At 42.2% G+C, this 72,089-nt stretch overlaps 1 non-coding gene across 1 annotated transcript; it reads right to left on the bottom strand.

The window, feature by feature from the left end:
* Positions 1-38,557: 38,557 nt before the first annotated feature.
* Positions 38,558-38,748, bottom strand: LOC128582897 (U2 spliceosomal RNA). The gene has a single exon (XR_008379317.1). It is a non-coding gene; the product is annotated as a U2 spliceosomal RNA (small nuclear RNA).
* Positions 38,749-72,089: the final 33,341 nt, after the last annotated feature.

The following is a 72,089-nucleotide window of genomic DNA, read 5'->3' as shown; positions in this document are numbered from 1 at the left end:
CAGAAATTTGACAATGTGAAGGAAATGGATCAATATTTGGAATCACACCCTCTCCCTAGACTTAGCCAGGAAGAAATAGAGCTCCTGAACAGACCAATTTCAAGCACTGACATCAAAGAAACAATAAAAAATCTTCCAACCAAAAAATGCCCTGGTCCAGATGGCTTCACTCCAGAATTCTATCAAACCTTCAAGGAAGAGCTTATTCCTGTACTGCAGAAATTACTTCATAAAACTGAGGAAGAAGGAATCTTCCCCAACACATTCTATGAAGCAAACATCACCCTGATACCAAAACCAGGAAAAGACCCAAACAAAAAGGAGAATTTCAGACCAATCTCACTCATGAATATAGATGCAAAAATTCTCTACAAAATCCTAGCCAATAGATTACAGCTTATCATCAAAAAAGTCATTCATCATGATCAAGTAGGCTTCATCCCAGGGATGCAAGGCTGGTTTAACATACGCAAATCTATAAACGTTATCCACCATATTAACGGAGGCAAAAATAAAGATCACATGATCCTCTCAATAGATGCAGAAAAAGCATTTGATAAAATCCAGCATCCTTTTCTAATTAGAACACTGAAGAGTATAGGCATAGGTGGCACATTTCTAAAACTGATCGAAGCTATCTATGACAAACCCACAGCCAATATTTTACTGAATGGAGTAAAACTGAAAGCTTTTCCTCTTAGAACTGGAACCAGACAAGGTTGTCCTCTGTCACCTTTACTATTCAACATAGTGCTGGAAGTTCTAGCCAATACAATTAGGCAAGACAAGGAAATAAAGGGAATCCAAATGGGAGAAGAGGAGGTCAAACTCTCCCTCTTTGCTGATGACATGATCTTATACTTAGAGAACCCCAATGACTCAACCACAAGACTCCTAGAAGTCATCAAAAAATACAGTAATGTTTCAGGATATAAAATCAATGTCCACAAGTCAGTAGCCTTTGTATACACCAATAACAGTCAAGATGAGAAGCTAATTAAGGACACAACTCCCTTCACCATAGTTTCAAAGAAAATGAAATACCTAGGAGTATACCTAACGAAGGAGGTGAAGGACCTCTGTAAAGAAAACTATGAAATCCTCAGAAAGGAAATAGCAGAGGATATTAACAAATGGAAGAACATACCATGCTCATGGATGGGAAGAATCAACATTGTTAAAATGTCTATACTTCCCAAAGCAATCTACCTATTCAATGCCATTCCTATCAAAGTACCTACATCGTACTTTCAAGATTTGGAAAAAATGATTCTGCGTTTTGTATGGAACCGGAAAAACCCCCGTATAGCTAAGGCAGTTCTCTGTAACAAAAATAAAGCTGGGGGCATCAGCATACCAGATTTTAGTCTGTACTACAAAGCCATAGTGGTCAAGACAGCATGGTACTGGCACAAAAACAGAGCCATAGACACTTGGAATAGGATTGAAAACCAAGAAATGAAACTAACATCTTACAACCACCTAATCTTTGATAAACCAAACAAGAACTTACCTTGGGGGAAAGACTCCCTATTCAATAAATGGTGTTGGGAGAACTGGATGTCTACATGTAAAAGACTGAAACTGGACCCACACCTTTCCCCACTCACAAAAATTGATTCAAGATGGATAAAGGACTTAAATTTAAGGCATGAAACAATAAAAATCCTCAAAGAAAGCATAGGAAAAACACTGGAAGATATTGGCCTGGGGGAAGACTTCATGAAGAAGACTGCCATGGCAATTGCAACAACAACAAAAATAAACAAATGGGACTTCATTAAACTGAAAAGCTTCTGTACAGCTAAGGAGACAATAACCAAAGCAAAGAGACAACCTACACAATGGGAAAGGATATTTGCATATTTTCAATCAGACAAAAGCTTGATAACTAGGATCTATAGAGAACTCAAATTAATCCACATGAAAAAGGCCAACAATCCCATATATCAATGGGCAAGAGACATGAATAGAACTTTCTCTAAAGATGACAGACGAATGGCTAATAAACACATGAAAAAATGTTCCTCATCTCTATATATTAGAGAAATGCAAATCAAAACAACCCTGAGATATCATCTAACCCCAGTGAGAATGGCCCACATCACAAAATTTCAAAACTGCAGATGCTGGCGTGGATGTGGAGAGAAGGGAACACTTTTACACTGCTGGTGGGACTGCAAACTAGTACAATCTTTCTGGAAGGAAATATGGAGAAACCTCAAAGCACTCAACCTAGACCTCCCATTTGATCCTGCAATCCCATTACTGGGCATCTACCCAGAAGGAAAAAAATCCTTTTATCATAAGGACACTTGTACTAGACTGTTTATTGCAGCTCAATTTACAATCGCCAAAATGTGGAAACAGCCTAAATGCCCACCAACCCAGGAATGGATTAACAAGCTGTGGTATATGTATACCATGGAATACTATTCAGCCATTAAAAAAAATGGAGACTTTACATCCTTCGTATTAACCTGGATAGAAGTGGAAGACATTATTCTTAGTAAAGCATCACAGGAATGGAGAAGCATGAATCCTATGTACTCAATCTTGATATGAGGACAATTAATGACAATTAAGGTTATGGGGGGGGAAGCAGAAAGAGGGAAGGAGGGAGGTGGTTGGGGCCTTGGTGTGTGTCACACTTTATGGGGGCAAGACATGATTGCAAGAGGGACTTTACCTAACAATTGCAATCAGTGTAACCTGGCTTATTGTACCCTCAATGAATCCCCAACAATAAAAAAAAAAAAAAAAGAAATTAAAAAAAAATCATGATTCATAAGGACAATATGAGTATTGATAAGCAAATTTATGAAAAATGCCTATTTGAACCAACATGTGTATCATTTGAGAGATATGGATTCAATTTTAACTGATATTATTTCAACTGACTTAGCCCTGAACAATTTGGAGACAACTAAATATTTCTGTGTATCTACTGTCAGGCCAGTTCAGAATTTTTTAAGTCTAGATAATAGAATGAGAATCTATTTCCCATACTCCTCTTCCCCTTAAAGCCCTCTTTCATTCGGCTCTGTGCCCCTCTGTATGATGTGATATGATGTGGACTGTTAAGTTTGCTACCCCTGGAGTGACACAACCATTCCGGACCAGCAAGCTAGATGACCTCAGGGACTACTTATGCATACATGATGTGTGACCACCTAGGCAAAGGGCAATGCACAGTGCATTCTAGGAAGACGGAGCTCTGGAAGTTGTGCAGTGGAAAGGCCATGCTATCTTAGCTTATGAAAGGGACATTGTATGGAGAAAAAACTAGAAAACAGAAGAACCAAGCAGAGATTGAACTGACCTGACCATGTGTTTGATGGGGTGGAAGCTTGAGGCTCTGTGGTTGGAATGGGGCCTGGTGACTTACCAACACCTGATGGTTGAAAGAAATCAACAAGCTAAGGTCTGTAGCGGTATTTATATTATCATACTCAATGACTTTTGAGTTGAGTATTTTGAAAATATTTAAAAGCAGTGACACCCAGGGGAACTAAAGCCTCATACCAGAGCAGACAATGCCAGAATTTCATGAATTAGGTTAGAGCTTATAGATTATTTGAAGACAATTGACGTTTTATAACAATTACTCTTAACAACAACAACAACAACAAAGATCAAGAAATTCTAATGGACGCTCTTTGATACAATAACTATTTCATTGCCTAAACATCTCCATCCCTATTTACTCCTACCTCCGGATTGTCACGTACATATATCCCTTTGTGATGTGGGATGGATTTTCACTCTTCCATCCCTGAAGGAGCTCTTCCACGGCTTTACAAAGTAATTTTAGAAGGAAAAACGTATCCAGAACAAACTACCCACAGACTGTACTGACCTGGGAGCATGTCCGATGGAGAAGCAGCCTCAGGCTCTGTGGTGGGGCTGTGGATGGGGGCTGAAGAACCATCAGCACCTGATCAAGAGATCAAGGTCTATGAGGTTATTTATAACGCACTGTCCAATGACTTCTGTTAGTGTCAGCTGACCGTGACCGTGGTGAAATCTGACAGCATCTCACCTGCACAGATGACTCCAGCATCCTCCAGGTGCCCACAGTTGTGCCCAGCCTGGCCCCCGTGGACACACAGCCCTAGGTGGCCCTTACTGCCCACACACTGCACATCATCCAGCAGGATCTTCCTAGAACCTGCCCCGAAGTGGGCCCCTGTGGGGGTTGCCACAGCATGGCCACACTGTAGCTGTCGGCACACGACGATGGCCTCAGCCAGGTCCCAGAGGTCGTCATACACGGTCCCTCACGTGTCTTGGATGAGAACCTCCACTCGGCCTGAGCACCTCCCTGTGCCATTCAGCAGCCTCACCTCCATCCAGGAGTGGGGAGGAAGCAACAGGGGAGACACTGAGGACCAGCCAACTAAGGTAGTCTTAGTCTTACTATTAAAATATTGGGCTCAGGTATACCACTGATACCATAATGCTACATAATACTAACATCTTGTAAAAGATATTATTTCATAGAAATAATCACAGCAACAATAATAATCATAAATGTAATTACATTGTAGATGGCATCCTAAGTACTTTACCAGCTTGACCATCACATCTCTCTTGCTGGTTCTATTATTGATATTATCTACATTTTGCACATGAAGAAAGTGAGACTGAAACCAAGTTAACTTTTTCAGGGTCAAAGAGACAATCTAAACTTGGAACCTGGGCAGGGAATGCTGTTCCCTGAAGCTATCTTTCTTTCCTCTCTCAGGCTAAGCCCTGTGCTGCTTCCTTGGGAAAATAGAGAGCTAATATAGCCTTTTGTTTTCAAAAGTCTGAGGCCAACAAAGAAAAGAGTTTGAGGAAGAGAAGTGCTTATTCTACATTCATGTGTTACTGACAGGCCCCTTCCTCTGGGTTGGGTAGATAGAAAGATCTACAAGTCTGGGAACATGTGGACTAGAACTCTACTCTCTGGAAGTGCCCCAAGGAAGCCATAAGGCCCCCAAACTTACACATGTCCCTTTAGCCCACATGGCGGAAGGACTCCAGAGGGCTCTTGGCCTGAGGCACCACCTCAACCATGCCCCAGCGCCTGTGGACTGGGGTCTCCTGTGGAAGTCCCTTTAATATAGGGGTGTCCCGTGACAGACTGGAGATTACAGAGCATCCTTTCTAGCACCAAAGACATTTCTGGGCTGCCAACACAGTCATACTTTTAACTGTGGACACATAGTGTCTATTACATGCAAGGCTCTGTAAGGTAGAGGCTGCACCATAATGGCTTATGACCAGTGACAGGATGGAGAAAACAAAGAAGAGGTAATCAGATTATTTTTACATGTAGAAGAGATAATCAGATTATTTTTACATATAGTAAAGACAATCTTTAAACCTCTAAGAAATCTGCAATTCATGTGATTGTTTTATGTAGTAATTTGTTGCTCTGGCCATGGTACTTATATTGAAATTCTATTTCTAGAAACACTGGTGAGGTTTCTCTGGAAACTGCCATTCCACTGGATTTCTTATTTAAAGAAAAAGTTTGGCAGTCTGTGTCTCCTGATGGTAATAGCGCTCAAGCTTAGAAAATAGGAGCAGTAATGGAAGTAGAACAAGACATAACAAATAATATTATACAATGTAGTAATATTTTCTGTATCTGACAGGCAGTTTTGAGATCAAGTTGGAAATGTGAGTAAATTTGTAGCAGAAACGTGAATCATCATAATCGCAAGTAGATTGTACTCAGAGGGAATGGTGAGGAAGATTTCCAGAGAGATTCTATCTAGGCCAAACTTTCCTTTAAAAGCCCCAATTGTCCATGTCAGCAGCATCTGTTCTGTGACCAATTTGACCCTCCACTCATCATTCAATATTTTCACTTGTATCTATTATTTCCCTGGAAATAAACCTCTCCTCTCAACAAAGCTCCTGGGAGTAACCTCTGTCCGAAAATGGGGCCAGCTTGCCATTGATGGCACACTGGCCTATGGAACTCATCTCTTGGGAGAACATAGAGTTAGGACAGCTCTCCCCATAGTCAGTCAGTTCTGCCCCAAAGAGCTTACAAAATAAGTGAGGATCCTCTCCTACCCCGGCCCAGGCTTGAAACAGATTTATGGTAGGCACTGTGTCCTCCCTCCCCAAATGTCCCTGTGGTGCCCTGATATGTTCATTATTTGGGACAACAGAGAAGAGCAGGATGGACTCATCCCTTACACACGGTGGGCACAGAGCCTGGAGACCACAGGGCCTTTTAGGGCCCTCACACACATCTTCGTTTCTTTTATGATCAGAAGAAATGACTACAATCTAGCCGGGGCTATAGTTGTCTTTATACCAACACAGCCATAAAACATACTTAAAAAAATATACGCACACACATATGAGTGTGTACATAGTATATTTAATATACAAGTGTATATATTATATACAGACCCAGGGTGCCAAAAAAAGTATACACATTTTAAGGCAGGAAAAACTATCTGATACTGACAACATTTATTATCTTGTATATTGTATCTTATTTAAGTCTCTTGTAATCACAGAAGTCAAATGGGACTTGAGCATTACAATTTGAAGACAATTTTATTCCTTTCTTAAAGTGTGCATATATTTTGGGGCACCCTCGATATATCAGAGAGAGAGAGATGGGGAGAGAAAGGGGTCCTGAAGTGCCTAGGAGTCCAGAATGTCAAAAAGTGGCCCGAGCCGTGGCCTAGAAGAGATGAGATACCGCTGACTCCGTACAGTGTTTCTGAGGAGGTAGCAGAACGACCACACGGCTAGTTCAGTGCATCTGCACAGCCTTACACTTCCTTACACTTCCACCATAATGTTTATCCCCTCCCCCCCCCAAATATACGATTAGTCATGGCTTAGAAATACTGATTTGAATTACTGTAGAACCAGCCTTAAAGCACAAAAATGGTGTGAAAAGCTAGATTTTTTTTCTCCCTTCTCTCCCCATCCCTTTCCTTCCCTTCCCTTTCCTTTCCCGCTTTCCTTTTTTTTTTTTTTTTATAAAGCAGGTGTACAAACAGTTCCACCAGTGTGAAGAAGGAAAAAACTGCAGTTTGGGCTCACAACAGATACAAGAATCCTAGATAAATTAAAAGGATAAATCTTGCCCAATTGTTACAGTGGAAAACACAAATTTGAAAGTTTTCTTCATCAGGAATTTTATAATAAAAACTGTAGGGTAGGTGCAACTCACAGCTGCCTCCCCAAATTCTTTGTTAGGCTCTTGATATACTGGGGCCTTAGCAATAAGGCTTACGAGAATGTTCTCTTCTTATAGCCCAAAGGTAGCTTTGGAGGATACTGCCCCACCACTCAAAAGGCAGCTGGCTTAGCAGAATCACGTGGGTTTGGAGTCAGATACACTTGTGCCCAAATCTTGGCTTCACCATTTTTTATTTGGATAATGTTAAGAAAAATTATCTTTTCTATGTCTCGTTTTACGAACCAGTGAGGTGGAGGAAGGATAATAGTTGTAGGTTACTGTGAGCATAAGTCAGTGAAAACACCTGATTCTCTGGGGATCACATTGTGGTGTTCCGTGTCAGCTCCTTCCCTCATTTCCCCAAGGACTTACCTGCCAGGGGCTCAGGTGTGGATTGCAGGGCTACAGCCTCTGTTGTGGCTACGGTTGCAGATAGTCCATCACCTGCCACAGGGACAAACAGAGGCATCCCCAGTGGTTAGGCCACCCCCAAACCCAACTGAGCAGGATGAAGCTTTGAAAACAGACACACCCTGAAGGGCACAGTCAGATAGATATGTAGCAGCATATCAGCTCCTCCTGAGGCAAGGAGTTCTCACGGGGACGTGGCCAGCACTCAGTGAGGCTTCAGGTTTGGGAAGGTCCAGCCAGGGCTTGGCACACAGCTCCCTCTCCTCGCTCCCCATGGAAAAAATGCCAACTGACCTGTTGGAGGTGCAGTTGAAGGGAGCACAGCAGGCTCTGGGGTGGGCACCCTTAATGACAGAGCTTGACCTGTGAGTAGAAAACAAAAGGGCCTTGCTCACTGTGGGATACCTCCTCAGCACACGTGGGAGAGTAAATTTCTGACAACATACCCAGAGAACATGGCTGGGCCCAAATCTGTCCTGTCAGAGTCTGACAGCTCCTCCCATCTCCTTCTCTGCCACACTCATCCACAACCAGAGATCAGACTCCACAGTGGTCCACAAAGTGCTAGTACTTTGAGGATATCTCCTTGGTTAGTCCCCATATCTCAAAGTGCCCATGAGCCATTTGTGGATTTTGTCCTCTCTTTCTTTAGGGGCGATCAGATGTGTTTGAGGGACAAGGCAGTCAATGAAGCCTGAGCCTGTGAGGCTTCCGCGGGGCACGGAGGCAGCTCTGTTTCCCTCTTACGAACTCCTGAAACAGCGATCAGGTATTGTATTCTTTCATTTTAAAAAGGATCTCAAGCAACTAGTGCAAAATGTTAGGCTTTGAAACTCAACAGTTGGTATCTAAGGCTTCTCTGTACTATTCTCAACACTTTATTGAATTAAGAACTTCTCCTAGTGTTTTTTTATGTCTGTAAATACATCAAGACAATTGAATAGCCTCTTCATTCTGTGATCAATTTAAATAATTTGGGGCTAGACTATCCAAAAGTGGTTAAACCATCAAAGTAGTCATTTAAATTGGGTTGTAGTAGGAAACAAAACAACAATCATTGTACCATGCAGAATCTGGTACAATGCGGGATCAGTCTTAATATGTCAGATATTTACAGTCTTTTCCCAGACAGTGAAGCAGTTGGTGGTCAGAGTCAGTCAGAGAAGAAGGGGTTGCTGCGGGTGTGTGTGGCCCCCCCATGGGAATTTCACTATCCGCTGTTCTGTTTGTTGTCTGTGTTCTCATGTGTTGGAGGGAACAGGCTTCACTGTTGTCCTATCAAATACCTACGCAGCGAGGAATGATCTGTGTTCATGTTTGCCGAATCCTCTTCACTTAATTGTCTCTGCACTTTTTAGATTCTTGAAATTAAGAGACTGCTGTGTAATGATGACACAAGAGTTTACCAATTTGTGGCTCTATAAGCAGGTTTTCAAGCCTGTTTTAAATGCGGTGAGCATCTCCTGGAGCGTGCCCCACTGCATGATGTGGTGTGATATGGAATGATTGTTGGTGTTTCCAATCCTGAAGTGACTCAGCCTTGCATGACCACCAAGCTGCCTGACTTAGAGACTGCCATCTGCACATGACGCGTGACCATCTGCTCGAGGAGCCATTCACAAGGCGCTCTAGGAAGATGAGCCTTGGAAGTCATGCAGTGCAAGTCCTTGCTACTCTGGCTTAAGAAAGGGACATTGCAAGGAGGAAAATGGACAAAGGAAAAGATCCAGGCAGAGACTGGACAGACCTGATGGTGTGTAAGGTGGGGTGACAGCTTCAGGTTTGGTGGTTGGAGGAGAGCCTGGTGAGGTGACAGCACCTGGTGGTTGGAAGAAAACAACATGTGAAGGTACACAGCAGTATGTACAATATCATCCTCAGTGCCTTTGAGAGTATGAGTTGAATATTTATGAAAAGACTTAAAAGCAGTGACACCCAGGGGATGTAAAGACTCATACTAGTACAGACAATGTGGAGTTTCATGAATGAGCTGTGAGATAATTGATATTTCATATCAATAACTTAAAACAATTAAGAAATTCTAATGGAATTATGGAATTTATTTGATATAATAATTATTCCATTGCCTAAACATCTCCATCTCTGATTATTCCTACCTGCAGATTGTGATGGACATGTCTTTTTGGCTGTGATATGGGATGGATTTTCAGTCTTCCAGGCCTGAAGGAGTTTTTCCAGGACTTAAAAAAAATAATTTTTAGATCTCTAAGTGTTCTCCATGTATCTTTCCAAAAGGAATGTATTAATTTGCAATTCCACCAGCCGTGCAAAAGTGTTCCCTTTTCTCCACATCCACGCCAACATCTCTGGTCTTGGGATTTTGTGGTATAGGCTAGTCTCACTGGAGTTAGATGATATCTCAAAGTAGTTTTGATTTGCATTTCTCCCTTGATTAAAGATGATGAGCATTTTTTCATATGTCTGAAGGCCGCGTGCCTGTCTTCTTCAGAGAAGTTTCTCTTCAAGTCTCTTGCCCAGCCTGCGATGGGATCCCTTGTTCTTTTCTTGCTAATGCGTTTGAGTTCTCTGTGGATTCTGGTTATTAAACCTTTGTCAGAGACATAACCTGCAAATATCTTCTCCCATTCTGAGGGCTGTTTGCTTGCTTTACTTACTGTGTTCTTGGCTGTGCAGAAGATTTTTAGTTTGATCAAGTCCCAATAGTGTATTTTTGAAGCAGCTTCAATTGCCCGGGGGGTCCTTCTCATAAAAAACTCGCCCAACCCAATTTCTTCAAGGGTTTTCCCTGCACTCTCTTCTAGTATTTTTATAGTTTCATGTCTTAGGTTTAAATCTTTAATCCAGTGAGAGTCTATCTTGGTTAATGGTGAAAGGTGTGGGTCCAGTTTCAGTCTTTTACAGGTTGCCAGCCAGTTCACTAAGCACCATTTGTTAAATAGGGAATCTTTTCCCCATTGTATGTTTTTAATTGGCTTGTCAAAGATTAAATAACGGTAAGTAGCTGGATTCATCTCTTGGTTCTCTATTCTGTTCCAGACATCTACTTCTCTGTTTTTGTGCCAGTACCATGCTGTTTTGATCACTATCAATTTATAATATAGTCTGAGGTCTGGTAGCATGATTCCTTCTGCTTTGTTTTTATTTTTATTTTATTTTATTTTTTATTGTAAATCATAGCTGTGTACATTAGTGCAATCGCCTGTACCCATTCTAAGATGCACCATAGATGTGGCTCCACCCATTACCCTCCCTCCACCAAAACCTCCCCCCTCCCTTTCCCTTCCTTGGCCCTTTCCCCATAGTCTTGTGCTATAGTTGGGTTATAGTCTTCATGTAAAAGCTATAATTTAGCTTCATAGTAGGGCTGAGTACATTGGATACTTTTTCTTCCATTCCTGAGATACTTTGCTAAGAAGAATATGTTCCAGCTCCATCCATGTAAACATGAAAGAGGTAAAGTCTCCATCTTTCTTTAAGGCTGCATAGTATTCCATGGTATACATGTACCACAATTTGCCAGTCCATTCGTGGGTCGATGGGCACTTGGGCTTCTTCTATGACTTAGCAATTATGAATTAGGCTGCAGATGGTACAGATGTCTTTGTTATATTGTGACTTTTGGTCTTCTGGGTATAAACCTAGTAAAGGAATTATAGGATCAAATGACAGGTCTATTTTGAGGTCTCTAAGTATTCTCCAAACGTTGTTCCAGAAGGAACGTATTAGTGGGCATTCCCACCAGCAGTGTAGAAGTGTGCCCTTTCCTCCACGTCCACGCCAACATTTCTGGTTTTGGGATTTCGTTATGTGGGCTACTCTTACTGGGGTTAGGTGATATCTCAGAGTAGTTTTGATTTGCATTTCTCTGATGATTAAGGATGATGAGCTTTTTTTCATGTGTTTGTAGATTTTGCGTCGGTCTTCTTTAGAGAAGTTTCTCTTTAAGTTCCTTGCCCACCCTGAAATGGGGTCATGTGCTCTTTTCTTGCTAATAAATTTGAGTTCTCTGTGGATTCTGGTCATTAGACCTTTATCGGAGGTATAACCTGCAAGTATTTTCTCCCATTCTGAGGGCTGTCTGCTTGCTTTACTCACTATGTTCTTGGCTGTGCAGAAGCTTTTTAGTTTGATCAGGTCCCAGTATTTTTGATACTGCTTCAATTGCCTGGGGAGTCCTCCTCATAAAATATTCACCCAGGCTGATTCTTTCAAGAGTTTTCCCTGCACTTTCTTCAAGTATTTTTATAGTTTCACGTCTTAAGTTTAAATCTTTTATCCAGTGAGAGTCTATCTTAGTTAATGGTGAAAGGTGTGGGTCCAGTTTCAGTCTTTTACAGATGGCAAGCCAGTTTACCCAGCACCATTTGTTAAATAGGGAATCTTTTCCCCACTAAATGTTTTTAATTGGCTTGTCAAAGATCAAATAACGGTAAGTAGCTGGATCCATCTCTTGGTTCTCTATTCTGTTCCAGACATCTACTTTTCTGCTTTTGTGCCAGTACCATGCTGTTTTAATCACTATTGATGTATAGTACAGTCTCAGATCTGGTAGCATGATTCCTCCTGCTTTGTTTTTATTGCTCAGTAATGTTTTGTCTATTTGAGATTTTTTCTGATGCCATATAAAACGAAGTATTATTTTTTCAAGATACTTAAAGTATGACAATGGAGCTTTGATAGGAATTGCATTAAAATTATATATTGCTTTGGGCAGTATGCACATTTTAACAATGTTGATTCTTCCCAGCCATGAGCATGGTATGTTTTTCCATCTGTTAACATCTTTGGCTATTTCTTTTCTTAGAGTTTCATAGTTGTCTTTGTAGGGATCTTTCACGTCCTTTGTTAGGTATACTCCCAAATATTTCATCTTCTTTGGCACTACTGTGAAAGAATAGAGTCCTTGACTGTTTGTTCGGCTTGGTTATTGTTGGTATATATAAAGACTACAGATTTATGGGTGTTGATTTTGTAGCCTGAGACATTGCTATATTCCTTGATCACTTCTAAGAGTTTTGTAGTAGAGTCCCTAGTGTTTTCCAGATATACGACCATATCATCCGTGAAGAGTGAAAGTTTGATCTCTTCTGACCCTATGTGGATACCCTTGATCGCCTTTTCTTCCCTAATTGCAATGGCTAAAACTTCCATTACAATGTTAAAGAGCAATGGAGACAATGGGCAGCCTTGCCTGGTTCCTGATCTAAGTGGAAATGATTTCAATTTAACTCCATTCAATACGATATTGGCTGTGGGTTTGCTGTAGATGGCCTCTATGAGTTTAAGAAATGTCCCTTCTATACCAATTTTCTTAAGTGCTGTGATCATGAAGGGATGCTGGATATTATCAAAAGCTTTTTCTGCATCAATTGAAAGAATCATATGGTCTTTATTTTTAAGTTTGTTTATGTGTTGAATTACATTTATAGATTTACATATATTGAACCAGCCTTGAGACCCTGGGATAAATCTGACTTCGTCATGGTGTATAATTTTTTTGATTTGTTATTGGATTGTGTTTGTTAGGATCTTATTGAGTATTTTAGCATCTATATTCATTAGTGATATTGGTCTATAATTTTCTTTTCTTGTTGGGTCTTTCCCTGGTTTGGGGATCAAGGTGATGATGTTTGCTTCGTAGAATGTGCTGGGTAATATTCCTTCTTTTTCTATATTTTGGAAGAGGTTTAGTGGTATAGGTACTAGTTCATCTTTAAATGTTTGGTAGAATTCTGACGTAAAGCCATCTGGTCCTGGGCTTTTCTTTTTAGGGAGATTTTGTATAGTTGATGCTATTTCAGAACTTGATATAGGCCTGTTCAACATTTCCACTTCGTTCTGGCTAAGTCTGGGTAGGTGGCGTGCTTCCAGGTATTGGTTGATTTCTTTCAAATTTTCATATTTGTGAGAGTAGAGTTTCTTGTAGTATTCATTAAGGATTTTTTGAATTTCTGAGGGGTCTGTTGTTATTTCATCATTACCATTTCTGATTGATGAAATTAGAGATTTTACTCTTTTTTTCCTGGTTAGGTTGGCCAAAGGTTTATCTATTTTATTGATCTTTTCGAAAAACCAGCTTTTGGATTTATTGATCTGTTGTATAATTCTTTTGTTTTCAATTTCATTTAATTCTGCTCTGATTTTGGTTATTTCTTTTCTTCTGCTGCGTTTGGCGTTGAAGTGTTGTTCTTTCTCCAGTTGCTTGAGATGTTCCATTAAGTTATTGACTTCCTCTCTTTCCATTTTCTTGAGGAAGGCTTGCAGTGCTATAAATTTCCCTCTTAGGACTGCCTTTGCAGTATCCCAGAGGTTCTGGTAATTTGTGTCTTGATTGTTGTTTTCTTCCAAAAATATGGTGATTTCCTTCTTAATCTCGTCTATAACACATGTATCCTTCAGCATAAGGTTGTTTAGCTTCTATGTTTTTGTATGGTTATGCAGGTTCCTGTTGTTATTTAGTTCAACTTTTATTCCATGATGGTCTGAGAGGATGCAAGGAATAATTTCTATTTTTTAAAATTTGCTGAGGTTAGATTTGCGGCCCAGGATGTGGTCAATTTTGGAGTATGTTCCGTGAGCTGATGAGAAGAATGTGTGTTCAGTTTTGTTGGGATGAAATGTTCTGTAGTTGTCTGTTAAGTCCAGATGTTGAATGGTTGAGTTTAAATCTAAAATTTCTTTGCTTAGCTTCTTTTTGGAGGATCTATCCAGCACTGCTAAAGGGGTGTTAAAATCTCCAACTACTATGGAAGTGGAGGAAATCGAGTTGCTCATGTCTGTTAGAGTTTCTCTTACAAATTGAGGTGCATTGTGGTTGGGTGCATAAATATTAATAATTGAGATCTCATCATATTGAGTATTACCTTTAACAAATATGAAGTGTCCATCCTTATCCTATTATTTTGGTTGGTTTAAAGCCTATTGTGTCTGCGAACAGGATTGCAAGGCCTGCTTTTTTCTGCTTTCCATTTGCCTGGAGTATAGATGACCATCCCTTCACCTTGAGTCTATATCTGCCTTTTAATGTAAGATGCGATTCTTGTATGCAGCAGATATCTGGCTTGAGTTTTTGTATCCAGTCCACCAACCTATGCCTCTTTAGAGGACAATTTCAACCATTCACATTAATTGAGAGTATTGATAAGCCTTTTGAGAGACCAGTGGACATTTTTAATCTTTTTGCGACTGTGGAAGTTGGAATTTGATCAAAAATTTTTGGGGTGGGTTTACTTTTGTGGTGGAAAATTACGCTGGTCTTTATGGAGGATAGGTCTAAGAATGTCCTGGAGAGCTGGTTTAGTTGTGGCAAATTTCTTCAACATGTGAATGTCGTTGAAGTATTTAATTTCTCCGTCATAAATGAAGCTCAGTTTAGCTGGGTACAGCATCCTGGGTTGAAAGTTATTTTGTTTTAGGAGATTAAAAGTCGATGACCATCCTCTTCTAGCTTGAAAGGTTTCAGCAGAGATCTGCAGTTATTCTGATATTCTTCCCCTTGTAGGTAATGGTTTTCTTTCGTCTGGCAGCTTTCAGAATTTTCTCCTTCATATTAACTTTAGTGAAATTGATTATGATGTGTCTGGGGGATGTCTTATTTGGGTTGAGTCGTGCTGGAGTTCTGAAACTGTCTGCTATCTGAATTTCAGAATCTCTTGGCATGTCTGGAAAGTTCTCCTTCATAATCTCATGGAGAAGAGACTCTGTGCCTTGTGAAGCCTCTTCGTCACTTTCAGGGATCCCTATAAGATGAATATTGGTTTTCTTCAAATTATCTGAGAGCTCTCTGAGAGAGTGGTCTGTTTTTGCTCTCCATTTCTCTTCTTCTTTGAGGGTTTGGGAGCATTCGAAAGCTTTGTTTTCAATGTCAGAAATCCTTTCTTCTACTTGTTCCACTCTGTTACTGAGGGATTCTACTGTGTTTCTCAGATCTTTGAGGGATGCAACTTCTTGTCTCAATGTGTCAAAATCTTTGGTCTTTTGGTCTTTTAATCCGTTGAATTCTTGAGATAACTTTTGGAATTCTAATTCGATCTTATTTGCTATCCAGATCCTGAATTCAATTTCTGACATCTCAGCTATTTGTTTGTGCATGGGGTCTTGTGCTGTTTCTGCCCCATTGATCCTTGAGGGAGTTGATCTACTCTGATTATTCATATTGCCAGAGTTTTTCTGTTGATTTTGCCTCATGATTGTTTTTCACCATTGCCTCTGGCTGTCCTCAGAGTTGGGGAGGTGTCTCTCCAAGCTTAAACCCTAGCAGGATCACTCTATTGTTGCTGGATCTTTGTAGGGAGTGACCCTGTGTAGTTCCTCTGGGGCTGCTCTAGCTAGGGAGTTCTGGTTGTGGAAGCAGCTCCAGTTTGTGACACACCTGGATCCAGCACCAGGGCTGGGGGTGGTGCGCACGGTTCTGGGAGTGCCAGGCGCCCAGTGACTTTGGCACAGAGAGCCCAAGGCTCCAGCAGTCTCTGGCCAGGAGAAGAGCTCTGCATAGAGGCAGGGAGGGCTCCAAAGGGCATGCAGCTACCAGAGTCCCTGTCCAGATGAACGGGCTAGTGTGGAAGCTGGGAGGACAGAGGAGGGAGGATGCAGGGTTGTGTGGCTCCTGCAGTTCCTGGTCAGGGAATGTGGAGGCCCGGTGGGTGTGGGTCACCAGTCGGAGGTCACTGCACAGATCTTATGGAGGTCTGGGTGGCACCAAGCCCAGGAGTTTGAGGTTGCTATGAGCTGTGACGTCACAGCACTCTACCTAGGGCAACAGCTCAAGGCTCCAGTGTGCCCAAACCATCTCACTCTGCCCCTAAGGATTAAGGCTGTAAGGCAGCTCAGTCCCCGCCTTTAGGCTGCTCAGTCAGTAGGTTACTTTGACCTGCCCAATCCTTGCTCTGAGACACTGAGGGCGGAGCTTGCTGGGGCAGTTCTTTCACAATGGCTTCCTGCGCCCAGCTCAGTGGCTCAGTCTGGGGCCCCAGACAATGCCCAAAGTTCTCCACACTCCTGCTCAAGCTCTCCCCAAGGCAGTTCAACTGAGTGCCAAGTCCAAGAACACTGAAACAGTTCACAGGTAAGGCCTTTCAGGTTTGCAGTCTCACTGTTGCTTGTACTTACGGTTGTCGCCATGATTAGGTCGATCGAACACACAATCACTTGCCAGTTTTCCACTGTTTTTGTCCTCCTCATGGGGTCCAGAAGTCCCTTGCTGGCTCCCTGTATCCTCAAAGGGATGATTATAGGCAGATCCCACTGGCCAGAGATGCCTGGAGTCTTGTCTCCCCAGACTCGCTGTTCCTAGTTGCAGGGAAGCTGTTACTCGGCCGCCATCTTTAATCTCTGTTTTGTTTTTTTTTTTTTTAATCTCTCTGTTTTTATTTTTCAGTAATGTCTTGGCTATTTGAGGTTTTAGACCTGCCATTCAATCCTGTAATTCCTCTACTGGGCATATACCCAGAAGATCAAAAATGAAATCGTAATAAAGATATTTGTACCAGAATGTTTATTGCAGCCCTATTCATAATTGTAAGTCATGGAATAAGCCCAAATGCCCATCGATCCACGAATGGATTAATAAATTGTGGTAATGTGTACACCATGGAATACTATGCAGCCTTAAAGAAAGATGGAGACCTTACCTCTTTCATGTTTACATGGATGGAGCTGGAACATATTCTTCTTAGGAAAGTGTCTCAAGAATGGAAGAAAAAGTACCCAATGTACTCACCCTTATTATGAAACTAATCTAGGCCTTCACATGAAATCTATAACCAAGTTACAACCTAAGAATAGGGAGAAGGGGGAAAGGGAGGGGAGGTAGGGGGGAGGTAGGTGGAGGGAGGGGGATTAATGGGATTACACCTGCGGTGCATCTACAAGGGTATATGTGAATCTTAGTAAATGTGGAATGTAAAGGTCTTAGCAAAATAACTAAGAAAATGCCAGGAAGGCTATGTTAACTAGTGTGATGAAAATGTGTCAAACGGTCTATGAACCAAGTGTATGGTACCCCATGATCATACTATTGTACACAGCTATGATTTAATAAAAAAAATAAAAAAATTTCTCCAAATTAAAAAAACAGAAAACAAAAAAATAATAATTTTAGAAAAAAACAAAACTTATCCAGAACAAACTACCCACAGACTGTACTGACCTGGGAGCACGTCCGATGGAGGAGCAGCCTCAGGCTCTGTGCTGGAGTTGGGGATGGGGGCCAGAGAACCATCAGCACCTGATTGAAAGATCAAGGTCTATGAGGTTATTTATAATGCTCTGTCCAGTGGCTCCTGTCAGTGTTGGCCAATGGTGACAGTGGTGAAGTCCTGGCAGGTAACAGCCTCTCACCTGCACAGATGACGCTGGCGTCCTCCAGGTGTCCACAGTTGTGACTGGCCTGGCCCCTGTGCACACACTGCCCCAGGTGGTTCTCACTGCCCACACACTGCACATCGTCCAGCAGGATCTTTCCAGAACCTGCTCCAAAGTGGGCCTCTGTGGGGGCTGCCACAGCATGGCCACACTGTAGCTGTCGGCACACAACGGTGGCCTCAGCCAGGTCCCAGAGGTCGTCACATACAGTCCCCCATGTGTCTTGGATGAGAACCTCCACTCGGCCTGAGCACCTCCCTGTGCCATTCAGCAGCCTCACCTCCATCCAGGCTCCTGGGGAGGCACAAACAGGAAGGGCACTGGGCACTGGCCGCCTATGTCAGGAAGTTTCTCCCCTTCCTTTCTGAACCTGAATGCATTTATTACACAAATGTGTGTTACACATGTGCCAGGAGAGCAAGCCATAATTATCTTCAATTTCAAATGACCAACCTTTGTTATAAACCTTTCCTCTGAAGAAAGTAGTCCTTCTTGAATTCTATGTTAGAAGTTTCTCAAAGGACCCATGGGTGCTCCAAACAAAGCCATTTCATTTATTAACTAATTTCATTATACAAAATCCAAGGAGAAAAATGTCTAAAATACCAGTAGATTTATGGCAACACACCCAAGCCTTGACTATGTGTTTGCAGATAATGGTTAAGTTGTATCCTAAAGTCTACAGCTCCTGGTTCCCCAGGAAGTCTTTTCATACTTGTTGATGAAGGTGTCAAGGACTCAGGGACTGTGGCCAGAGACAGCTCTGAAGTGACCCCAGCTACATGGAACAACAAAAAATTATTGGTAACTATATAACATAAAAAATAGAAATAAAAAAACAATGAGAATTTCTTCAAGATTTTAACCCAAACCCTAACAGGGATTGTGTTTGGGTTGTGTATCTTTCCATTTAACTAAGTCTCCATTATGCCTGTTACCTTGAGGATTTTGTTTTCAGGCCATTTCTTACTATCAAGGAAAGGGGGTCCTAGAGCACCATCCGGGTTGCATGCTAGAAAGGAAGGGTGCTTGACAATGTATGTCCTATTACTGTGAAAAATTAGAGAAGCATGTTAACAAATAAGAACAATGGAAGAGTTGTGGTTAGATAGAGTCAGGAGACAATGCCTCCCACTCCCAAGCTCACTGCCTGTCACCTTTATGTAAGAGGAGGGCAGTGACATTACTGACTGGGGACTTTGGAAGAATACCCATGTGATTATTGCCCAGTGCCGCCCTTTTCCCTGTCTGGGAGCCAGCCTACCCTCAGAGAGCACACATCCTCTCCTGCACCACTCTGGGTGTGGGGAGGAACTTCTCCCTCTGGGGTTCAGGCACAAACCTTCTGGCTCCCACACTGAGCTGCACCATCCAACCTGGGCTTTCCTCTCTTTTGGCCTCCATCTACCAGAGAGCACACATCCTCTCCTGCACCACTGTGGGTGTGGGGAGGAACTTCTCCCTCTGGGGTTCAGGTACAAACCTTCTGGCTCCCACACTGAGCTGCACCATCCAACCTGGGCTTTCCTCTCTTTTGGCCTCCATCTACCATTCTTTTCTTTAATTTCCCAAATTATCCAGATCTCAGATAAGAGGAATAGAATTTATTAATTTTCCCCTTTGAAACCACTGTGTACAGTGGCAGTTCTTGACTGTGCTCCACCAGAATGAAAAATCTGGGCAAAAAAAAAAAAGTCTCATTCCTCATCTCCCCACTCCTTCCATGAGACCTAGTCACTGAGTTTCTGTGGTGGGATGGGGAAATGCGACTTCTTTAGGATGCAGGTATTTAAGTGTACACAAAGCTAGGAAATTTACTGGCTGCCATGTCTCTTGTTTCCTTTTCAGAAAATATCAAAATGTCCATGTCATATAGACACAATATTTAGAAAAATGTTTGAGCTATTCGGTTTCCAACTTGAAATCTGATGGCACTTTTTTGTTCTCTAGGCAATGCGAGCCTACAGGTAACTGCAGTTTTCCCCTCATTTTGTTTGGCATCAATTCAATTAAATTGGTGATTAAATTATCAAGCAACAGATAAGCCAGGAGACTGTGAAGAGTGAGGCAGATAACAGAACAAGTCATGTGACTGTTTTGATTGTCAATTAGCCACCCACAGTGGCCTGTGGAATGGCCTCAAGGAGCTCCAGGGGCAGGTGGTCAGATGTGTTGGTGAAACAGCTAGAGGGAGAGCTCCTGGGATGAGGAGGGCATAGACCTGCCTTTACAGGTGTCTTCAGTCATCTGTCCTTCCCCTTTGCTCACCACACTTGAGGGAATGGGGCATATGCTTCTCCTGATTGAATATTACAGGTGAAGGAAACACCACGCATGTTCCCTGAACCCCTAGGTGACTGCATCTGTGTGTCTCGTAGATTCTAATCAAAGCCTTTCTGTAATGAGTCACCTGTACCTATCAACATAGGAACCTTCAGCTGTTATAAAGTCGTTCGTGAGCATCGTGTTTATTTACAATTTTAATTCATTTAGAGGACGTGGATTATTTGCAGATGATGCATATTTTTTAACAACAACTCTTGTAAAAAATATGGAGAAATACTAATGTTATTTATTTAATGCAATAAATATTTTATTGCATAAACATATTCATCTCTGTTTTTTCCTATCTGCACACTTGGTCCTGGACATATCCCTTTGACCATGATGGAGGATGAATTTTTACTCTTCTAGTCCTGGAGAAGTTCTACTATCATTTAACAAAATAATTTTTTTTTGAGACAATGTTTTTTTCTGTCACCCAGGACAGAACGCAGTGGCATCATAGCACTCAGCAACCTCTAACTCCTGGGCTCAAGTGATTGTCCTGCCTTCCTTCCACATAGCTGGAACTACAGGCATATGCCACCATTCCCAGCTAATATTTTTTTGTTTTTGTAGTTTTTGTAGTGATGAGGTCTCACTTTTGCTCATGCTGGTCTTGAACTTCTGCTCTCAAGCAATCCACCTCCTCAGTCTCCCAGAGTGCTAGGAGTACAGGTGTAAGCTACTGTACTTGGCCTTAACAAATGACTTTTAGAAGGAAGAGCTTACCCAAAGCAAACTACCCACAGACTGGACCAACCTGGGAGCATGTCTGGCGGAGCAGCGGTCTCAGGCTTTGGGCTGGGGGTGAAGATGAGGGCCGGAGAACCATCAGCACCTGATCAAGAGATCAAGGTCTATGAGGTCATTTATAATGCTCTGTCCAATGGCCTCTGTCAGTGTTGACCAACAGTGATAGTGGTGAAGTGCTGGCAGGTAACAGCCTCTCACCTGCACAGATGACGCTGGCATCCTCCCGGTGTCCACAGTTGTGCCCGGCCTGGCCCCTGTGCGCACACTGCCCCAAGTGGTCCTCACTGCCCACACACTGCACATCGTCCAGCAGGATCTTCCCAGAACCTGCCCCGAAGTGGGCCTCTGTGGGGGCTGCCATAGCATGGCCACACTGTAGCTGTCGGCACACAACGGTGGCCTCAGCCAGGTCCCAGAGGTCGTCGCACACAGTCCCCCACGTCCCCTGGATGAGAACCTCCACTCGGCCTGAGCACCTCCCTGTGCCATTCAGCAGCCTCACCTCCATCCAGGCTCCTGGGAGTGGGGAGGAAACAACAGGGGAGACACTGAGGACCAGTCCTCCAGGCCCTGGAAAGTTTCCTTCATACTTTCAAATCCCTAGGTGGTCATATCTTCATTACACGAACATACAGGATCACACAGTCCTCATGTACCCACACATTAAGAACAGCCAGAATTATCTTCGATTTCAAATAACTGCACTTTGCTATATCTTATCTCCCTTCCAAAGAGTGAAAGTCTCTTTAAGAAACTTCCAGAACTCCTATGTTTGTCCTATTTTTCTCCATTTTTATCCATCTGTTACTCCTCTGTCATGGACAGGGATAGAAATATGTGATGTCAGTCTAATTAATGAAATAGTAGACTAGACTGTCCATTGGCACATCACAGCTAAATGGACTCCTTGTCACCCAGAGCTATGTTAGTCTTAGTACAGCTCAGTCTTTCTAGTAGCTTTCCCATGAAAAGGAGACTAAGAACAAGAACATTGGTTTGTGAGTTAAGTGTCAGAACCCTCATGAGCCACTAATTTAAATATTTCTATCTTAAACTTTCCAACAGGTATTAGATTTCCTACTTTACAGATGAAAAAAATGGGACTCAGAAGGATTAGGAAAATTGTCCATAATCCCTCAGTGTGTCAGCGGGCTGTCTTCCACTTTAATTCTGCCTGTGGTTTCCCCCAGCTTGGAGCAATGGCTCACTTGGTGCTAGCCTCCAGCCCTGAATTTCTCAGAAGTACTTCCCTCACCTGCAGGTGGAGGAGTCAAGGCCTCAGGCACTGTTGTCAGTGAGGGCTCTGAGAAGGGGCCAGCTGTAAAGAACAACAGACTTGGGTCACTTCGGTCAGTAAGGTGGAGAGAGTGAAGTAAACAGGCTCATCCTAAGACCCAGTGCCCTTCTCAAACTTCCTGTTTTCTTTTCTTTTGATTCATCTAAGTTAACATCATTCCCATCAAACAGGATTGTATAACTTTTTATTCATCCATCTGTGTTCATTGTAAACTCATCTATGAATCCTTTGCTCAGCAAAAATAAATATTTTAAAAATAGACTGTCTTCTTAAAGCCTTAAGGACACCACACCTATGCAAACCTGAAGGGAATGGAAGCATTCTCTACAACTTGTTAATGCTGTGTGCTGTCATTCATTTAAAAGTATCTGCTGAATGCAAAGTAAGCTAGAGCCTGCATCTAAAAGGCTTATTAACTTGTAGCTAGACCAACTATACAAGCAACTGTAATATGAAGTGGCTTATGAGAGATGCCAGTTCAGAGGGTTCAAATGCAGAGAATACGTCTCCTGTAGAGAGATGAAGCAGTGTTAAGACTCCAGCAAATGGAAGAGAAAGAAGGGGCGCCCTCTGCAGGCAGTGTGAATATTCGAGGACAGCGCCCTTGATTTTACTCTCAGGGAGAGCAGATATGTATTTTAATTTGATTAGAAACCTGGGCAGCACGTGTGTTCATCCAAAATACCTGGATTTCAGCATTTTCCTTATTCACCTTATGCATAAAATAAGAGATGGGACATGAAGAAAGGTGACTTGGGTTAGCTGTCTTTCCTAAGTACGGCATCCTATGACTTCCAGTGAGGATTTTGTAGAGTTAATTGTCTGTTAAAGGTCCCTAGGCAACCTGTAGTAAAGAACCCTTTTTAATTTGTTTAATGCAGTGTTTCCTAAATTCACAGGACCATAGATGTTGCATGTGTGTGTGTTTGTGCGGAAGTCATCTTAATGACGGCACCCGTAGCTCAGTGGGTAGGGCGCTGGTCACATGCACTGAGGCTGGTGGGTTCGAACCCAGCCCAGATCAGCTAAACGACAACGATGACTGCAACCAAAAAATAGCCCGGGGTTGTGGCAAGTGCCTATAGTCCCAGCTACTTGGGAGGCTGAGGCAAGAGAATCGCTTAAGCCCAAGAGTTTGAGATTGCGTAAGCTGTGACACCATAGCACTCTAGCCAGGTTGACATAGTGAGACTCTGTCTTAAAAAAAAAAAGAAGTCTTCTTAACATCTTGTTGAGCTAATAGTTCTGAGAATCCATTTATTTCACTGTCTCAAGGATCCTGATAGGGATTAATGATGCCTATCAATATTTGTTATTATGTTCCCATTTTTGTTTTTATTTCTAGAAGGATGAACTCTTATAAACTTTAATAAATATATAGGATATAAAGCGTCAATGTAAACTCAAAAAAATGAATATTTTTATGTACTTGTTGGTGTTTGCTCTTCCACAGAGGTGATGGATTCAGTTGTTATTTCAGCAACTGCAGTGAAAAGAAAACATAAATTAGTAATGAATAGCACCCCAAAGAGACAAAACTAAGGCTGAGAAAAGGCAAAGCGACTAGCACTCTGAACAAATTTCTTGTGTTTTTTTTTTTTTGATGAAATGTAATATAATAACCCAATTCTAAAGGGCTTAGTGAGTTTCTAACCTAAAGAAATGACTGTTTAACCCAAGATCTAATTCTTATTCAATCACATATTACAGATAAACTTCAGTTTCCTGATCTTTAAAACTGGGAATCAGATATGGTGACGGAGAGGAAACAAGTTTATAAACCAATAAGAAGTGAAAAAATTAAAAAAATGATAATTAAAAAATTAAAAAATTATAATAGCCCCAAATCAAAAAATATTTCATTATTTTTTAAAAAATAATTTATTAGTAACACAAATGAAATATTAAAGTTAAAAAATTTTAAGTGCTGGGCGGCGCCTGTGGCTCAGTGAGTAGGGCGCCGGCCCCATATACCGAGGGTGGCGGGTTCAAACCCAGCCCCGGCCAAACTGCAACAAAAAAATAGCCGGGCATTGTGGCAGGTGCCTGTAGTCCCCGCTACTCGGGAGGCTGAGGCAGGAGAATTGCTCAAGCCCAGGAGTTGGAGGTTGCTGTGAGCTGTGTGATGCCACGGCACTCTACCGAGGGCAATAAAGTGAAACTCTGTCTCTACAAAAAAAAAAAAAAAAAAAGTTTTAAGTGCCTTTTATAATAAATAGCATCTGAACCTATGAAATTGTTATGGACATGTCTAATAAATGTATACAAAACTTGTATGCAGAAAACTTCAGAATATTAATGAGATAAAGACTTAAATAAATGAATATATATGCTATATTGACATATCAAAAATTTAATGTTTTCACCATTAACGAAAATTGACTTTCACTGGATAAAAGATTTAAACTTAAGACACAAAACTATAAAGATTCTTGGAGAGAGTGCAGGAGAAACACTTGAAGAAATTGGCCTGAGAGAATACTTTATGAGGAGGACCCCCTGGGCAATTGAAGCAACACCAAAAACACATTACTGGGATCTGATCGAACTGAAAAGTTTCTGCACAGCCAAGAACACAGTAAGTAAATCAAGCAGACAGCCCTCAGAATGGGAGAGGATATTTGCAGGTTATGCTTCTGACAAAGGTTTGATAACCAGAATCCACAGAGAAGTCAAACTTATTAATAAGAAAAGAACAAGTTCCATTTCATTGTGGGCAAGGGACTTGAACAGAAGCTTCTCTGAAGATGATAGGTGCATGGTCTACAGACACATGAAAAAAATACTCATCATCTTTAATCATCAGAGAAATGCAAATCAAAACCACTTTGAGATATCATCTAACTTCTGTAAGTGTGGCTCACATAACAAAATCCCAAAACTACAGATGTTGGCATGGATGTGGAGAAAAGGGAACACTTCTGCACTGCTGGTGGGAATGCAAGCTAATACGTCCCTTTTGGAAAGAAGTATGGAGAATGCTCAGGGATCTAAAAGTAGACCTGCCATTTGATCCTGCAATTCCTCTACTAGGTGTATATCCAAAAGACCAAAAATCACTTTATAACAAAGATATTTGCACCAGATTGTTCATTGCAGCCCAATTCATAACTGCCAAGTCATGGAAGGAGCCCAAGTGCCCATCGACCCATGAATGGATTAATAAATTGTGGTGTATGTATACCATGGAATATTATGCAGCCTTAAGAAAGATGGAGACTTTACCTCTTTTACGTTTACATGGATGGAGCTGGAACATACCCTACTTAGTAAAGTATCTCAACAATGGAAGAAAAAATATTCAATGTACTCAGTACTATTATGAAACGAATTTACAATCACTCACACTTTCATATGAAGAATAGATCACAAGTATGGCCCAAGATGAAGGAGGAAGGAGGAATGAGAGGATGGGAGGGGAGGAGGGGCGGGGGTTTGGAGGGGAGGAGGGGGATGGGAGGGGAGGGGGAGGTCAGATCCAGGGAGGGTGAATGTTGGGATCACACCTATGGTGCATAATGCAAGGGTACATGTCAGATCTATTAGTATATGTAGCAGCTTGCATAGCCTATGGCTAGGAGGAATGAGAGTTATAAGAAATACCTGTATAGCTCAATAATGGAACACCTTGGTGAAAAGGGCATGGAGAGGGATTTAGCTTTTCTAACAAGCATGAGAGAGCTCGCGAGATGACAGCATTGGTGAATTGGCAGGCTCTACACCTGTGGCGTTGAGAGGCATGAGATCAGCCTTGTATTAGGCTGGAGAAGAAGGCAGTTGGGAGCGTGGGCATTCTATCATGGAACGCTTACTCTGATTCTGCTGAAGATCACTAAGCTCTGCTAAAGATTAAGAGATCTATTGTTCTAAGAAGACTGCTTTACTCTCTCAAAGACTATCTCTCTCTCTCCCCCCCTCCCACCCCCTATCTCAGCTAAAGTAAATAGCTCTCAGACACCTAAGAGCAATTGTTCCTGAGCAAGGTAGCTTAGCGGTCAGAGCGGTCAGAGTCCAGAACCTAGATAAGCCAGGGCTGGGGACCAACCAGTCCTGGGCCTTGATAAGGGGCGAGCACGAAGGGACCCCAACAGTATAGAGTATAAATGTTTTAACACAATAATTAAGTAAACGAGATGAGGTATATATTAACCAGTGTGATGTAAAGTTCCTAATTCTATATGAAATCAGCACATTGTACCCCTAAATGCATTAATGTATACATGATCTATGTGTTTATGATTTAATAAAAAAAACAAACTTAATGTTATAAATGTCAATTTTTCTTAAATTTATATATAGACTCAACATAAGCCTAATTAAAAATCCCAGGAGACATTTTTTTTTTGTAAAAATTGATAACTTGATTTTTTTGTGGGAAGGGTTGCACCAAGGTATGCTTATATCAAAAAACCATGTTTTACACCTTAAACATGTATAATTTTTTATTTGTCAATCATACTTCAATAAAACTGGAAAAATACATTTATATAAAAGGCAAATAACCTAGATTAGCCAAACAATTTTGAAAAAGAAGAAAATAGAACTAAGCTGGACAACTCACATTGCCTGATTTCAATACTACTTTAAAGCTAAAAGTATTCAAGACAATGTGATATGGGCATGAGGATAGTCATACAAATCAGTGGAACAATATGGAGAGTTCAGAAATAGACCCATGTATATACAGACTTATTCTATTTTATTATTTTTTTGAGACAGGCTCTTGCTCTGTCTTCCAGGCTAGAGTGTAGTGGGGTCAACATAGTTCATTACAACCTCAAAGTCCTGAGCTTAAACAATCCTCCTGCCTCAATCTCACCAGTATCTGGTACTACAGGTGTGTGCCACCAAACATGGGTAATTGGTTATTTAATTTTTGACCAAAGTGTAAAGTATTTCAATGGACATCAGAGAGTCTTTTCAACAAAAATGTTGGTCTTATAAGACACCTACAGAAAAAAATGCCCTTGACCCATGCCTTAAACAATTTCCAAAAATCAACTAAAATGGGCCATAGAGATGAACAAAATCCTAAAACTACAAAACTTCTAGAAGAAAGCAAGAGAAAATCTTGGAGACCTTTGGTTAAGCAAAGGTTTCTTAAATGAAACATAAATGCACAATCTGTTAAAGAAAAAGCCTTGGTAAATTTGACTACATTAAAAGTAAAACATTTTACTCTACAAAAAACACTATTAAGATCATGAAGAGACAGGCCAGAAACTGGGAGAAAATACTTGAAAAATTCATATCTGATAAAGTACTTGTATCTATAATGTATAAATAACTGTCTAATAATGCAGTAATAAGACAAACAACTCAGTTAAAAAAATAAAACGTTTGAACTGACACTTCACAAAGTAACACACTTGAGCACACAAAAAAACGCACAGCAATCTTAGTCATTAGAGAGATGCAAATTAATAACACAAAAAGATAATATTACCTCATTATAGTAGAGATACTATACTGGCCCAACTTATAAAATAGACAATCTAAAGTGTTGACAAGGATGGAGAGCAACTGTCACTCTATACATTGCTTGTGGGAAGGCAAAATGGCACAGTACTATGAAAAATGGTTTGCAACCCGTACATGGATGTTTGTGTTATAGTAGCTTTTTTAGTAGTGGTAAAAATCAGAAACAAAATGTCCAATGAGTGGTGAATGGATAAACAAATTTTAGTACATTCTTGCCATGGCATACTGAGAGATAAGAAAGAATGAATGTCTGATACAGTGAATTACATGGATGAATTTCAAAAGCTTTATGTTAAAGAAAGAATCCCAACACAAAATGCTACATATTGTCTAATTACAGTGTATAACACTTTGAAAAAGGCAAACTTATAGAGACATAAATCATATCAGTATTTTCCAGGATCTGGGGGTGAGGAGAAGGATTTAACTACAAAGGGGCATAAGAACATTACAAGGTGATGGAAATGTTCTGTGTCTTGATGGTGGTGATGATTACATAAATGTAACCACTCAGTAACATTTTTTGGGATTACACGGTAGTTTTTATAGTAGATAAATTATACTTCAATAAGCCTGACTTAAAAAAAAAAAATCTCTGACTGTACATACATAATGAGTTAGAATGTTGGAAGCCCATAGGCAGGGAAGCCAGGTAGGAGAAGTCTGGGTTATCTAGGGAGGCAGAGACAGTGGAGACTTGGGTCAAGACAGTGGCTATCAGATAAAGAGGATCATGAATGCAACCTTGGAGTCCTAGCTATAAATGGAAAATTGATTCAGCCACACAGACCCGTCTCTTTGCAGAATACTAGATATCCAGACATTTGCAGATATCTTACTTACATATTTCTGTTTGAATATTAAATTTTGTATATACTACATATATACACACATACATGTATATATAGACACACACACACACACACACACACACCGTAAAACCTATGTAAGTTGACCACCCAAGGGACTATAACAAACTGGTCAACATACCAGAGGTGGTCAACATAAGAAGCCAGGCCTACTATACTGATACATACATGTGGTACATGTTTGGACTATGAAAATAAGGTCAACTTGAGGAGGTGGTCAATGTAGGGAGATTCTACTGTATACATAAAACCATAAAAACATATAAACTGAACACAACCAGGGAACTGGCTCACAAATGCAAAGTTTGACTTGGTAGGTAGACTAGTTTTTGATGATAATGGTGACGGTGCTGGTGCTGATACTAATGGTATTGGTGATGATGGTGGCAATGATGAGGGTGGGAATAATGAGGTTAATGGTGAGGATGACAGTGATGAGGATAATGATGAAGATAATGATAATTCTGTTTCTATTTATTAGGATAATAAATATTCTTTGTTATGTTCTGGTACAATAGTTCTCAAACTGAGGTCTCCAGACAATCAATGTAGCACCCTAGACTTTCCACCCTAGTGGAAATCATCACTCCCCACCCTAGACCTACTGAACCAGAAACTCAGGGTGGCCCAGGACTCAGTGAGCCACCCTGATGATTCTGAGGCACAAAACTTGAAAACTGCTTTAGGATCAAAAGTAACTGAAACGGCCCCATGGTACGTATTACCTAGTGGCAGAGGTACCCGAAAATCACATAAGTATAACATTTTCCGTGGATGTCATTTCTTTGTTAGGAAAAAAATCAGGCTTTTCAGACTCCAGGGGGATAAATGTCTGATGTAATCACTCTGGAAAGTGAGCTGTTAACCTGCTCTGTTAAGTACTTTGTGAAGGCTATGAGCGTAGTCACAGTGAAGGATAACTGGTTACAGTTCTTCCACCGCCACAGAAGTCTCAGCTCACCCACAGCTGCCTGGGAGGTTAGTTCTGATTTGGGAAGGTCCCTGCCCTTGGTGACTGGGTACTGGGAGCTAATTCCTAATTTCCTCTTTGCTGGTGTTGAGTTCTCTGCCAACCCTCATTCCCAATGGTGCCTGGGATGGATCCCAGGCCGCTGTACAACAGAAAAGCTAGTCCCAGGACTGGCCATTTCCCAGGGAGGGAGAACCTGGGCGCAAACTCAGCCCCGCTCCTGTGTTCTGCTTCTCATGGTGGGTTGGGACACCATTTGGGAAGACGTTCTTATCTGCAGATGATTATGGGTCATTCCAACCAACCTCCGTGAACTGCTCGAGGCTGGATTTTATAGCCCCATTTTCATTTCATTTTCACAGCACAGAATAGATACTCGCTAGACTGGTGGACAGAACCCGAGTAGGTAGAACGTGGCCTAGAAACAGCCCCAATCGTCTTACCTGGAGGGGCGGAGCCGGCAGTGAGAGCACCTGTCAGTGAGAGAGAGAGAGAGAGAGACAGACAGACAGACAGACAGACAGACACAGGCCTGTGAGGGGCAGGGGCCGGAGCCTGCCCAGCGCCGGCGCCCCGGGGAGTGCGGGAGGATCCCTCACCCGAGCAGACGGCTCCAGCATCCTTCTCGTGGCTGCAGTCGTGAGTGAACCAGCTGTCGTGGGCGCACAGGGCCAGGGAGGCCTCCTCTCCGCTACAACGCACATTGTCCAGGACGATCCTCCCGAAGCCTGGGCCAAAGTGGGCGCCGAGCGGGGCAGACACCGCTGGGCCGCACCCGAGCTGCCTGCATACGACCTGAGCCTCGCTGAGGCCCCAGCCGTCGTCGCACACCGAGCCCCAGCTGCCGAGGTAGGACACCTCCACCCGTCCAGAGCAGCTCCCTGTGCCGTTCACCAGCCGCAGCGTGGGCCAGTGTTCTGTGGAAGAGAAAATGACCTGGAGCTATGGGAACATACCCATGGAAGTCACCCTATGTGCCTGGCTTACAGATTGTGAGTGAGTCTTTTGATTACCCCAAATATGTAAAACGTAAGTGCATTCCAGGGGAAAAAAAATCACTTAACAATTACACGATGTAGTATGTTCCCTGTGAGGCACTGGACACAGCAGATTAAATTGTGGGACAGGTATTTCCCACGCATCTGTGCTGTAGGACTTAACATCAGCATGGCAGCTGAGAAAATTTAGGAAAATATTTTTCCTAAATGGATTAATTTATATAATCATGTTGCAGAAATGGAAGGCTGTAATAGCAGTGAAATACACACATATACAAACACATATATCAAAGTAGATTGGCCTCAAGAATACAATATTGGGTAAAGAAAACAAGTGGGCTGGGCACGGTGGCTCGCGTCTGTAATCCCAGCACTCTGGGAGGCTAAGGTGGTGGATTGCTTGAGCGCAGGCGTTTGAGACCAGCCTGAGCAAGAGTGAGACCTAGTCTCTAAAAATAGTCGGGTGCTGTGGTGGGTCCCTGGAATCCCAGCTACTGGGAAGGCTGAGGCAAGAGAATGGCTTAAGCCAGGAGTTTGAGGTTGCTGTGAGCTAGGATGCCATGCACTCTATTGAGGGTGACAAAGTGAAACTCTGTCTCAAAAAAAGAAAAAAAAGAAGTATGTCCAAGGATCTTCAGAGACAATACAATTTGTGTGAAAGAAGAAAAACACAAAATAACATATAAATCATCTAATTCATATAAGAGATGAACTATCAGGATATTTATGAAATTCAAAAGAGCTTTTGCTTGTTAGGAGGAGAAAGAAGAGACTTAGATTGAGAAATATCAGGAGCTTCACATTTAACTATGCTTTTATTTCTTGATAGGATTGGAAAAACCAATACAACAAAATGCAAACATCAGCCATGCCTCGCGGAGGGAGACGTGGTTATTTGCTTTCTTATTCTCTGGATTTTCTGAACTTTAAATGTTTCTCCAGAGTGGCAGGCCCAGCCAATTGTCCCCCATCGTGGTATGGCCTTACCCATGACCCCAGCAGCCTCTACCTGTGCAGTACCCCCCAGACTCCTTCCCTGCTGTGAGGACCCCAAGGTGAGAGCCATGGTGTGTCCTGCGTGTCCTGCGAGGAAGGCTGCTTACCTGAGAGGCTGGGCCCTGGCACATGGGCTCTGAGACTGCCTCGTGCTGAGTCGGCTCCGGGTAGAACTGGAACACATAGACACTATGATTAGAACTGACGCTTCCCTTCCTGGGACAGACACAGGACACACAGAAAAGGACCCTGTTAGCAGCTATCAAAGAGCTACCAGCTAAACCACACATTAACCAAAATATTTGGACAGGCTACAGGCTCATACATGAACTCCCACATTTCTGATGAGGTTGGTGACAAGTTCAGGTTGCTGATAGAAAGCCCCTAATTTGGACCCACTATGTCTTTCCTTCTTTTAACCCTATATCAAAGCCAAGTTCTTCGTGAGGGTGCTTGACAGTCATTGATGAATTGAGCAAAAGTAAAAATCATTGTGTTCATAAGGACACTGATGAAGTGAGACAAGTCCGTCTGCCCATCTACCTGTGTGTCCCCTCTGGATGGCGAGGTATCTATGGGACGAGTGATGGAATCATTGCTCTTACCCATTAAGATAGTTGGCGACTTTTCATTGTCTGCTGAGACTGAAAAGTAAAAATATTTGTTAGAAGAATCTGGCTTTGTTAGTTTGCTCATGCGTGACATACTGAAACTTCTCTTTGAGGAGGGATATTTGTACAAAGAGTGGCTAGCGGTGTTTGTCAGAGGGATACTTGTGTCTTTGGAGTGTTGAGATTTGCCCCTCTATGCACTATCTAGCTGGATTACTCTGGGCCAAGAGCAAAGCTGCCCCAGGAGGGGTCGCCTGAACCTGCCCACATGTACCATCTGCACATTTGTTTATTCACCGAGCACTGTGAAGGGTGCTGGGGACACAGTGCGAAACCCTTGTCTTGTGGAACTTAACATCTGCTGCTTCTGGTGACCTTAGACATCACACATTGTCCCTGGAGTCCTTGGTAGTAAAATTATCCCTGCCCCCAAACAACAGTTTATTTTTTTCTATTGGCTTAAAATGCTGGAAGTGTAACATACACATACAATGTATCGCTTTTTTTTTTTTTTAGAGACAGGGTCAGGCTGCAGTGTAATGGTTATTTACAGGCACAACCCCACTACTTATCAGCATGGGAGCTTTGGCCGATTCCATTTCTGACCCAGGCCAGTTCACCCCTCTTTAGGCAAACTAGTGCCCGCCCACCCCACCTGCCTCCTGGGAGGTCACCATATTGAGGCCAAACTCAGCGCAGACACATGATCAGCAGAGCGCACTGCAGACCAGAACTCCTGGACTCGGGCCTATCTAAGGTCTGTCTCAGCCTCCTTGAGTAGCTGGGACGACAGGTGTGCTCCACTATATCCAGCCATTTTTTGTTGTCAGAACTCATAGCTCATTGACATACCTGATGATATGGCTGGGTGGTCAACATCTTCTGGGACGGCAGAAGTTGAGGGAGCTGTAGGAAAGACAACACAAGGGAAGTGACTCCTAATGTTTAACATTGACTAGAAAGAGAAGGACCATTTAGAAAGCAGGGCTGGGGGGAGGGGTTGTGGCAAAATGGCTGTGTGTTTAGCTGGGAGCAGAGACACCGCACTCTCTTCACCTGGCTTAGCACCACAGGGCAGACGCCCCTCCTCATGGATGGCACATCCTGGACATCCCGCAAGATCCCAAGAGGCTCACACTGCGCTCTGACCAGACACCAGGCTCTCTGCTAAACTCCTTACATGGACTCACCGCCTAAATCCTTACAACAACTTCTAAAAATAAATGGTTATCATTCCCAGTTTTCAGATGCGGTAACAGAAGTGCACACAGACGTAAAGCAACATCGTATGGGTCTCCAGGGCGGAGGTAGAAGGAGGGGACCCAGGCCCAGCAGTTGGCTCTGAGCACTTACTGCCAAGTAAATGAAATATATTACTTAGGTTTCAAAAATATTCTTATTTAGTCACTTAACTGTGAAAGCTAGGTATTTTAATGTGTTGCTCTCTCCTCTGTGAATGTTTGGAAGTAAACATCAGTATGCAAACTGGGACCAGCCAAATGGTATTCATTTATTTAGCTAGCTACTGATTTATTCATTTAAGGAGCATGAATGCCCCCTGGAGAGCAGATCTGCAAACGTTGTTTTCTGCGCACGTGTGTGTGTGTGTGTGCGTGTGCGTGCACGTGTGTGTGTGTGTGCATGTGTGTGCGCACTCAGGGCAACGTTGAAGATGAGAATTGTATGGATTCTTCCCCAAGAATGTCATTGGGGGAACGAGCAGACGCACGACCAACAGTGTAAGACAGAATAAGAGCCACACGTGAGGACAGAGGAAAAGCCGTGGGATCTAGAAGAGGGAGCCACCTTGCCAGTTTGGGGGGGCTGGGGAGGACAGGAACAGTCGTGGTGGGGAACTGATGCTGACGCCACAGCTGCCACCCTATAGGCGATTGATATGTGAATTTGGGAGAAGGGCAAAGATAAGAAAAGTAAACACAGTCTGGGCTGGTAGATTAACACTTTTTACTATTAGCTTTTGTCATTTCTTTTTTTTTTTTTTCTTTTTTTTTATTAAATCATAACTGTATACAATGATATGATTATGGGGCATCATACACTCACTTCATAAGCCATTTGACACATTTTTATCACAGTGGTTAACATAGCCTTTCCGGCGTTATCTCAGTTACTGTGCCAAAACATTTACATTCTACATTTACCAAGTTTCGCAAATACCCCTGTAATATGCACCACAGGTGTGATCCCTCCGATTCCCCTCCCTCTACCCACACCCCCCTTTCCCACTTCCCCCTATTGTTAAGTTGTAGCTGGGTTATAGCTTTCATGTGAGAGTCCCAAATTAGTTTCATAGTAGGGCTGTGTACATTGGGTATTTTTTCTTCCATTCTTGGGATACTTTACTAAGAAGAATATGTTCCAGCTCCATCCATGTAAACATGAAAGAGGTAAAGTCTCCATCTTTCTTTAAGGCTGCATAGTATTCCATGGTATACATATACCACAATTTATTAATCCATTCGTGGATCGATAAAGGTTTAATAACCAGAATCCACAGAGAACTCAAACGCATCAGCAAGAAAAAAACAAGGGATCCCATCGCAGGCTGGGCAAGGGATTTGAAGAGAAACTTCTCTGAAGAAGACAGGCGCACGGCCTTCAGACATATGAAAAAATGCTCATCATCTTTAATCATCAGAGAAATGCAAATCAAAACTACTTTGAGATATCATCTAACTCCAATGAGACTAGCCTATATCACAAAATCTCAAGACCAGAGATGTTGGCGTGGATGCGGAGAAAAGGGAACACTTCTGCACTGCTGGTGGGAATGCAAATTAATACATTCCTTTTGGAAAGATATATGGAGAACACTCAGAGATCTAAAAATAGATCTGCCATTCAATCCTGTAATCCCTCTGCTGGGCATATACCCAGAAGACCAAAAATCACAACATAACAAAGATATTTGTACCAGAATGTTTATTGCAGCCCAATTCATAATAGCTAAGTCATGGAAAAAGCCCAAGTGCTTTTGTCATTTCAAATGGACCCTCCTACTTTCCGATCAGGCACCATGCCTAGTCATAACTTTGCAGTAGTTAATAGGATTCAAATGCAGAGAATTTAGTATAATTCAGAGATTAAGCTCCAGGACTATGAAGTCAGATTATTTGTTAACATTCCATCGACCTTGGGGACAATATTTAACCTATCTGAGCAGGAGTTTCCTTATTTGGAAAGTGGATATTATTGAAGTTCCCTCACCTGAATGTTGGGAAAATTAAGTGAGAAAATCCATGTAAGGCATTCGACATAGGCTGTTGTCATGGAGTGAGGCGATGTTACTGGTTATAAATTAAATGCAAGCCACATATGTAATTTAACATTTTCTGGTAGCCACGTTTTAAAAATTAGAAAGAAACAAGTGACATTAATTTTAATAATATATCTTATGTAATCCAGTATACCCCAAACATCGTCATTTCAATATAATAATATAAAATACAAATATATAAATGTAATCAATGTAAAAAGTCGATGAGTAATTTTACATTCTTTTGATGGCATTGCCTTTGCTTTTCTTTATCAAGGTATAATTGATATACCCCCAAACTGCACATGTTTCAATGTATACAAATTGATGACTATGGACATTTGCATATACCTGTGATACTATCGCCACAATACTATCAGGGTAATCAACATATTCATCACCTCCAAAAGTTTCCTTGTGTTCCTTTTTTGGGTGTGATAATAATGTTTAACATGAGCTCTCGGGCTTAACAGACCTTTAGATGCACAGTGTCAGGTGTTAACTATAGCACCATGTTGCACAGCAGACCCCTAGAGCTTGTTTCTCTTACATAACTGAACCTTTATATCACTGAATAACCACGCCCCATTTCCCTGAGCCTTTGGAAGATCCGGTGTGTACTAGACACACACAGCACATTCCAGTAGCCACATGGATAATACAGGTTTAAGGTCTTCCTGGAGATTATCATCGGCATAATTAGAATAGGAATTATGTGTTGGTACAATTGAAACGTCAGCAGTTACAGATGGTAGAGAGTGGAGACAGAATTAAGCAGAATGATGAAATGAAAATGGACTAAATGGTGACCACCACTTACCACAGCTGGAAAGAGGGGGTCACTCGTAAGTGTTTAAGAGGGTCACTACCCAGACATTAGGTCAGGTGCTCTTGTTTATTCTTATATTTGAAAGATATGAAAAGACTCTTTAGTAATCTCTTTCTCTTACACAGACACACCCTCACCCCTACCTCTTTTTCTTCTTTTTCTTTGCATTTGGGCAAGCAGGGGAAAGGAGAAGTTTTGCATTATCATGTTCTTTAATAGTAAAACTAAATAAATACAAGGTGAAGCTGGACAGCGTGAAGTCCGGACCATTTCAGGGTCCTTTTCTCTTCCTTCTCAAATCATTTGACCTTAAACCATGAGTGGTGCCTAGTGAGGTGGCAGCACCACTGACTATCATTACAGTGCAACTTAGAAACCATAATAAATCTGGTCCCAGAGGTGGAGAGTCCTACCTGGTGATGTTGAATGTGCAGCAGTCGTGGGAGACAACGGGGTTGAGATGGCAGCAGGTAGAACTGTAATAAAGAAACACTTGTTAATGTTAAGTGATTGCTCACAGTGACCTGAGGGAGGGATGGTTGGCCAGGAGCTCCCTGCAATTTCCTGCGATTTCACAAGATGTAGTTTTGCGTCAGCTCCAAAGTGACCACTGTGAAAGTGATAGAAATGCCAGGTCACCTCTCAGCCGCTGATCCTCGGTCCTATTTGGACTCCATCATATCCACCTGTCTTTCTCCCAGATTCAACATCCAGGGGCAGGTGTTTGGTGTTTTATGGTGAGAATTATGTGCTGTGGGTTTTAATATGTGCCCCATAAGTTGAACTGAATGTCTAGACCAGTGGTTTTCAACCTTCCTAATGCCACGACCCTTTAATACAGTTCCTCATGTTGTAGTGACCCCCAACCATAAAGTTATTTTCATTGCTATTTCATAACTGTAATTTTGCTACTGTTAAGAATTGTACTATAAATATCTGATATGCAGCATGTATTTAGGCGACCCCTGTGAAAGGGTCATTCAACCCTCAAAGGGGATGCGATCCACAGGTTGAGAACCGCTGACCTAGACCATGAGGACCCTTTAGCATGTTTATTCACTTGTCCTGACTATTTTACTTCTACGATTGTTGTGTTACTGATGTTTCTGTTTGTCAGTGTTGCACTGCCATGAAACCTCTCCATGGCTCCACAGCCATGCAGTACAAGGTTAGACAATTAAGTTTGAGAACTCATCCTAGAAAAAGTGCTACCCATATTATTGCTGAATATCACTGCAGACATCAGAGGGTCAAGGGAAGTACTTTGAAGGTCTCTGGTCTCAGTACTTACTTAATGGGGTAGAGTGGGGTACAGTGTCCCCGAGGAAATTGCAGGAGATGGATAACCATCACTTATCTTTTTGGATTGACCTGGGTAGATGCTCCCCTTCTTCTATTACAGTTTTCTCCTCTCTACTTGCTATTCTGCTCACCGTATTTCAATGCGTGTCCTGAATTATGTGTTTATTTTCTGTGTTCCTGAGCAGTAGTAACTATAGAATTTTATTTTGTAAACAAATGTGGGAGGCACAATCTTGACTTCCCCAAAGATGTTCACATCCTAATAACTGGAACATGGGAATATGTTAAGTTACAAGGCCAAGGAGAGAATTAAGATTGCTGATGATGTGAGGGTTGGTAATCAGCTGCCTCAGGGTAGGGAGATTACCCTGCATTATCCAGGTGGGCCAAAGTAATCACAAAGGTCCTTAAAAGTGGAAGTAGGATGCAGAAAGAGAGTCAGAGAGAGACATTAATAAATTAGCTACCGGCTTTGAAGACAGAAGCCTGGGGCCACCAGCCAAAGAAGGCAGGTTGCCGCTAAAAACAGGAAAAGGCCAGGAATTGGATCCTTCACTTTCGGATCTTCCAGAATGAACACAGCCTGGCTGATAACTTTGTTTTTAGCTAAGTGAGACCCAGTGTGGATTTCTGACTTTTAGAACCACAAGATAACCAATTTGTATTGTTTAAGGCACAAAGTTATGGAAATTTGGTATAGCCGCAATGGGGAACTCATACACTAAATAAACATTACGTGTGCTTAAATGCTTCTTCCTCTGAAAAACTGAAACATGTCCCTTGTAAAACTGAGAGAGTTTGGCCAAACTGAGGATTAAAGATAATTACAAAATCTCTATGTTAAAAAGGGTTTTCAGTATTTTGTTCTCTTTATTTTTCTTTTATTTTTTAAGGGGTGCACCATTCCTGGAAATGCTGCAATACCAGGTCTGTGCATGGAGTGGATGGAACAAGCTCCTATTCCAACTGCCTGCTCCAAAAATCCATTTAATATAGTGTCCTCAGATAGAGGATGTATCAGATATTAAACTGATAAGAACAGGTACTACACTTGATCTTAGCCAAAAGGCCGAGAAGCGATACAGTATTTTTGTATTTTTTTCTAAACAACAACAACAACAAAATGGTATTATTATTGTTCCTTCTTTAGAAGTTAGTGAACCTATTAGAGGGACACCTGAAAATCATCTTCATTCAACTCATTTATGAAGGGGCAGAGTGCGATGAGTTAGCAGAATAACCCCCAGCCTCCCTCTTGTTCACTTCTCTCTGGGTAAACAGAAATGTCCTAGAACAGAAGTTCTCTTACCTGATAATATGGTTGCTGAATTTCCATCACCTATTGGTGAAGATAAATTAAAATGTTTCTTATTCAAAATTAAATTGAACAACTTTTACTTGAACTACTTTGGTTTTCAACAAATTTTCTATGTGAGAGATTTAATAGGCAAAATGTAAAACAGAGCGAACTCTTGGTGAAATATAACCCCTCAGACTTTGCGGGTGCTCAGAAGTACTGCATTTGCTGATCTGGTTGTTCTGAAGACACGCTGGCTCTTCTGACTCTTTGAAATGCCCACTACACACTGAGAGCCAGCCAGTCCCCTGCAACTCAGGACTACTGGCCTGCCCCAGACAGGTCCTCAACTAGGATCAGAGAAAGATAATCACAGCACATCCACATCCACCTGTCTTCTCAGCTCAAGCCTCCCTCACATCCCAGTGGCCATAAGGTATTTCTTCCTGGACTCTTGGCAGACATTTCTATTAGTCTTACATATATATTATTAATTATTATGCAGTAGAAGCTCCACAGTTGGCCACCTCCCTACATTGACCACCTCCATACATTGACGTAATTTTCATAGACTGGACATGCACCACATGTACATATCAGTACTGGAGGCCTCGTTCCTTATGTTGACCTCCTCCCTCTGTTGACCAGTTTGTTACAGACCCCTGGGTGGTCAATTTGCAGAGCTTCTACTATATATACTATTATTGAATTATACACTATACATTCCTCATAATGCACATAATATGTTATCTTACAGCACGGGCATTAAAGTGTTATAATAGTACAATTTTATGTAGTATACTATATCATAGTTATTATATCAGATTAATTATACTGTACGTATTATCATACATACATTACATAGTGACATATATTATAACATATTATTTTGTTTATATATAGCCTATTATATTATTTGTACATCTAGCCTACTACAGATTTCAAATGACTGACAGTAAAATATATACACATATGTATGAATAATACATATATACACATACACTTGCGTATGTATACATATATAGCAGAACCAGAAAAATAGAAATATAAGATTAATAATCACACGGATGAAAGAGAAAGAAAAAGTACCAACAAACTGGCAAAACTCTTAGTTAATTCTTAGAACTGGTTGTTCAGTGAAGCTCTGAACTTCCTGTAATGTGAGGGCAGGAGGAAGTCACCTTGCTGTCACGGAACTCTCATTGTCTGATAGGCGGGATCTTCCTAAAGGGAGTCATTGCCTTTGTTGGAAGACCAGTGAGTATTTTAATACCTAATACATTGTTTTCAACAGCCATTTACAGCAGAGGCAGGATACTGTGCACATTATCTATTATTTTTTTCATTCAGTAAGTGTTGATCTAGAACCTACAGTGTACCAGGAACTGTCCTTGGCTCTGAGATAAACAATATTGCTAGAATTCTGCTCCCACAAAACCTACATGCTGGGGGTCAGGGTGGAGGACATTTATTGACCAGGGTAACGAGAAAAATACAAAAAACATCTCGGACCTATAAATACCAGGAAGAGGAAAACAACAGGTTGACCCATTACTCTCGACCGAGAGGGATTCTTTCTGGACCATCTATTCAGGGAAGTCTCTCTGAGATAGTGACATTTTAGCCGAGACCTGATTATAAGGAGTAAGCTGAGGAAACATCTGGGAAAAGAGCCTTTTAGACAGAGGGAAGAGCCCCCTACAAAGGTGGGGGCTACTTTGACAGTCTCAAAGGATGGAAAAAAAGATCTGGGGTTAAGAGGAGGTGTTTTCTCAGTGGTCAGAGACACAAGTAAGCACTAGGTCATACAGGATCTAAAAGGCCAAGGTAGCTGATGTAGCATTATTCAAAGGCCATGGTAACTGATGTAGAGTTATTCAAAGGCCACGGTAACTGATGCAGCGTTATTCAAATACTGTGGAAAGCCTTGGAGGGGTTTGAGAGAAGGTGAATGATCCCACTGACAATGTACCAGCCTGCTCCCGTCTCTGTGACTAGAGCAGATTATGTGGATATGGGGGGAAGAAAGAAGGGAGGTAGAAGACCAGTTAGAAAATGTTGCCAAATTACATTGAAAGGTGACCAGGCTTTGGATGACAGCAGGAACCATGGAGTTGGGAGGTGCTAATGAGGTCAGCATATGCTTTGAAAGTAGAGACAGAATTTTCTGACGCATTAGTTGTGTGACGTGAAAGGGGAAAAATAAGGGATGGTTCCAATTTCTCCTGGCCTGAGAAACTAGCTGGACTAAGAAATATGTGTATTTTGAACATCAGCTGTCTAAAAAAACCAAGCAAAGTATTGTAATATGGAACAGATTAGCAGCTGTGCCTCTTGCTAGCTGCATACCTTGGAGAAGTTGATTAATTTTCCTATGCCTCAGTTTCGTCATCAGTAAAATGAGGATTACAATAGCACCTGGTTCATGAGGTTGCTGTGAAAATTAAGCGCAATGCATGCCAAGTGCATAGAATTAATGCGTTCTTCAGAGCAGGTTTCAAGAAGCTAAAGGTGGTGGTTCAATGCTAGCTCAGTGACTGCTTTTGTAAATGAAATTTTATTAGAACACAGGCATGCCCATTCGGTTGTGAATTGTCTGTGGCTGCTTTAATACTGTGGCAGCAGTTTCATAAATGTAACGATCTGGCCTGAGACGCCTAAAATAGTTACTATATGTGGCTCCTTACCAATAAGTGTTTGGACCCCTCAGTTAGATAATTAAATAACTAATAGTCAGGCAGGTGAAGTCCTTAGGACAGTGTCCAAACATCGTAAACACTCAATACAAGCTGGCTCTTGTTACCTTTCCAGGTCTGTGATCTCATTTAGTTTAAATGCAGCACTGTCAAGTAGGTGTTTTTATCTCCCTTTTAAAAAAGAGTGTAAATGACTTGCCCACAGTCACACTAAATTAATGGCAGAGATGGAACGTAATGCTCAGAACTTCTGCTGGGTCTGCTTCCAGACCCATTGTCCTCCCCTGGTCCCAAGGCTCCGCCTTGGTGGGTACGCAGGCCTGGCTGGAACACGTTCCCACTGTTACCAGCCGCAGGACTCACGGATCTCCTAACACACGGGGAATTGATACACATGCTGCATGTACAGGATATGTGCTACCTTCTCCCCTCCAAATGTGGCTGCAGTTGCAAGAAAAAACTTCTAATTTTAAACCAAAAGTAACTAATTGCAAATTTAGTAAGAAAATACCTCTTACCACGGGGCACTTGCAGTGATCCTTCAGCATTCTCTGTAGGGAGATGGATTGGAAATTTGGTGGAAGTTAGAACATGAGAGCAAATAGTGGGCAGGTCACATCCATCCCCCAACACGCCAAGTCCCACCTAGTAGGACAGAATGTACACTCAACAGCCATGTGAACGATCCAGTTTACCAAGGTATTTCCTCAACATGGTGATAGGAATGATGCTTTTCACAGCACTTCCATTGTGAAAGTGAAAATAGCAATACTAGAGAAAAACTAAAACCCTCATGATTGAAATGAAAATAAAGCTATTAATAGTTCTTGTGGGAGGAAGAAAGAAGTCCCGCAGCATTTTAGAGTGAATGGTAGGATTATCTTAATGGCCCCGGAATGCAGAAATGGCAAATAATGAGTGCTGAAATGTGGCAATCCGGTCCCTCCCATCACTTATTCCATTTATTCTTTTATTATCTACTTGTTACTTGCCCAAGTAGCTCCTAGAATGGAGCACGTCAGGTCAACAAAACAGAAGCATACGCTTACCTGCTGTGGGCTTTACGGACTCAGGGTCTGTTAACAGTTGGGAAGAGAAAAGATCTGCTTTAGAAAGGGCATCTGCTCTGGAGATATTTAAAACAAGAAATGAATCTTAAAATGAAGAAAAAACTAAAATGCTGACTCTTCGTCTTAGTTCGGGTAACTTTAATGAACCATTAAAGGTGTACATGTGCACAGCTTGCCAGTCCAACTGTGGCTGTGCTGTGTGCATTGTGCAAACTCTGTAACACTTCCAAATAGGAGGTGAACGCTCATTACACATGCAAAAGAGGAGCAACCCAGGGCTTTATAGACCAGACTGTTTTGATGGAATCCTAAACCAAAACACTAACTAAATTAAAAAAAAAAATCAAAGGGGGAAGAAAACTCAAAAACTAAATGAAAAAAACTAATACACACACTTGTCCACTAATTGAGATGTTTGAATGGAGTTAAAAAGCTAATGCATTACATTGGCATCATCTGGCCATAGTCTGGCTGGGTTGAATACAATCAGAAATTTTGTTAAGTGGCCAATTTTACTGCTCTAGGAGCTGAATTATTTACTTTGTTCCCCATGAGCGCACAAATTTATGTCTGTAGCATCAGTAATACGTGTGCTGCATAATAGTCACATTTGGTGGAAATGTTTACATTCTTTAGACCAGAGATTCTCAAGTAGGGGCAATTTGCTCCCCCAAAGGACATCTGGAAATGTTGGAAGACATTTTGGAATCTAGTCTTTGTTAGGGAATTGCCACTAGCTTCCACTATTTTTCTCTGTATAAAATCTGTTTCAACATTTTGTGGCTAATAAATTCCTGACCTCAGGTTGAAGCTCTCCTGTTACCAATGTCTCCTAGCTCTTTGCTGGCATGAGTGGGGCTGGGGTGCTACTGTCATTTATTGGGGGCTGTAAGACAAGCCCACAATGTACAGGACAGCTCCCCACCCCTCATACACCTCAAAAGATCTAGCCTCAAACTCTGCTCTAGACTGAGCGTGATAATTACTCTTTGGTCAAAGACTTGTCACGAGCAATAGATGACCTGAATTCACAGCCAACAGGACAAGCCAATGCTATTCTAACTTATAACTCCTTGCTTTGTCACCTTCAATAGACTGTAAACGTTTAGTGGGAAAAAACTTTATCCCTAGTTCACCAAAGCATCATGAATAAAGAAAGAACACATTCCATGAGTGATTCAGGACTTACGTTGTCTTTTTGCCCATTATTTTGGAATCTAGTGTTTGTTATGGAATTGCCACTAGCTTCCTCTATTTTTCTCTGTATAAAATCTATTTCCACATCTTGTGGCTAATAAATTCCTGAGCTCAGGTTGAAGCTCTCCTATTACCAAGGTCTCTTTACTCTTTGCTGGCATGAGTGGTAGAGATGGCCTACGATTATGGTGCGAGCATCGCCAATGGGATCAGTGAAGATGCAATCCAGGGGGAGAAGCAGTCATTACCTGTGCAGACAACACTGGCATCTTCTCTGGGACCACAGTTGTGCAGTCCCCAGCCGGCATGAGGACATTGCCCCAGAAAACTCTCTTTTCCCGAACAGTCCACATCATCCAGCAGAAACTGGCCCTTGCCTTCACCAAATTCAGCTTCAGCAGGGGCTGCGAGGGCGCGCCCACAGCCCAGCTGCCGGCACACCACGCTGGCTTCATTCACGTCCCACTGGTCATCGCAAACCCTGCCCCATTGGCCATGGTAGAAAACTTCCACACGCCCAGAACATCTGCCTGACCCATTCACTAGCTGTATTTGTGGCCAGTCTTTTGAAGAAATACAGAAATATTACATGTTAGAAGAAGGAACAAATTCTGCATCAACCCATTTGTTTAACTTTGCAACAAGTTATCTGTTGAGCACATACTGGGTCATAGCAGAGAGCCCTGGGGATACTGTGGCTCACAGAGCTGGCTCCTGCTGCCATAGACTTTAGAGTTTAGTTTGAAAGTCTAGAGGAGGCGGTCACATTAATCTAAAATTAAGTGGATTTGCAACTGTGCTAAGTTCTGAGAAGCATTTTCAAGAGTTCACAATGAAATGGGAAGATTGTGGGTATCAGAGGGGACAATGGCTAAAGAGCAGGAAGGGGTTAAGTAGATGCAGAAGCTTGGAGAGCAAGACAGAGCCTTCTTCTGTGCATTAACAAAGAAAAACACACAGGATTATGAGTGAGCTGAAAGCATAATATGTAAAGATTATGCACAATAGATGAAATCATTTTGTTTGGTAGTGTTTTCATGGTTGGAGAACTACCCAACACTTAGAAGCACTGACCCAGCAAGCCGTATCAGCTGAGGAGTTAGAAAACCTTGACTTACCACCAGGAAATGGTGTTAGAATTTCAGCATCTAAGTGCAAAGAGAAATAAACAAGGTGTCACTGCCATTGCCATGCAAAATAACTATCTAAGTTTACAGGGCAAGCACCAGCATGTGTGTGATGGCCTCATGGAGCAGATGATGAGCTAATGGCATCTTTGGGGGTGTATATTCAGTAGGTTTTGATAAGTAGCAAGGGAAAAGTTGATTGTGCATTTGGGGAGCAGTGTCATTTACAGATGGCTCTTTTAAACTGGATTATTTGTGCAAATTCACCTCTGCCAGAAAGGCAACAGGATCATCTGCTTATAGAAGTGTATTCCTATGGTGTTTATAAATGTACTTCTTTTTTTTTTTTGTAGAGACAGAGTCTCACTTTACCGCCTTTAGTAGAGTGCCATGATGTCACAGGACTCACAGCAACCTCTAGCTCTTGGGCTTCAGCGATTCTCCTGCCTCAGCCTCCTGAGCAGCTGGGACTACAGGCGCCCGCCACAACGCCCCGCTATTTAAGGAAGGGGACCGCTGGAAGACTCAGGTCAACAATGGGGCGTGCTTTTCTTTTCTTTTTTTTTTTTTGAGACAGAGTTTCATGTGGTCACCCTTGGTAGAGTGTCATATGTCATAGCTCACAGCAACCTCAAACTCTTGGGCTCAAGCGATTTTCTTGCCTCAGCATCCCAAGTAAGTGGGACTACAGGCACCCACCACAATGCTGGCTATTTTTTCAGAGACCAGGTCTTGCTCTGGCTCAGGCTGATCTCAAACCCATCAACTCAGGCAATACACCCACCTCGGCCTCCCAAGTGCTAGGATTACAGGCCACAGACATGAGCCACACCACGCCCAGACTCGGGGAATGCTTTTTCCCATTAATCTTCGGATTTGCTAAATGGGGGTGAGAGGGACTCAGTGTCCCAAGGCTATATTCACTGCCTTTCTAGCCTCGGAGGTATCATTTGGCTGTGCAAAGTTAGAATTGTCTTCAGTTCAGTTTGAGTTTAATTATATCTCTGAATGGTAATTTACTAAACCACATGTATATCATTACTCCATAATTTTCTAAAATACATTCGGGCAACAGTTTGGGGAGAAAATATTTCCTGCATGGTTAAAGGCAAGGAAGCCACTTGTTTTTTTCCTTTATTGGTTGAGTCCTTTTGGTTAAATTCAGTGCGTCTTCAGCCCCTCTCCCACCTCCCGTGAGAGTCATGTGTTGGTAAATACCACAAGGGCTTAAGGCAGGCGTCCTCAAACTTTTTAAACAGGGGGCCAATTCACTATCCCATAGACCATTGGAGGGACTATAGTTTAAAAAAAAACTATGAACAAATTCCTATTCCAGACTATAGTTTAAAAAAAAACTATGAACAAATTCCTATGCACACTGCACATATCTTATTTTGAAGTAAAAAAACAAAACGAGAACAAATACAATCACACCGCCTCATGTGGCCCGCGGGCCGCAGTTTGAGGACCCCTGGCTTAAGGGCTTTGTGGATGTTCTGTTAAAGACATAGGAAAGTGTGATTCTTACCAAAAGCTCCTGGAGTTTCATACTCATATTCTGTGTGAAAAAAAAAAAGATGAATATAACTTGAGTCTCTAAGAGATGATAAAAATTCTGGAATGCCCTGCACTTACTAGAAAGGTCCAGTGTTCCCCCACAGTAGTCTTATATATGGTTAATCCAAATACGCTTAGGGCATTTCTATCCTAGAAGGAGAGATCTTTGGACTATTTTTCAGTATTCACATTTTAGTCTAAACTCTATGCTTAGCAATAGCCCAGTACCTGGAACTAGATTTGATTTTCTGTTTCTCAGCCCGAGATTGGGGTAGGAGAGTCCCACAGGCTAAACAGGGGTATCTTTTGAAGGGACTGACATTATCTCATGCTGTTGAGTATTCAACACCTTGTTTTTGTAACACAATAAATATACTTTTACTATAACTTGGAAGCAAAACCGCAAGTGATTTTTTAAGAAAAAAGGATTTCAGAGAGAGTCTCTGCTTAGTTTAGGCAACCCTGGGCTGAGCGATTTAGGGTTACTTGTTTGAGAAACATTGGAACTGATCAATCCAGTCACATTTGTTCTCTCAATTCATGTAGTCAACTACTCATTGCTCCAATGAACATTCATCGACTTTCTTTCAATATTAGCAGGGAGGAACAGTACTCTAGGAAATGGAACTGCGGAAGTTGTGAGCTTTGATGATGTGGGAAGGTGGGTCTTAGGGCAGGTCAGCACAGGGGTCCTCTGCATCTGGGGAGTTTGCCAGGTCTTAGGGTGTGTGTGTTTGGGGACCTGAATTAGGTGAGAAGGGTGAAACTGCTAGCAGACCGTCAGAAACAAGTCTGAATGTTTGCAAATTTTGCCTAGACAGAAGGCAATTTTTCCACAGTGTGGATACTTGGTGGTGTAGATATTCAGAGAGCTGAATGTGGAATATTCAGGACACTGTGAATTGTCCTGGAATGTGGACACAATCCACTGAATGTGGAATATTGATGAGACACTGATCAAGGCACTTACCCTTGACTTAACCTTGTTTCTGGACCTCATTCCCTTATTTGCAAGGCAGGCATCATAAACCCACTGAGTTGCTGTCAGATGTGGTGGGGTGGTTTTCTGCCCAGAAACTGGAAAGGCTCCATGACCAGGTGGGGTTTGTGTTCTGAGACTATCTCTCAGGAGATACTGCACAGAGCACATAAACACCTGGACATGCTAAGACTAATAATGATTCAGGGAATCTGTCAAAATGTCTTATTGAAAAGACATTAGACTACCCACCCCCACCAAGTGGCAAATTTAATCAACTTTAATCAGCAAGATGGGACGATTAGAAGAAATTGGGAAAAAACCTAGACCAAGGCTAATATTTGGGAAAGGAGATATAGACAATTTTGCTTTCATTACTGAAGCAATTATTAATTAACCAATTATCAGTTAATTATAATTAGTAAGTAGTTACTAAAATGAATATTCAACTGCACATACTTGACTCTAAAGCAGGGTTTCTTAAGCTCAGCATGTTGACATTTCGAGCTGGAAAGTTCTTTGCGTTGGAGGCTGTTCTATGTGCTGCAGGTTGTCCCGCCACCCACAGACGCTAATAGCACTTCCCTGTGTTACAATCAGAAATGTTTCCAGACATTGCCAAATGTTCCCTGGAGGACAAAGTCACCTCTTGTTGAGAACAACCGTTCAAAGGCATACTTGAAATGCATTTTAAGATTCCCCTGAAGTAAGACTTACAATAATTTGCCAACTTGACGATTCTCATCCTCTCCCTCACCCCAAAGATGCCTGGTCCAGGACACATAGAGAGACAGAGTCTTCTTTCTATCCACTGAGCCTGGAGCCCCCAGATGAAGAAACGGTACATCCCATGTAGTTATGCTTGGGCTGAGGACTCACAGGAAGGGCTTTGGAAAGTGTCTCACATGGTTCAATAACCAGGCAGGACCCAGGAATCCTGGAGGTTGGAGGGGCCAGGGCTGCCTCTGCCCTGCATGCTGGTAGGGGCCTTGGGAATGGTGCTTTAATGAACCAGAGCTCTTCTCCACGCCCTTAACCTGCCCTGAAGATAGAGCCAGGGCCATGTCTCTGCCTTCACCAAGTGTCCATGAGTCCTAGGAAACAGGGATGTTCTGTTCACTGTTGGATCTCTTGAAAGCCTCTCTGATTCATACTTGATGTATGCTTAATTCCTGGCCAGAGGGTGAAGGCTCAGACCCACTTCCTGGCATGTTGAACTTGGTAGGGGATGAGCAGGGGATTGTGAGAGAGACCTCTGGACCCCACTGTGGTGGGCAGCTAAGGAGCAAGGAGGGGCCTTTCTCTTCCTCCTGATTCTACACTCACCCCATCACCCAAAGGCAGTTTATTGGTGACACTCTGCTCAGAGTCAGGGGGTGGGGCTGACTTTCTCAGAAAGCATGAGTGTCAGTGGGTGTCGTGGGCAGAACTGCCTGCCAAGCTGTGGGGGGTGACCTGCACAAAAGCTTATTGGACAGGCAAAATCCTGCACCCCACTCCTAGATTGGATTGCAACTAGCAGGTTGCCCATCCTCACAGTGTCTGATGAAAGGCACATGATTATTACAGTTCTCATTTTCTTAGATAAAGGCTGAATAATGTGCAAAAAGCCACATTAAGCACAAGGAGTTGGAAGTTGTGGGGAGGGGATCATAGAGAATCCACTGGGGTGAGCCTGTCATCTGGAGACCCCAGGGCTGCAGCATCAGAAGGGCCCTGCCCTTCCCATGATGCTCTCTGCAGTCGCTATCTTGAAATTCTTAAAGAGTTTTGAAAAAGAGGACCCATAGCTGAGGTCCCAAGTGGACAGGGAGTTTTATACCAATGAAATGATGAGTTACAAAGGCCTCCTTCTGTGTCAGGAAGAAATAAGGAGACTCAGGACTGATTGGAAAAAATGAAAAGCCAACTCTCAGAAAAGATGGAAAGAACTTTACCCGAGCAGATGACACCAGCGTCTTCCCCGTGCTCACAGTTGTGGGTGAACCAGCCGGCGTGGGAGCACAGCCCCAGATTGGCCTCGGAACCCGAGCACTGCACATTGTCCAGAAGAATGGAGCCAGAGCCCTGGCCAAAGTAGGCCTCTCCGGGGGCAGAGATGGCCGTCCCGCATCCCAGCTGCCAGCACACCACCTGCGCTGCCTTCTCATCCCAGAAGTCATCACACACAGTGCCCCACGCGCCTTCAAAATACACCTCGACTCGGCCAGAACACCTTCCAGAACCTTCCATGAGTTGCACAATAAGCCAATCTTTGGGAGAAAGGCAGACCCCGACCACCACCTAATGTTAGTGAATGGAGTCATCTTCCCCACCATCTTCCCCATCTTCATGACAATGGCTGTTTACTGAGCAACATCTGTGTTCCTGGCATAGCCCTTTACAACTGGCACCTTTTTAAGGCTCACAGCTACTTTGTAGGGTATTATTGTCCTCAGTTTACCAGGGAAGAGATGGGATTCCACAATGGTAGTGGCTTCCCCAAGGCAGCTGTCCATAGGGCCCGGTTAGATCTGCCCTATGATGAGACTCTGGGCTTTTTTTCAGAAGCACTTCGCTCTGGATTCTTCCGCTCCCCCAAGAACCTAAGAAAGGAACTCTTGAGCTCTGGGTTCCTTGATATTTTAGCTTAGGAAATCTGTCCTGGAATCTCAGATGATTTCTGCTGTGTTATGTTATTGTCAGTGCTGAGTCAAAAGTTTCAGCGGAAGACAAGTCCACAGCAAATGCACACTCTGTGCGTTATTCCCAATGCTGCCCCCACCTCCTGTCACCGGGCACATGCATTTCAGCTTTCTGAGCACTTTGCTGGGGATTGCCCCATAGGCTGTCCCTGATAGTTTCAGGTAGGCAAGGCTGCCGGGTGCCAAAGTGCCAGAGTATAGTGGTCACAGCTGGCCTTTGGCGCTGCTTCTCAGCTCTGCCCCTCACTAGCCATGTGGTTCCTGGGGTCACTGAAGTGCTCATTTCCCTCATCCCGCCAGAGATAGTAGTAGCCATCTCAGAGGAGATTCAGGAAGCAAACACAGGTAACTGTGCTTGGCACAGAGGGAGCACTGGGAGCCCGCAGATTTTATTATGACCATTTTATGAACCAGTAATTAGCAAGATTAAGAGATAGACACAAATTCCCAAAGTGTGCTACCCAGGGAGAGCCCTCGGTGGGTCAATCTCCTGATCTTTCCACCTCCCAATGGCCACAGGGCAGTGCCTCTCTCTCTCGGTGTAGCCCTCAGCCTAGTCATCTCTGGGAGGACAAATTTGTAGGTTCCTGGAGTGAACCCCATGTCTGGGAGTGGAGCCCAGAATTTTGCCTGTTTGACAAGATCTTGGGAATTATCATATACTCCAACATTTACGAGCACCTAAGATAAAGACTCTTAAGTCAGTCTTTAATGTATAAGAACAAAGATCTGAGGCCATCTCCATCTTGTGAAGCAGAAATAAGACTGGGGTATCTTTATTTCCAGAGATGAGTGGCTTACCCTTCTGTGTGAGGGCTGTCCTTCCACAGGAGCCCTCACATCCTTGCCCTGCAGGTCCCACCTATCCTCGGCCCCTCCTCCTCTAGGCCAAGGAGACTGTCCAGCTGTGACTCACCTTCTTGCTGTTGCCCAGGTGCCCCTTGGATGGTGTATCTCTCAGGGTGTCCCTTCCACAGCCTTCCTCTGGATCCCCTGACATCCCTCCTGTAGCAAACTGAGATGCAGCAGTCTTGTTAGAACAGAACTGAGATCCTGAACACAGCTGGGACCAGATAACAGCATCATGGTCCCATTCTGAATCCGCTAGCTCACAGGGTCAGCAGAGTGTGGCCTGGGGATCTGGATTTTCAACAATCCCAAGGATCCTGTCATGTGGAAAGTTTAGAAATTCATGTTGTGGAACCATTTTTCCTTAAGCTTTTACTTTGGGATGCACTTGGTCTTATAATTCTCCTTTCAAATCAAGGTGTTTGTCCCAGTTATTCCAGTGTTTTGTCAGCCAGTATATTTTATTATGAATTTTCCGCCATCTGTATAGTTAATCGTGAAGCATTTTCTTTGAGTAAGTTACAGTTTATACATTCATTCAACCATACTTTTTATTTGATGGGTTCAAATTTCTCCTGAGTTTGTCTTTTTGCCTTTTTTGTGTATTTTTAAACTTATTTTTATGTTTTTGTTTTTATTATATATACACATGTATTTTCTTTTGGGGATTATTTAATTAATATTAATTTAAATTAATTTGACACTTTTGGATTTTTCTTTTAGTGGTATCTTTGGTAAGAGAGGAGATATTTGGCTACATTCAGCATAAGCACAGCAGTCCTTTTTAAACCTGGTTCTCAACTCTTTCTGATTAAGTGCGTCTAATCACAAGGAAGTAAAATCTTCCAAAGTAGTCCGATGGATGAATTTTATTTTCCATCCCTCAAAATGAAGCCTCATACTGTCCACTTCTGTCTTCTCTTGGGTTACTAAAATTCCCTGGAATTTCATAACATCTCCTATCAACATGATATCCTTATTATTCAGGCAAGACCAACCCCAAATCAGAAAACTTTATGCAGTGTTTCCTAATTCTCCCTCCTGAAAACTTGATCTCCCAAAATCTTTATGTTCAGTTCATTTGAGTTTAACAAATGTCATGAAGCACCTACGCTGTGCCAAGCCTTTGGGGGGCCAGTGGCATACGACAGTGTCTCAAAGACTCTTTAAATACCCACTGCCTTGGGGTCTCCCAACCATATTGAAGGGTCCTGGACAGAATGGACTGTCCTCTTAGCACAGTGCCTAGAACGTACTAGACACTCACTTAATGCCTGGGAAATGAATTAATGGTGTGGGATATCAGGTGGGTTTGAAGAATGGGCTGGCTACACTTAGAGGAAGTGGGTAAACAGGGATGAGCCCTCCCATCTTGGGCCAGTGAGGGAACCACCTGCACTGGAACTCTGGTTCTGTGCTGGAGGGAGAGTAGGATGGACATATGGGAGAGACTTTTTTTTTAGGATTTTGAATGCTAAGAAAAGTTGGCTTTTAGGGGGCAGTGGGAGTGGCAGTTGGGGTTCTTTCTCAGAGGAGAGACATGGAAGCCCAGTCAGGGACAGATAGAGGTGAGTCAGAGGCAAAGGGAGGGAGGGGAAAAAATGGTATGCAGGTAACTGGAATGATTGAGCCAAAAGGTGTCATGGGCTTGGGCGGTGATAGCTCCAGGTATAAGTGGGGAAAATAAAATATAAGACCATATTTGTCAAGGTCAGGCTCTCAATTGCCTTTATTGGGATTTAACTGAGAAACTGCTTAGACTATAGATTCCTAGGCCTTACCCCAGGTCTACTGATCTTCTGGGGTTTGGTCCATGTTTACGGCAAGCTCCATAGGTGACTACTGGGCCTACCAACATCCGTGATTTGTTTACCAATGGAATACACGGAATAGAAAAGAGTGAAAGTAGAATTGACTGCAGGATTTGGGGCAATTATACATTTGAAAGACTGGCACCTAGCTCTCCTCCAGTGAGGACTGAGTAAAAGAAAATAGTTTTTTAAATTGGTACATGTGTGGGGGCTAACAATCAAGTTTGCGAACTTACTCTAGAGAAAGCGCTGCATAACTCCTCATTGCTGAGTATCATTAAGGTCACCTTTGAAGTACTCCCATTGGGAAGCTCTGCACTGACACCAGTGCCTAGTTCACCTTTCAAAGCAATTTTGGAACTCTTTTTCTGAATGACCATCAGAGCTGTCATCATATGAAGTCAGACAAATTAAATTTATAAATGTGCTACTGTGCACTTACACTGGCAGCACTGTACAAACAACTCAGGAAGGTTTCATAACATTGGTATATCGTTGTCTCACAGCTACGTTCATGATGATGTGTAGTGGTGTCTTGCTAAGTAGTGTTCATTATTGTTGCGTGTTTTTCTGTGTCATATGATGATAGCTCTGATGGTCATTCCAGAAGATGAGTTCTGAAATTGCTTTGAAGGGTGAATTAGACACTGGCATCAGTGCATAGCTTCCCAAGGGGAGTATAGTGATATTCAGCAATGAGCACTTTTCTAGGACAAGTTCACAAATTTAATTGTCAGACCAAGTGTGCGCACATGTATTAGATGCTTCAATCCATAATTTCTCAACCTTGCGCTTCCAAAAAAGAAGAAACACTAACATTAATTGGACACTTACCATTTGTTTCTTCAACTACTCTAGTGTCATCAGGTACCTACTATGTGCCAGGGCCTACTCTAGGCTCTTGGTGTTTATCAATAGACAAAACAGATAAAGACCTCTGCCCTTGTGGGGCTCACATTCTAGAAGAGAGGTGGTTTATGAATAAAACAGGAAATAAATAGATGAATTTTATAGTATTTTCAGAAGCAATAAGTGCTAAGAAAATAAAAGTGGGTAGGTAACAAGGGAGTTCTTAAGGAGTGGTCAGGGTAGACCTTATCAGATAGTGTGATTTGAGCAAAACTTACAGGGATGAAGCAGTTAGATTTGTTGCTATCTGGGGAAGACTGTTCCTGGCAGAGGAAACAGCCCAGAGGAAGACTTCCAGACACATTCTAGGGGCAATAGAAGGCCTGGAGGAAAGAAGAGATTGGCAATTCTGCCATTAAAAGTGCTTTTAGTATTTAATCAGGTGGGAATCAGAACTCCCCAAACTCCATTGATTTCGGTAGTTTGAATAAGGGAGCAAGAGAAAGAATATAAAGGGATGAGGACAGAACCAGATAGCAGACCTTGGAGGATCTCTCTGTCCTTGACATTCACTCTGAGTGAGAGGAGGAAGCTTTTGAAGGGTTTCAGGTGGGAAAGAGAGATGATTTGACTTGGGTTTTAAAAGGGTCACCTTGCTGGCCGTGTTAAGAATCAGCTGGGAAAGACAAGGAGGAAGCCAGGAGACCAGTCTTGGCTACTATAGGTATCCTTGCTCGAGATGGTGGGGCACAGTCTTGGGTGGGGCAAAGTGGGATGGTAAGAAGTGGCTGGATTCTGGTACAGCCAGTGTTTCCTGGTGGATAGGATGCAGGATGTGAGAAGAAGCACTGTGTCAAGAATGACTGTAGGATTTGCCCTGAGCAAGTGGGTGGATGGAGCTGTCATCATTATTGGGGGTGAGCTGACCACAGGCTGAGTACTGCTCATGATTATTTCACCAAATTCTCACAGAAGCCCCCTGAGTTGGGTCCTCTCACTCTCCCTATTTTATTCATGGGGAAACTGAGACCCAAAGAGGTTAGGTTATCTTGGTATGTCATTGGCCAAGAGCACAAATCACTTGGGCATATGAAGGAAAGAAAGAAGAGGTTAGTAATTCAGCTATTAGGGTGCTTTTGATATTTAATCTGGCTGGGAATCAGAACTTTTCAAACTGCACTGGAGTGGGGGGGTCAGAGAGCACTTGTCCCAGAGTAAGAGATAAGGTGCATGGTTTGTTGAAGTGCAGCCATGGGCCCTGCTGTCGGAGCCCCATCCACATGATCCACATGATCCCACCATTTCACATGTGTGCAAATTTTCACAGGCTCATTCTAATGTCCATTTACCTCCATTAACAGGTAAATATTCCATTAATTCAACAAATGCAACCTCACCACAGGCCGTTTGAGGACTGTCTCCACTGAAGGATTGTTTCTCCTGCCCCATCCCAGCTCGTCCTCTGCTCCTCTTTTGGAACTCCTGCTTTGCAGCTGAGAGATGCTGTTGAATCCAATGAATATTACTGAGCCCTTACTATTGCCAGCTTTGGTAGGGGTAGGATCCAAAGATAAATAAAATGCCTTTTCTGTTTATAGGGTATTTCCAGCCTAGTGGGGGGCATAGACACTCTCTATGAAACCGATAATCACTGTGATAGACAGCACAGTCAGGGTGTGTAGAAGGAAGAGGAAGGGCTGAGCCTTAAACACAGAGCCAGAAGAACAGAAGAACAGTGTTGCTGCAGAAGTTATCCCTTATGCAGAGGCAGTGGGGTGTAAAGCCACAAAACACATTCAGGAAGTCACCTGCAGTGAAGGGAGGCTGGATTGCAGGTGGCTGGCCAGGGAGTTACTCAGGACAGTGGGGTTAGAGAGGTGAGCAGGGGCACATCACAAAGCCTGGTGCATAATGGACGGAGTCAGCTTCTCAGGGGCTTAGGCTATAGTATAGAGGATGACGCTCATGGAACATGGAGGTCTGCAGGATGGACAGGCTGAGGATGGGGAAGCCAGGAGGCTGCTGGGACAGTCTGGGCAGAAAATCTCAAGGAGTTAAACTAAGAAAGAGGCAGTGGGGACAGAGAAGACAGCACAAAGCCACATTTGGGAGTTGGACTCTGTGCAGCCCGTGCTGAGCTGTTGAGCATGGAGGCCATGACAGGGTCACAGGGAACTCTCCACAGATCTGCACATGAGACGGTCCTTCCCTGAAAGTGGAAGCCTATGTTCTCTGTCTCTGCTGTGGGATGCTGACAGCAGCACCAGGCTGCAGTGGAGTTGCTCACACCAACCGTTAGCAGAGCACCTGCTTTACTGGTCTCCCCAAGCCACACACATGTCTCTGTGCCTGTGGATGGCACAATCCACCCCTAACTTGCCCTTACTCAGTGGTGATTTCAGATCTAAGTGGACAAAGTTTTCAAGATGCTGTAGCACACGTTACTCTAACCTGTGGGTGCTGCTACTTAATACAAGGTGCTGTTTGCTACACTCTCTGCAAATGGGAAACACCACGATCCCAGCAGTGCCACCACCACAGACCTGAGTGGCTCCTTGACATGGCTGAGAGGCCAGGGAATGGCTGGTCATGCTGCAAGCTTCCAGGAGGGTGACGTTGCCAAGCAAGGCCGCTCATCCCATAAAATGGGCCTCATTTGCCCTTCACTCATTGCCACACCTGGGGTTCCAGAGAGAATGTGCATGGGGGTAGGGGCAGGAAAAAAGGGGAAAGGGCCACCTCGTCCCTGACGACGTTCAATGTCATGTTACTCAGATACATGTGCTGAGGCTATGGAATGGGTGAGAAATAGAGAGGGTAACAAGTGGAGTATGGAGATGAATTGGAAGGAGGTAGGACAGGTTGTGAAGGGCTTCCAAAACCAGGCCATGGGACTTGGACTAAATTGTATTGGCAACAGGTTTCTGGAAGTTTTTGAAGAAAGGAGTAATGAAATCAGGTTTGGGCATGGAGGAATATTAGAAAGATCAAATCAAACATGATGTGCAGGCTAGATCCAAGGGTTGGAAAGACTAGAAGTGGGGATTTCTTAAGAGTTGTTAGAAAAGGACAGAGCCTGGAGCCAGGTGGTGACAATGGTGGGGGAAGTGGGGGAGGATGTGAAAGGCATTTGCAGGCAGCCGTGAGGGGATTGGTGGAGGACAGGTGGCGGGAAAGGGCCTCAGCAGAGGACTCAAACGCTAGTGACAGGACCAGGAAAGGCAAGCCTGACATTGTGTCATCAACAGTGGGGCTGTGATTTGGAAGGTGAACTGAAGGTCAGGATTGACATGATTGCTGAGGTCAGAATGCAGCTTGGATCCTTGAGGGGAAGGTGCAGAGAGGGCCAGAGACTTCAGGGGAGGAGGGAGGAGGATGGGCCAGCAAAGCCATGGCTGAGGAGCGAGAGGAAGATGATGGCTGTGCACAGGGCCAAGGAGGACTGGGGGTCGGGGTCCAGGAACTGCCTTCAGTGTGGCCTGGTGGGGAGCAGCTGCCCAGACCACTGGGTTAGGGTCCCTTTACATTCTCCCTAGAAAGGAGAAGCTTCAGAAAGTAGGGGGGAGAAGCCCGAGGGCTCAAGGCCAAGAGGCAAGGAATGAGCTCAGTCGTCATGCCTGGCTGGGCAAGAAGTCTGGTTGTGAAGAAAGGAGCTTCCGGGAGGGGCGGTGGCAGGTAAGTGTAAACTCACCCCCGGGTCTTTGACAGGGAGAGTGGAAGTTTTCTCACTACAGAGTGAGGAGCAAGGCAAACCCAGCACCAAGGCAGCTGCAACCCTTCTTCCTCCTCTGTGCCCGGTGGCCTATAGAAGTGCCAAGTGGAGAGTAGGACCGGACGTCCAAAGGAGGGTTTTGGTCTGTTTTGGAGCCTTTGGAGGAATGTTTAAAGTATAAGATAAGGAGCTAGGATTGCAGGAAGATTCGAATGAAGCCAGATCATTGACAGCTCAGGGAAGGGGGAACACTGAGGACAGAGCTGAGGACGCAACTGAGGATGCAACAAGAGGGTCATGGGCGGTAAGGGTGAGAGACTGAGAATAAATGTGTGTGAGAGTGTGTACCAGTGTCGAGTGTGAGAGTGTAGTGTGGATGTGTGAGAGTGTGAACGAGTGTGCGTCTTCGTGAGTATGAGTGTGGGAGTGTGTGTGGATGTGTATGAGTGTGAACTAGTGCATCTTCATGAGTATGAGAGTGGGAGTGTAGTGTGGATGTGTGAGTGTGGACGAGTGTGCATCTTCATGAGTATGAGTGTGGGAGTGTAGTGTGGATGTGTGAGAGTGTGAACGAGTGTGCATCTTCGTGAGTATGAGTGTGGGAGTGTAGTGTGGATGTGTGAGAGTGTGAACGAGTGTGCATCTTCGTGAGTATGAGCGTGGGAGTGTAGTGTGGATGTGTGAGTGTGGATGAGTGTGCATCTTCATGAGTATGAGTGTGGGAGTGTGTGTGGATGTGTGTGTGTGAATGAGTGCGTCTTTGTGAGTATGAGTATGGGAGTGTGAGTGTGTGTGCCTGGGGTGGCCCTCGCACCCAAGTGGTGTGGTGCAGCCAACCATCTGACCAGACGTGCCTGGGACTGACACTGGGAATTGCCACCTGACCACGGTGCTAGCGCTGGAAGCAAAGGCCGGGCTGAGTGAGGTGGATGGGACCTGGGGGCTGTGGGGAGAAGGGGACTGTGGTCAGTGTGGGGCCAGGGGAGGAGCAGCACACACAGCTAAGTGGATTGAAGGGTGATCGTAATGGGATTTTCAGAGATTCTTTGTTTGTTTGTTTTTGCAGTTTTTGGCCGGGGCTGGGCCTGAACCCGCCACCCCCGGTACTTGGGGCTGGTGTCCTACTCCTTGAGCCACAGGTACCACCCTTGCAGAGATTCTTTATACAGCTTACACTGGATTGTATTGATGAGATAAATTCTACACCAGGAAACAATTGCATTCTCCAGTGGTCAACAACTTGCCCTTTGCCCTCACTTTTCACGTGAATTACTCTGATATCAACTGTGTTTCGATGGTCTGCAAGTTTCCCAAATCCCTTCTAGTATCAAAGTGACCTCCATGGACCGCAGCAGGGTCCCTGGGTGTCTGTTCCCAGTCTCACTGGCCCCGTAGTGTGTAAGCCTCTTGTGCAGTCAGCATGAAAGCCCAGAATGGCCTCTTGGCCATATCATATCACTAATCCATGTGTTTCTGGAAGCTCAGGAGCACCCCCCACAGACTAGGGTAACGTTCAGTGAGGGCGTGGGCAGGAACAAAAGGGCAGGAACTGGGGCAAAGATGAAGGGAGGCATCAGAAAGTTGATGAGAAAATGGCCCCACTGATAACTGATACTTGGAAATAGTGTCTTTAAGATCTGCTGAGTTTCTCAAATATCCTTAGAGTTGCAGCAGCTCAGGGGAAAACAACCTCACAATTCTGTCGTTCTTATTCTAAGAGGGTCTCTCAAGGCTGTGATATGCTTGCTGATTGTTTCTCCACTGACTGATTCGATTTAGTTATAGAGCGTCCACTACCGTGCCAGGAATTGGGGCCAGAACAGAACGTGGGCCCTCAGCATGGCAAATCATCTGGTACTTGGTGGTATGTTCGCAAAATTCAGAAAGCAGAATAAAGCAGAGAAGAGAGTCAGATGTCATTGTAACTGGATTATCCAAGTGCTCAGTGTAATAACCAGCCCTCGTTTCAACTGAGTTTTCCATTGGGATTTGGTTTTGCAATGTGATGAGAGGAGGGTGTTGGGTTCAGGAGGGTTGAGACCAGATTCAAGGCTGATCCTCGCTCTGCACTTCCCAACACATTGTCAAGTAGTTAGAAGAGTGTAGTCGTAAAAGAATCACTGAATTTGTGGGTGACTTTTTTTCCAACTCCCAGAAATTATTACACTCATCCCAGATCAGAAATTGTCTCTCCCTGTCCCACCCTCGCCTCTATCCTAGATCCTTTGGACACTGATTCCAAATAGATTAAATAGTTATGCACTTTGAATAAGGCTCCAGGCTTGGAAGTGGGGTAAAGAACTCATTGAGATTCATTCTGGATTGGTCCTGGCGTCACATTCAACCATGCCTATAACTACACTCCCAAAGCTGATACACGCACTTTCAGCACCATCAAACTCAGCATCATCTTTGCTACAAGTGAAACAAATATGTGTATGACGAATTCGAATTTTGGATTTTCTCAGTAATTTCCAAATTAGAAAGCCCTCTCAATTTTCATACACATTTGGGATAGTTCATGTATACCTGGAATACTTACCTGCATGGTATTAATATGCTGGAAGAAAAGAATCCCTTCTCATTGAATTTACTACTGAAACCTAGTGCTGAAATATGGAAAGGGGAAAATATATTGGTTTCTTGGGGGAATGGATGCATCATGGTAAAATGTTGTATTCTGAAAAAGTATTTATATTTTCATCTCTTCCCAGTTTAAAATACGTACACTGTTTATGATTTATAGCACCTATTGTTAACAGTTAACATTGAACATTTCCTATGCCTGAAGGACTCTTGCAAGCATTTTACAAACATTCCATTAAATCCCCTCAACAATTCCATGAATTATATCCTTTTTACGTGAGAGATAAAAAAACTTGTCCAACTTCACAGGGCCAAAGAGCACCTGGTCAGGACTTGAATGACCCCAAAGCTCATATTGCCAATGGGGGTTGGGGCGGGGCGGGGGGAGAATTCAAACACCATTGAACATGTAGATGAGAAAGTAGGCCCAGAAACTTAAAGGATTTAAGAAAGTACCGAAATCCTTTTTAACACCCACGTGCGTTTTAATGAATACATTTAAATGTCAGATATAAACATATCTGTACAATTACCTACAGCATAGAAAGAATTTGAATATAGTATAAACTTTATACTTGACTGCTATTCCGTGGTAGGTGAATTATGTTTTTCCTTATAGTTAATAAAGATAATATTCAGGGTATTTTTTGGTCAAGAGTATTTCCAAATTTTCTTTTGTTAATACAAGTGGGAAAACTAAGGAATATAGGACCTTAAGTTTTCCCCTTCTCAAAGACACAAAACAATAATAAAAATAATCAAAATTATGTGGATATTTTAAAGTAGTTTAGTTTCAAATTAAATGAAAATTTCCTTAAGAGGACCAGATGTGGAATACACATTAAAACCGAGAATCTGTTTTTTATGGTTAGATAACAGATTTTTCAAATTAGAAAGCTTTCATGAATTAAGTTCGGATAATTTTCAGGCTAAGATATTATTTTACTATACATTTTACAGCACCGTTCAGTGATGATAAAGAAAATGTGGCTGTAATTCAATCCATCTGGTAGTAAATATCAATATATAAGTCAAAGAATTATTTAAAAATGTCTTACTGGATTATTCCATAGCCAAATATTACTTCTTTCTCTATTTCTCTCCAGAATCCCACAAATCAGAGCCATGCTTCTAAAGAACCACAAATTGGCTGATGCTTTGTTTATGGAAAACAAAACTTATAGAAGGTATTTGATCCAACTTCCTTAAAATCATCACAGCAAAATGTCATCAGTGGTTGGGAGCATTCAATAGAGTAAAAGCTCTATGCATCTGGATTTGATTTCAAGCTGGTGTGCTGGTAGACTACCTGCAAGTAACCACACTTTCCCTCTCAAGCTTGTAACAAGGCACAAGCAAAATGGACCTGAGTTGTGAGCCACAGTACCTGCCACAGGTAGGAGGCCGGCGTGGAGGAGCAGCAGCCGCAGGAGGAGGGCTTGGCAGCCCATGTTGGGAGGGCTTCCAGCTACCAAACAGCCTGGAGGCCCAGCTCTATATACTCTCCAGGTTCCCCTGGCGGGGGCGGGTCAGTGCAACTTGACGCTCTTCTCAGGCGTGGGTTGGCAGGTTGGCAGGCGTTCAGGATATGCGACAACTCCTTTGCTCTGGCATTTTATATTTGCTAAGGGAGAAAGGGTGATTCTACCTGGTGGAGGCATTTTATGGAACAGCTGAGGGCTGAAATCAGAGAGCAGAAACGGCAAACCACTTGCTGTATCTGGCGATGCAGGTGACACCCTGCTGACTTTTCTGTCCTGGGGAGAGAGGCTGCAGGGAGCCCTAGATCTCAATGAAGCGCCATTTCCTTTGGAATGTGGCCATTTCTGTGGAAGAAGCTGCTGAAACTCTTCTCAGCTCTCAGTGCCCACACCCTGCCTCTCCCCCCTTTTTGAAGTTTTCCTCTTATTCACCAGCTCTATGTTCACTCCATTCTCAAACCCCACGGTGTTCACTTGACCCCTCCTTATTAACTTTAAATGCGCTTGGCCTTGATTGCCCTTACTGCATTTTGGCCCAGTGTCCTCCATTGGCTTGTACATGCTGAGGGCAGGACCCCTCCTTACACTGCTGATGGGCTTCCTCACCGTACACGCTTAGTGTGAAGCCTTCTACTCAAATAATGTCGGATTGAACTGGGCTATCTGTACACACGGATATCAGATGTTCTTCAAATTATTGCTTCCCTAACAACTCATGGATTTATTTCTTGACTTAGATTAACGGCTTAGAGTAACAAATTATCCTGTAATCTCAAAGAATTCTTCTTTGCCCTGAGCCTTGTATACAAGGCTCATGTTGTCTGATGGAGAACACACCTTCTGGAGCATGTGTCTAACTCCTCATCCTTGTGAATAAAATAATGGAAAGGACAAGAAGGTTTTGCAGACTCAGTGTTTTTCAACCTTTTTTTTTTTTTTTAAATCTCACAGCATACTTGAGCCTATAGTTAAACTTCTACAGCATACTTAAATTAGTTGATCAAAAAAAGATTAAAAATAGAATATTCTCACTGTGCTTTGAACTTCTTTTGAAAATGATTTAATTAATGATCTTTAAAAATTTTCATGGCACACTGGTTGAAAATCACTGCTTTAGAGGGTTATTAGGAGAATACAGTCAGGCATATATAGGAGATTTGCACACTCTATGAATAGGAAGATTACTATTAATCAATAGATATCCTTATCACAGAGATTTTGAGCTTTTCTGATAGACCTCAATACTAATAAGTCATAAAATATGGATGTACCTTATCTTAACCTGAAAAAAAATTTTTTTAAGTCCTAAAATAAATTCAATTAAATTTAACCAACGCAGGGGGAAAAAATAGGCATAGAGGGAAAGAAGATGTTATGTGGATAAAAATAACTGTAGCTACAGTTAGATATGGTAGATACAGTATTTCCAAAACCAACAGTGAACCCTGTTCATTTTTCTGTTTACTCAACTTATCTTTGGAGATCCCAACATCTCTGCCAGAGAAGACTATAGAAATAAAAGTTAATATAAGTCTTTGCCACTTCAGGTTTATTCTCAGTAAATTCACGCTTTCTCTTTTCTCCTTCTGAGTGCCCAGAAGCAAGAAGACTCCCATGGGAACTCCTGGTTGTGGGTACTGGTTTCTGTTTTTACTGTCATCCTCTGAGATAGGATGCCCAGTCTTGTCCCATCCTCAGACATGATCATCCCTCCACACTGGTTCTTTTTGAGATGATGAAGTCCCATCTGGTTCCAGGTTGTAGGGTCTTCACTGCCTCCTCACTGTCCCCTGTCCTGACTATCTCCCCATCCACTTCAGGGTCCCCCGGCTCCCCGGCTCACGCACATTTTCTTTCTCCCTCTTCTAACCTCTGCGTCTTTTCCAGGAGCCACCCAAGCCCTTTATCTTTGACAAACCACTCAGCTCTCTCTCCTGTCACCTTCACCCTGTGACAACAGGGAACTTCACTCCCCAGGCTTCAGATGGTGGGACGGATTCAAATCTGTTCCCTCAGATCCCATAATCCCCCCAAATTATAATATCTGGGCACTCTGTTATCCTGTGAGCATCAGAGGCCGATTAGCATTAACCTTTTATGTCACTTCTGTCCCCATGATACTCCAGAAGACTTTTTTTTTTTTTGTAGAGACAGAGTCTCACTTTATGGCCCTCGGTAGAGTGCCATGGTATCACACAGCTCATAGCAACCTCCAACTCCTGGGCTTAAGCGATTCTCTTGCCTCAGCCTCCCGAGTAGCTGGGACTACAGGCGCCCGCCACAATACCCGGCTACTCCAGAAGACTTTTAACCAGAGGAAACTTCTTCCAGATATTCCCTACTTAACATATTTTGACCCAAAAGGTCACCAATATGGGGCGGCACTGTGGCTCAGTGGGTAGGGCACTGGCCCCATATACTGAGGGTGGTGGGTTCGAACCTGGCCCCCACCAAACTGCAACAAAAAAATAGCCAGGCATTCTGGTGGGCACCTGTTGTCCCAGCTATTCGGGAGGCTGAGGAAAGAGAATCACATAAGCTCAGGAGTTGGAGGTTGCTGTGAGCTGTGACACCACAGCACTCTACTGATGGCGTTAAAGAAAGACTCTGTCTCTAAAAAAAAAGTCACCAATATGAAGTTTTTACTTTGTAGTGTTGTTTTTCGTACAGGTGATAGAGGGCAACGTGAGGCGTGAGAATGACCACAGGTTAACACTTTACAGTTGTCTCCCCACACAATGGAATAGTTGAGTTTTGCACTTAGAAGCCATCCTGCTGGGGAAATGGAGTGAGGCAGTAAAGCCAGAAACCGAGGCCAGATTGTAGGCTCTCTCAGTATCTTTTCAGCTCTCCAAGCCTCTGTTCTCTTACATAGGAATAGTGTCATGTTACTCCCAGGGTCATTGTAAATAATCAAGAACATGCATGAAGAGCATCCTATAAAAACCCTGGAACACAAATGATAGCTATTGTCTCTAACTGCTATTGCTAGAAACAATTGCCCCTCCCTACCCCCGGAGCTGATGTAAAACTACTTGAGGTGGTATGTGCGAAGATTTTACAGTGAGTGCTGAGAAGTTGATTTTTACAAATAAAAAAGTGTCCTGAGTCTTGGACATTCTGACCATTAATATGATAATTTTGGATATATTAGATTAGAACAAAAAGCTTACTGGGGTGGTACTCTACCATACTGAATATTCACATACCACGATGAATAGTGATCATTGTTTAGCACGATGAAAACACTCCATGTTCACTAAATAAAATTGTGTACAGTATAACAAAATTTGCAGAACAAAATAAAACCAGTATCCCCACACTGTTAGTATATGTCCTGTAAAGCTTTTAATTAAAGGTGTATATGACTTCTTGTTGCTGTTATTAATTCTCTCACCAATTTTGGGTTTGCACACTATATATGGTTGTATGGTTCTGAATGCTGCTTTAAATATTTTTGCAGAGAATTTCCAATTGTAATGTTCTTTGAAAAAATAATTATGATTCTGAACAGCTGGATAATGTTTCATTCAAAGAATGCCCTATGATTTGTTATACTCTTCTGTTGTTTCTACTGGTATTGTTTCTAGTATTTGGTTAAATTACAAACATTTTAAAGCAACAGACTGGGTTGGGCAATGTTGCTCATGCCTGAAATCCCACAACTCTGGGAGGCAGAGGTGGGAGGATCACTTGAACTCAGGAGTTTGAGAGCAGCCTGAGCAAGAGTGAGACCCTGATTCTATTAAAAATAGAAAAAACTTAGCTGGGCATTATCATGGGTGCCTGTAGTCCTAGCTGCTTGGGAGGCTGAGGCAGGAGGATCACTTGAACCCAGGAGTTGATGGTTGCTGTGAGCTATGATGATGCCATGACACTCCAGCCTGGACAATAGAGTGAGATCCTGTCTCAAAAACAATATATATATATTATATTATATTATATTAGTATATATAAACACAACAAAACACAACAGATTGTCTGTCTAAGATCAGCAAGTTGTTTCCAAATAGCCCTGCTTCATTCTGTGACCTGCATCAGTCCCTGGACAGCTGACCCCTGTCCATTCCACGTTAGCCTCTCCCTGGAGCCTCTCCATACCTCTCTTCCGTCTTTCTGCGGATCCACGGCTCTAAGGAGCAGGTTGCACTGTGTACTGTTCGCGAATGGGGAAAAGATCAGTGAAAAAGCTGGTCCTTGAAAAGTGATCATAGTTAACACGGCATTCCTATCTTCCAATTGTTTAACGCGTACAGGAACAATAGGTTCTTTCACTGGAAGAAAAAGAGGCTAGGTCGCACTATGTTGACATTTAAAGAAATTGAGACTTCCTGTTTTTCATGAATGTTCAAAAGATAACATTGGTTTAATTGGTTCCCATTTTAGACCAAAGCCCCATTTACTCTACTAGATTTGTGCACAACTTGCAGAACTTCACTGGTCATTCACGAAGTTAGATTCAGGTGGAAGGAAAAGATTATGGATGAAATCCTGCAGGGACTGCTCAGCCTCTTGGTTCCTGGGTCCCAGATTGTCTCTTAAGGCCCCAGTCTGCTGAAGGGTGTGAACAAACATTCTGTGAAAAATGAATTTGAATGAAAGACTTTATTCCACTGAACACTTTGCAGATACCAGTCAGCCTCCATAAAGTATGAGTTCCAGGGAACAAAGCAAGGGATCAGGTTTTATAGCAAAAAATCCCACCTAAGTTCCCAATCAGGTCTGTTATGCAAATAAAGGCTTGCAATTCATCTGGTTCTGATTGGTTGACACAGTTGATCTCTGATTGGTCAAGGAAGGTGAACTCTGAAAATCTCAAAGTTAAAAAGGTGTGGGTTTGCAGGGAATTTACAGTGAATTCCTCCCAAATGGCTGTTTGGATCTATTTTAATGGAGTGGTCCAGCAAGCCACTCAGGATTCATCTTGGAGGATTGGCTCTTTGAGGTTCATATTTGTTCACAGGAGCTAACCTAGAACAGCTGACACTTCTTGAGAGTTTCTTGTGTCCCTGAATTGTGCTCTGTGTTTCACAGGTACATCACTGGACCGTCCCAGCACTCCAGAAGATTGATACTGTGGATTGCCCATGTGTTACAGATGTGGGGATTTGTTAAGATGATTGGGCAGTTGCCAATTTGTAGCTGTCTAACCAAAGCTTAGATCAGTGGGATTCAATGAAGATGTTTTTGTTTTTTTTTTATTAAATCATAGCTGTGTACATTAATGCGATCATGGGGCACCATACACTGGTTTCATAGACCGTTTGACATATTTTCATCACACTGGTTAACATAGCCTTCCTGGCATTTTCTTAGTTATTGTGTTAAAACATTTATATTCTATATTTACTAAGTTTCACATGTACCCTTGTAAGATGCACCATAGGTGTAATCCCACCAATCACCCTCCCTCAGCCCATCCTCCCCTCTCCCTCCCCTCCCATCTTCCCTATATTCTTAGGTTATAACTGGGTTATAGCTTTCATATGAAAGCCATAAATTAGTTTCATAGTAGGGCTGAGTACATTGGATACTTTTTCTTCCATTCTTGAGATACTTTACTAAGAAGAATATGTTCCAGCTCCATCCATGTAAACATGAAAGAGGTAAAGTCTCCATCTTTCTTTAAGGCTGCATAATATTCCATGGTGTACATACACCACAGTTTATTAATCCATTCGTGGATTGATGGGCACCTAGGCTTTTTCCATGACTTAGCAATTATGAATTGGGCTGCAATAAACATTCTGGTACAAATATCTTTGTTATAATGTGATTTTTGGTCTTCTGGGTATATACCTAGTAGAGGAATTATAGGATTGAATGGCAGATCTATTTTTAGATCTCTAAGTGCTCTCCAAATATCTTTCCAAAAGGAATGCATTAATTCGCATTCCCACCAGCAGTGTAGAAGTGTTCCCCTTTCTCCACATCCATGCCAACATCTCTGGTCTTGGGATTTTGTGGTATGGGCTAATCTTACTGGAGTTAGATGATATCTCAAAGTAGTTTTGATTTGCATTTCTCTGATGATTAAGGATGATGAGCATTTTTTCATATGTCTGTAGGCTGTGCGCCTGTCTTCTTCAGAGAAGTTTCTCTTCAAGTCCCTTGACCAGCCTGCGATGGGATCACTTGTTCTTTTCTTACTTATACGTTTGAGTTCTCTGTGGATTCTGGTTATTAAACCTTTGTCAGAGACATAACCAGCAAATATCTTCTCTCATTCTGAGGGCTGTCTGATTGCTTTACTTACTGTATTCTTGGCTGTACAGAAGCTTTTTAGTTTGATCAGGTCCCAATAGTGTATTTTTGAAGCTGCTTCAATTGCCTGGGGGGGTCCTCCTCATAAAATATTCGCCCAGACCTATTTCTTCAAGAGTTTTCCCTGCACTCTCTTCTAGTATTTTTACAGTTTCATGTCTTAAGTTTAAACCTTTAATTCAGTGAAAGTCTATCTTAGTTAATGGTGAAAGATGTGGGTTCAGTTTCAGTCTTCTACAGGTCGCCAGCCAGTTCACCCAGCACCATTTGTTAAATAGGGAATCTTTTCCCCACTGAATGTTTTCAATTGGCTCATCAAAGATCAAATAACGGTAAGTAGCTGGGTTCATCTCTTGGTTCTCTATTCTGTTCCATACATCTACCTCTCTGTTTTTGTGCCAGTACCATGCTGTTTTGATCACTATCAATTTATAGTATAGTCTGAGGTCCAGTAGCATGATTCCTCCTGCTTTGTTTTTATTTCTGAGTAATGTCTTGACTATTCAAGGTATTTTTCTGATTCCATATAAAACAAAGTATTATTTTTTCAAGATCTTTAAAGTATGACAGTGGAGCTTTAATAGGCATTGCATTAAAATTGTATATTGCTTTGGGTACTATGGACATTTTAACAATGTTAATTCTTCCCAGTCATGAGCATGGTATGTTTTTCCATTTAACATTTTCAGCTATTTCTTTTCTTAGAGTTTCATAGTTCTCTTTATAGAGATCTTCCAAATCCTTTGTTAGATAAACTCCCAAATATTTCATCTTCTTTGGCACTACTGTGAATGGAATAGAGTCCTTAACTGCTTTTTCAGGTTGACTATTGTTGGTATATATAAAGGCTACGGATTTATGAATGTTGATTTTGTAACCTGAGATGCTGCTGTATTCCTTGATCACTTCTAAGAGTTTTGTAGTAGAGTCCCTAGTGTTTTCCAGATATACAATCATATAATCTGCGAAGAGCGAAAGTGTGATCTCTTCTGACCCTATATGGATACCCTTGATCGCCTTTTCTTCCCTAATTGCAGTGGCTAAAACTTCCATTACAATGTTAAAAAGCAATAGAGACAATGGGCAGTCTTGTCTGGTTCCTGATCTGAGTGGAAATGATTCCAATTTTAACTCCATTCCATATGATATTGGCTGTGGGTTTGCTGTAGATGGTCTCTATCATTTTAAGAAATGTCTCTTCTATACCGATTTTCTTAAGTGTTCTGATCATGAAGGGATGCTGGATATTATCAAAAGCTTTTTCTGCATCGATTGAGAGAATCATATGGTCTTTGTTTTTTAATTTGTTTATGTACTGAATTACATTTATAGATTTACGTATATTGAACCAGCCTTGAGACCCTGGGATAAAACCAACTTGGTCATGATGTATAATTTGTTTGATGTGTTGCTGGATTCTGTTTATTAGGATCTTATTGAATATTTTTACATCTATATTCATTAGTGATATTGGTCTATAATTTTCTTTTCTTGTTGGGTCTTTTCCTGGTTTGGGGATCAGGGTGATGTTTGCTTCATAGAACGTGTTGGGTAGTCTTCCTTCTTTTTCTATATTTTGGAACAGGTTGAGTAATATAGGTACTAGTTCCTCTTTAAAGATTTGGTAGAATTCTGATGTGAAGCCATTTGGTCCCATGCTTTTCTTTTTAGGGAGATTTTGTATGGTTGATGCTATTTCAGAACTTGATATAGCCCTGTTCAACATTTCCACTTGATTCTGGCTAAGTCTTGGAAGGTGATGTGCTTCCAAGTATCGGTCAATTTCCTTCAGATTTTCATATTTCTGAGAAATTGAAATTTCTGAGAAGTTTCTTGTAATAGTCATCAAGGATTTTTTGAATTTCTGAGGAGTCTGTTGTTATTGCGTCTTTGTCGTTTCTGATTGATGAGATTAGAGATTTTACTCTTTTTTTCCTGGTTAGGTTAGCCAAAGGTGTGTCTATTTTATTGACCTTTTCAAAAAACCAACTTTTTGATTTATTGATCTGTTGTATAATTCTTTGTTTTCAATTTCATTTAATTCTGCTCTAATTTTGGTTATTTCTTTTCTTCTATTGGGTTTGGGGTTGGAATGTTCTTCCTTTTTCAGTTGCTTGAGATGTCCCATTAAGTTGTTAACTTCCTGTCTTTCCATTCTCTTGAGGAAGGCTTGCAGTGCTATAAATTTCCCTCTTAGCACTCCCTTTGTGGTATCCCAGAGGTTCTGATCATTTGTGTCTTCATTGTCGTTTTGTTACAAAAATTTGGCAATTTCCTTCTTAATTTCATCTCTGACACAGCTATCATTCAGCATAAGGTTATTTAACTTCCATGTTTTTGTATGAGTATGCAGATTCCTGTTGTTACTGAGTTCAACTTTTATTCCATGGTGGTCCTAGAAGATGCAAGGAATAATTTCTATTCCTTTAAATTTACTGAGGTTAGACTTGTTACCTAAGATGTGATCAATTTTGGAGCATGTTCCATGGGCTGATGAGAAGTATGTGTATTCAGTTTTGTTGAGATGAAATATTCTGTAGATGTCTGCTATATCCAAATTTTGGATGGTTAGGTTTAAATCTAAAATTTCTTTGCTCAGCTTCTTATTGGAGCATCTATCCAACACTGCCAAAGGAGTGTTGAAATCTCCAACTATTATGGAGTTGGAGGAAATCAAGGTGCTCATGTCTGTTAGAGTTTCTCTTATAAATTGAGGCACATTCTGGTTGGGTGATTAAATATTAATAATTGAAATTTCATCATATTGAGTATTACCCTTAACAAATATGAAGTGACCATTTTTATCCTTCCTCACTTTTGTTGGTTTAAAGCCTATTGTGTCTGCAAATAGAATTGCAACACCTGCTTTTTTCTCATTGCCACTTTTCTGAAATATGGATGACCATCCTTTCACTCTGAATCTATATTTATCTTTTAAAGTAAGATGTGATTCTTGTATGCAGCAAATATCTGGCCTGAGTTTTTGTATCCAGTTAGCCAACCCATGCCTCTCTGGAGGACAGTTTAAGCCATTCATATTAATGGAGAATATGGATTAGTCTCGTAAAATTTTGGGTATCAAGTTTTTGGAAAGTCCAGTGGACATTTTTAATCCTTTCAACACTGTGGAAGTTGGAGTTTGATCAAAATTTTCTGAGTGAGTTTACTTTTGTGGTAGAGGATTGGGCTGTTTTATAATACAGTAAAACTTTGTGAGAGTAAGTAAAGTTTATCATAATTTGCTTTTAATTTGTGTATTTCAAGATTAATATCAAATCAATACAGAGTTTATGGTATGGTGTGGTATAGTATGGAGAATAGAATTAGGCCTACTTTTAATAGTAACTATCAAACAATCAGAAACTACATTTATCTGGAATCTGTCATTTCCCATGGGTGTTGGGTAATGGGAGCTTGCTGTAAATGTAGTTATTTACAAAATATTAATTACAAAATTGTACAAAGAGACGACCAACATGCAGAGAATATTTTAAAAGTACTTTATAAGATTTTGTAATAAATATTTTATAAACAGAGGTACTTTCAGCTACAAGTTTTTATTTTCCCTATGTAAGGTGACTTTAGGGTCAACTTTTGGGACACTCTACATATATGGTTACATTGCTTCACTAACTCAAGAAAATTTGGCCTTCCTGGCCCATGAAGTAGATGTTAAGTCTGTTTTCTAAACCAATTGTAGAAAGGATGGCACTGTCTCTTCTAATTAAAAACAAATGGTTAAAAAACTTTAATACTCTAGTGCTCGAAAGATGACCTTGATTTTTGTCACATAAATGACCAAACAGCTAATATTATGAACATAAAATGTTGTCTTACCAGAAATTTTAAGCTTTTAATACTGATAAACCATCAAATCAAGTAGGTATGTCTTCTGGCTAGAGTAGAGACAGTTTCAAAGACAAACTGGCAAAGGCACGGCAAAGGCACAGTAAAGGCAAGCTGGCCTAAAAACTAATTAGTTCCTTTAAAAACCTTTTTCTAAATAAATGGTGATCTCAAGTAGCCATTCCGATAAATCTTATTGCTCTAGTCCTGTTCTTACATGACAGAAAGCTCCCAAGATGCAAATTATAATGACAATAAATATACAGAATTGACTGCATCCTATATACTGACTCCAAAGTACATAATAATAATTTAATGTGGAATAAGTTGGCTCACTCTTTTTTAAACTCATTTTTTAAACAAAATTTTTCTTTCCTTAAACAAATAACAGAAAAAAACTAATGCATAATATTTTAA

Source organism: Nycticebus coucang, chromosome 3 (genome assembly GCF_027406575.1).
Source record: "Nycticebus coucang isolate mNycCou1 chromosome 3, mNycCou1.pri, whole genome shotgun sequence".
Classification (NCBI taxonomy): domain Eukaryota; kingdom Metazoa; phylum Chordata; class Mammalia; order Primates; family Lorisidae; genus Nycticebus; species Nycticebus coucang.
This window is presented reverse-complemented; position numbering and strand designations above follow the sequence as displayed.